General features: G+C 39.2%; 1 protein-coding gene across 1 annotated transcript; it reads left to right on the top strand.

Moving 5' to 3' along the window:
• Window positions 1–43087: 43087 nt before the first annotated feature.
• ACRALDRAFT_2023035 (uncharacterized protein) lies at window positions 43088–68113 on the top strand (the record flags this gene model as incomplete). The annotated part of the gene is made up of 5 exons (XM_071020122.1): window positions 43088–43101; window positions 43192–43223; window positions 51140–51388; window positions 58470–58528; window positions 68102–68113. The coding sequence occupies 5 exons, from the start codon at window positions 43088–43090 to the stop codon at window positions 68111–68113; spliced, it is 366 nt and encodes a 121-aa protein (XP_070871328.1).
• Between the last annotated feature and the right edge of the window lie 3976 nt (window positions 68114–72089).

The following is a 72089-nucleotide window of genomic DNA, read 5'->3' as shown; positions in this document are numbered from 1 at the left end:
GTCTGGTGTAGTAACGCCGACGCCTTAGCGTTACTAATACGGCTAAGATAGTATATAAATTGACCGTTATTATAGAGCGTAAGGACAAAGCCTCGTCTAAAACTAATATCTACGACTACTAACCATTAGGAATATAGCCGAATAATCGATACCCGAAAAGCTTATATCCCTAGCGGTAAGCTTTTTCTTACCGCGGTCTATAACCACGCGAAACTATTTGTAGGCCTTAAGAATACGCTTATAGGAGCGGCGCCGAGCTATCAGCGTCAAATTCTTATCTATTATATAAATAGACTTACTATTATTTTATAGTAACTAAGCAGCACCTAGTATAAAGTCCGGGATCTAGCGACTAATTAGTATAGGAAAAACGCTAAAGGGTCGGTGAATATATAGCGATATATTCTTAATGGCCGCGAGCGTAGGCGATATAACGATTATTGCTAGTAGTAACACCGCCCTTATTAAGGCAATCAATACTAATATAAGCGTCTAGCCAGGATAAATAAAATAAGCAGGGAGCTTCGTCCCCAATAGCGGATTCCTAACCCTTATCGGGGTTATATATAACTTATAAAGACTAATTACGACTTATAGCTTAACCGACTATCACGGGTTAACCCCTCGAAAGTATAGCTCCAGTATAAGGGCGGAACCGCTAATTAGTATATAGATCCGACGCTCGGACCTCGCGCTGCCCTTACCGCGGATTCGTATAAACCTAGTAAATCCTATACTTCTCTATAGACCTTTTCCCTTTCTTTCCTTAATTCTAGCTAATATAATTATTTAGTCGTACTTAGTACGACTAACCTATAACTAGCCGTTTATATAGCTAGAATTCAGCAAACCCTACGCGCTATATCAATATAGACTTAGATACGAACGCGCTATTAGGCGGCGGCGGTCCTATAAACCCCGCTAAGCTAGCTAAGTAAATAAATCAAAGGATCACCGAAGCTATTAATACGATACTCGGTCCCTTATAAGAACAGATAGCTTAATCATAAGAGCTACTCTAACGACTTACGAATAGTCTCGCGAACGCCTAGGCCCCGTAATAACCTACTCCTAACCTCGCGCCTCCTTTAAACGGAGCCCCTATCAACACACTTACGGAGTTAGTAGCAGGCCCCCCGGCAACCTCTACTCCCCTTTAAATCAAAGTCCTATAAGAACTATATTAGGAACTATATCCGCTATATACTAGGCCTTTACTATACTCTATAAGGCTTAGTAAAAGGCGAAGGGAGTATACTACCTAGTTATCGTAGATACATAATAAGCTCCTGCTAGATAAATACTTATTTAATAACTAAGCTAAAATATAGTATTATATTAACTTATACCTAGAAGGGAGTGCTTAGTCAATAGTATTAGCCTTTTACGCTATTAAGGGGCCGGGAGGTACCTGCGACCTAGGATCGTTCCCTACCTACCTAGACTATATATATAAGAACTAGAATAAATAGCCTCGCGCGGCCTTCGCGCTATATTCCCTTATATAGCGCGAGGAATAAACCTTCGCGTAGTTCTTACCGAAATTCGAGAAATAGATCGCCTAAGTAGGTAGTAGCGAGTAGGTAGACTCGGCGAAGATTATTTTCTTTAAGGGAGCCCTAAGCTAGAAGCTATATAGCGCCTTAGTTACCGCGAAGTTAGCCTACGACTATCTAAGCTAGGTTACTAAGGTCTAGAGTATCGCCTAAAGGCTCGAGTGCCTATATCTAACTAGCCGGAATATTTATATACCGAATCGAACCCGGAACTAAGAAATCGACGCTAATAAAGACGTTATAATAAACAGGATTATTTAGGTCTGGCCTAACGCGATTATAAACTAACCTTACGATAACCGGGAGTATTAGGGGTATAGGAAAAAAGAATATATCCGTATAAACTATAAGTCCCGGGATAAGGGCTTAAAGGCTAAGGGCGCCTATATAGCGAAGGTTTAGGCCGGGGATCGCGATATCGCTATAAGCTTAAATAATTCGGATAATAAAGAGTCGGAAAATGAATAGCTCTAATATAAAAAACGGGCGTCATAGCCGATAGCCGCTCTACGGCAGGAGTAGGTGGCGTTTAAATACTTAGCTAGTAGCAACTTAGCCCTAATATTAATACGAGTAAATAAAAGATATATATATACTTTTATAGATACAGGTTATAACTATTATACCGCTATAAATAACCCTTTACCTAAAGACTTTAGTTATTATTAGTTAATAAACGAAAACGATTACTAAAAGAATCCTTAGATACGTTCAAGCCGGCTATTAGCGCTAGGATCGCCGTGTTTAAGCTTAAGATTAGCGGCTATATATAATAAGTCTTCGTCTATATAGTAAAAGGACTAGATTGGGATATATTCCTAGGGAAGCCGTGGCTAGAATATAATAACGTAACGTATTACACGAAGAATTATAGGTTATACTATAAAGCCACCGATATTAACCTACGACTAGTAGGCGAAGAAGAACTAGCCGATATATAAGCTATCTGCGAGGTAAGGCGGGTCTGGGGATTAGTGTTTATTGCCACGATGCGATAAATAAGAAGGGGGTTAAAGGGAAAGAAAAAGACGAGTTTAATACCTTAATTCGTGTCGTTAGTATACGGGATATTAATAAGGCCCCCTATAAAAAAGGACTAGTAGACCCTTAGGACTATTATCAGGGGTTTTTGTTTAAAGAGTAAAGAGACGTTGTAAAATGATTAAAAGGGTAATATACACTGATAGGTCAAATTAAGAGTTAAATTATTCGCTAAACCTCTAAGTTAGGAGTTTAGCTTTATACACCCCTTTTATAAATAACCAAAGCCTCTTCCCTGGGAACCTTAGAGAATCCCCTTAAAACCATTCCTAGGACGACGACCTAGCCGTCGGTGGTCCCCCCTATTATACTATACTAGACCGGTCTGGATAATACTAGTCCCGGAGCCGACTCGACCGCCTATCTCTAAACACTATACCCTATCTAATCCCCTTTATAACTCTTAGGATATATTATTTCCTCCTGCCTAGGCTATCCCTGACTTCGATAACTTATGCCCGTAATATCACGCCCCCCCTTTTAGTGCTTATATTCCTAGGAGTAATATAGTTAACCGGGTGCCCTTATAAGGACCCTCTCCTGCCTGACCTATATCCTCCGGATATAGCTCCCGGAAAGGACGACTCGGCCCGGGATAGCACCCGACTACGAATAGCTTAAGTTAGCCTATACTAGGCCTCTAGCTCGTAAGCCATTATTTATATCCAGGTTATAGCTGTCCTATTATAGGACCTTTTATAAATAACTTATTAAAGCTAGACCTGAATATAAATATAAAGATCGACCTTCCTTAAACCTTTAAGCCATTATAATAAAGCCTAAATAAAGCTTCGTAGATCCTTTAACGCTCCGCCTTTAAGCTATCGTTAAAGGCCTCGTGAATAACCCGTGAATAATCGGATTGCCTAGCTAAACATAAAGCCCATAAACTTAAAGGAGTGTACGCGACGCTTTATTATTATCTAAATAATACACTATAGGTGCGTTCCTAATATAGCAGGTATACCTAGATTATAGAGTAGTTAGGAGTAACTATATAGGCTTTACTCGAGGTCCAGTGACTATTATAGAATATATCCTAGCTAGTCCTCCTAGCTTATTATTATTTTCTCTTTTCTCCTTTTTACCTATTTAAGTGATTATTATAATATCCTTATTCTAAAGGTTTATCTATAAGTTTACTCCTTTATTATCGTATCTCGGCTATTTTAGAGGTATTATCCTGGCGGTTCGTCTTAAGGTCTCTGGAGGTCTTCTTATCGCGTTACGCGAGGCCCCCGGCTATTTATTAGTTCTCTTAATCTAATATCTAGAGTAGCTGATCCTAACTATCTCTTATATAAATAATAATAATCCTTTTCAATAATATACCTTAATCCTATGAGAATAGTAATATAAGTAATCGTCGTATATAGCGCCCTAAGCTTGGCTGACCCCTGGGTTCTAGCATAGCTCCTTAGAAGCGTTAATTGCGTGCGGCTAATAAGTTAGCTTATTAGCTTAAGGCTGCTAATAATTCCCTGGTTAATAAGACCGTTACGCTTATAAAGAACGGTAAGAAGGCCGGCGGTAGCCTTAATACCGCCACTAATAAGTCCTGTTATTAAGGATAGCGCTAGCAACAACGACTACTACAAAAGGTGGTATTTATAGGGTACGGTTAGTCCGACTAGGGCACTTGGTTATTCCGACTGGGGCAGTACTGACAACACCTGACGCCAGCCGTCATGACTGCTTTTTGTACCTAGATACTTACAGACACGTATTGAGCGTATCGTCGTTACGATGAATTGAGTGTATCGTCAGTATCGTCGCTACGATTAATTGAGCGTATCGTCGGGACCGTCGCTACGATCAATTGAGTGTATCGTATCGTCTGGACCGTCGCCACGATTAATTAAGCGTATCGTCGTTGCGATTAATTGAGTGTATCGTCGGTATCGTCTCCACGATCAATTGAGCGTATCGTCGTTACGATTAATTAAGCGGATATCTTATAGTATGTGAAAGTATCTGGGTATAAGCGGAATACGCGGGCGGGTGTCACCGGCTGTTAATATAGGACCCTAGTCGGACTAACCGTACCCTATTTATAACGGGTTAACTATACCTGGTACGGTGTCTAAGACGCCTACTAAAGTAAAAGAGCCGGCCGCGCCTAGTATAAAGTTAATCGTGACTCCTACTAAAACGCCTCTAAACGATAAAGGGTCCGCTATACCCGGCGTAGTATCTAAGATACCCGTTAAAATAAAGGGGTTAGCTATACCTAGTACGGAGTCGCTTATAACTCCTACTAAAACGAGGGGTATAGCCCTCCTTAATAAGGAGACCTTTACGATTCCTAACCCCTAGGTTATAAAGGTCCTTGCCCGCTTCTTCCTAGTAATTAGGTTAGACGATAGTTTACCCGGTAGCTAGTCCGCTAGTAATTAGAGGACTTTAGGCCCGCCGCTAGTAGACTATAATAGCGATAACGACGATATCGATAATAGTATCGTCGATTATAATAGTGTTATGGGTTAACCCTATTTGATATAGTTCCGGCTTGTAGCCGGAACGGCTAATCCGCGCACGAGCTCCTATGCTCGGGCCACGCCGCGCCCTCACGGGTAACTCGTATAAACCTAGTAAATCCTGCGCCCCCTTTACACTTTCCTTCCTTTTTCCTTAATTCTAGCTAATATAATTATTTGGCCTTACTTAGTGCGATTAACCTGTAACTAGCCGTTTATATAGCTAGAATTTAGCGAACCCTACGCGCTATATTAGTATAGCCTTAGATACGAACGCGCTATTAGATGGCGGCGGTCCTACGAACCCCGCCGAACTGACTAAGTGGACGGACTGAAGGATTACCGAAGCTATTAATACGATACTCGGTCCTTTATAAGAATAAATAGCTTAATAATAAGAGCTGCTCTAATAACTAGCGAACGGCTTTATAAACGCCTAAGCCTCGTAGCGGTCTTCCTCTAACCTCGCCCCCCCTTTAGAGGGAGCCCCTATAAATACACTAGCGGAGTTAGTAGCTAGTCCTTTTACCCCGGTAAGCCCTATTCCCCCTAAGGTTAAAGTCTTATAGGAGCCTCGCGCCCCTTATACAAAGGCCTTACCGTATCCCGCGAAGTTTAGTAGGAGATAAGCAGAATACGCTATATAGTTACAACAGATACGCGATAAGCTCCTTTTAGATAAACACCTCTTTAATAACCAAGCTAAGATATAGTATTATATTAACTTATACCTAGAAGGGAGTGCTTAGTAAGTGGTATCGGCCTATTACGCCGCTAGGGGACCGAGAGGTACCCGCGACCCCGAAGAATTCCTCGCCTACCTAGATCGCACGTATAAGGACTAGAATAAGCAGCCTCGCGCCGCCTACGCGCTATGTTCCCTTAAGCAGCGCGAGGAATAGACCTTCGCCTAGTTCCTACCGAAATTCAAAAGAACAGATTATATAAGCCGGCGGTAGCGAGTAGGCCGACTCGGCGAAGATCACCTTCCTTAAGGGGGCCCTGAGTTAGAAGCTACGTAGCGCCTTAGTTACTACGAAGTTACCCTATACCTACCTAAGCTAGATCACTAAAGTCTAGGGTATCGCTTAGAGGCTAGAGGGATTATACCTGACTAGCCGGAACACTTATATACTAAATCGAAACTAGAACTAAGAGACGCGGGACGCTAATAGGGACGTTACGATAGGCGGGATTAATTAGGTATGATCCGATACGACTATAAACCGACCTTATAATAACTAAGAGTGCTAGGAATATAGGAAGAAGAGGTATATCCGTATAAACTATAAGAACTAAGTTAAAGGCTTAAAGGCTAAGGGCGCCCGCGTAGCGAAGGTATAGGCCGAGGATAGCAACGTTATTACGAGTTTAGATAATTCGGATAATAAGGAGGTGGAAAAAGAGTAGCTCTAACGCGAAAGCGGGCGTTAAAGCCGATAGCCGCCCTATAGTAGGAGTAGGAAGCGTTTAAATATAAAGAAAGGAAAGTCCGTAGACTTTAGTTAAGGAAAAGATATTATAGAAAAGGCTCGATAGCTTAGTATCGCAGAGTGATCGTAGTATATTCGTTAACCAAGCGCTAACTTTAAACTAAGACTTCAACTTAAGGGATTAAACTGATCCCTTAACGTACGCACAGAGATAGGTTCGGATCGGTGGTCCGTGCGCGGCTATCGGTCCGACTATATACCGATAGGTCTACGATTATCTCGTTATACTGCCCCCCCTGATAAGTCTGGTCCCGCAGACTTATATTATCGTAATGCCTTTAATTACGCGTTTATCGCGATTAATTATATCTATCTGGTTCTATACGAGCCCTTATTAAAAACCCGTAGAAAAAAAAGAGTGGCCGCTCCTTTATTTACCTGCTTATCGGCGTTCTATCGCCGACTATATACCTCGTGATTTATCCGACTATTACTATAGAAACTCCGCGATGCTTATAGTTATCTAACCCTCCGCGGATATTATACCTAGCCTTAGGTAACCGTTTAGCGACGAGTATATAGTTCCTTACGTGATTTTCCCCGTAGCTCTTAATTCTCCTCCTATAACTATCTTTAGCTATTATAATCGCCGACCGTTTATCGATTATTGTTGTCCGTCTCCCTTTATTGCTATTCATAACATTAACGTTATCACGCCGACTAATCGCCATCATATCGTCGGTCAATTTATAAGTCACTATAGCTCTTCGCGAGCTATAATATAATACCGATAACGGATAGGAATCGGTCGTTAGGGACAAGGCTCCCTGTTTATTTTATATTTCCCGGCTAGATTTATATATTAGTATTAACTGCCTCGATAAAGCCGGCGACGGCACGGGGGCTAGTCCTTACGTCGCCTATACCCAGGGTTATTAGTAATACGTCGCTATAAGTTCGCCGACTCTCCGGCGTTTTTTTTTTATACTAATTAGTTATTAGATCCCCGATTTTATACTAGGTGCTGCTTAGTTACTATAGAATAGTAGTAAGCGTATTTATATAATAGATAATAATTTAACGCCGATAGCCCGGCGTCGCTCTTATAAGCGTATCTCTAAGGCCTATAAATGGTTCCGTATAGTTATAGACCGTGGTAAAAAAAAAGCTTACCGCTAAGGATATAAGTTCTTTAGTCGCCGACCGCTTAGCTACCTGTTTCTAATAATTAGCAGTCTTAAATACTAGTTCTGGATAAAATTTCGTCCTTATATGCTATAATAACGGTTAACTTTATACACCGTCTTAGTCGTATTAATAACACTAAGGCGTCGGCGTTATTAGACTAAACTTATCCTCCTCGAGAGGGCGACCTCCACGATATTAAGTCACTTATTTTATTCGTTAAGGATTTAGCGATAAATAGTTACTATCCGTTTAATCGTGAGGACCGTCTATATAGCCTTAAGGCCTTCCCTTTACTAGATAGCCTTACCGACCTATTAGCGGTAATTAATAACCCTCGCCGTCCCGCCTTAGCGCGTCGTTTTACTAGTCGCTTAGCGGCTACTCGCCACGGTTATGCCTTTACCGATAATAATAATCCCTTTACCGATAGTTTTAATAAGGCTATCGCGCCCGTTCCTTATCCCACCACGACTCGTCCTCGCTATCTAGCTTACCGAGCCTCTACCGCTTTATTAGCTACCCCGGCGCCTTCCGGAGACGCCGAGTATACGCCCCCTATCTTTACGTCCTCTGATAAGGAAGACGTCCCTTATCGTCGTATCCGCGCCCCTTATCGTCGTGCCCCCGCCATGGAGTCTACCCCTAACGACGATAATACCGCCGTTAATATCGACGACGAAACCGATTTCCGGGGTTTTAGTAACTAATTAGGTTTTATATTCGCCGAGTAACCGCTAGTAATAATCGCCTAAAATAGCGTTAAACTTTATACTAATAGTTTTAGGATTTTTGCTTTAGGATTAGTCGGGGCTTAACCCCGTTTATTTAGTTACTATAAGGAAAAGGTTATTATAACCTGTAATTAAGTTCTTATTTTTTATATCCGACGACCCTTTAGCGCCTTATACTATCTCGTAGTCGTCCTACTTTTTATATATATACTTCTTATACTTCTAGTACCTCTCCCGGATCCCTAGAGCGTTTTTTAGGTGGTCCTCTGGTTCCTAGGTATTATACTTTACCGGCCAGCCTGCCTACTTTATAAGATAGAACGTTTTCCCTTATTCTTCTTTATAACTAACGATATCTTCTACCTCCTATTTATCTTACTCCTTCTCTAGGAGCGGGAGATCCTTCGCCGACGGCTCTGCGGCTACTCGGTCTTTCCACGGTTCTAATAAGGATACCGGGAATATATCGTGTATCCTTATATACTACGAAGGAAGGCGGACCCTATACGCCTATTCGCCGATCCTCTTAGTTACTTATACCCGAATATATCACGGTGCTAGCTTCGACCCTTACCGGAATCGGAAGTTCTTTATAGATAGTCTAATAACGTCGCTTACCTTATACTGCTACGGTTAGTAGCGTTTATTATAGTGTCGAGCCTAGTGCTTTATAGCATGTGCCTAGTATTCGTGGACTTTCCGCTAAACCTCCGCTAGTTTTTTAATACGTTCTTAAACGCCTTATACCCGGGTATCGTCCCTAGGTCGAATATACTCTACTATACGTGGATAGTACCCGTATAACGCTTTATACGGTAAGATACTAAGCAAGGAATGCTTACTATTATTATAGGCAAACCCTGTCTCTAATAACTAAACAGGCTACTATATCGTCGCGTTACCGGCGATTATTCGTAGGTACTTAATTAGGAACTAATATATTCGTTCCGTCTAACTATCCGTTTATAGGTGATATACGGTGGATAGTCGCTAAGCGTTCGCCCGCTTATAGCAGAACTCTATCTAAAACTAACTAGTAAATAGCTTATCCCGATCTATTACTATACCCTCTAGGCTACCGAATCGGTACTCGATCTCGTTATATAATAGCGCCGCTAGCTAGGGTGCTATTAGGTCCTTCCGTGTAGGAATAAACAGAGCGTATTTTATATACCGGTTAATAATTACTAGGATAGCGTTGTATATTTACCCGTCTACCCCTTTTATAGGCGGTAGACCCGTAATAAAATCCATACTAATCTCTTAGAACGGATATATAGGTAACGGTAGCGTCTATAGCTAACCGTACGGCTTATATCGCGGCACCTATACCCCTTAACACGCCGAATATACGGCGATATAATCGCGAACGTCCACCGCTAAGTCTACTTAGTAGAACTTCCTTAAAATCAGCTTAAGCGTCTTATTCGCTCCTATATACCCTGCTCGGGGGTTATCGTGGTGCTATTATAGGACCTCCGCCCTTAGGGCGCCTTATATTAGTAGTACTAACCGTCCCTTAAATAATAGTATATCCTTATCTCTAAGAGAGTACCCCGCTCTTTTCCTGGTCCCTCGGCGAATATTCTTAATTAAGGATATATAATCCGGGTTAGTGGTCTATAGCCCCCTAACCAGATCTTTTAGTTCCTCGCTAATAGTATACCGACTTACCGTTTTATTCCTAGCTAGCTCTCTGGCTATAGAACGTGGGATATACTAATCCGGTATTATAATAACCCTAGCCTTAGCTTTAGGCGTTAGCGATATCTTATCGGCGACCCTTTACTAGGCAGTCGCCCTATACCCTGCGTTTTATATTCGGGAGTGGGTAATAGTAGCGATATTAATACGCCGGGTGCCGTTAATAGGATATAGGGGTCGTAGCCCTTTTCTGTCCTTGTATTCTCTTAAGCTAGGCAGGGCCCCCTCCTATAAAGTCTATGCCTGCTTATATTTACTAGGCCTATATTCGGGTAGCGTTACCCGAGCGGCTTAAACGTATACGATCTTCACCGCGTTACTTATTAGGGTAAGATAGATACTCGCGATCCGTTAGCGAACGCTTATCGGGAGGTCGCTAACTAGTTATAATCTTTGCGATAAGGTAGGAAGTATATTATCGTATAGCGTCTTATCCACTATATAATCCGGCTATCTTAATAGGCCGTCTACCGGGTTCGCTTTGCCCGGGCGGTGTTAGACCTTGAAGTCGAATAACGATAATCGGTATATCTATCTAGTAAGCCTTCTATAAAGGTCCCGCGCCGGCGTGTTTAGTATACCCTTAAGCGCCTAATAGTCTATTAGCACCGTGAACGCCTATCCTATACCTTCGAGATAGTGGCGCTAATACTTAAGGCTCTCTATTATAGCTAATAGCTTTTATTACCCTATACCCTATCGTTACTCCGTTTCGGAAAGCTTCCGCGAAAAGTAGGCGACCGGTCGCTATCTAGTCTTATACTTCTAACTTAGGATCCCGGAAATAGCCTTATTCGAGGTATCCGTCTTAACCCTTATATCTAGCACTGGATTCTAGTGCCGTAGAATGGTTACCGACCCGAAGGCGATTTTTAGTAGCTTAAACGCCCGCTTAGTATTATCCGGGAACTTAAAAGGTCCCTTCTTCTTACCCGCCTAAGTACCCTTTAGTAGCGTAGTTAATAGCGTTATAACCCGGGAGTACCCCTTAATAAACCTTTTATAGAAGTTAGTAAAACCGAGGAAGACTTAGATATCCCGGAACGACTTAGGCGCCGGCTACTTAGCGACCGCTTATACACGTTCCGGGTTTATCGCGATACCTTCGCGGGTTACTATAAACCCTAAGAAGTCTACCCGGTTATAGTAAAATTCGTACTTTAATAGCTTCGCGTATAGCTAGGCCCTACGAAGCCGATCTAAGACCTTCTTTAAGTCCTTAGTATGCTATTCCCTTAATATAGAATATATAAGGATATTATCTAGGTAAGCGATATAATATATATCTAGTAGACCGGCGAGTGCTTAGTGGATATACGCCTAGAAGGTAGCCGGAGTATTTATTAGCCCGAATAGTATAACCGTATACTTATAGTGGCCGTATCGCGTTCTGAACGCCGTCTTCTAGCGGTCCTCCTTCTTAATCCGGATCCTATAATAGGTATCTCGGATATCTACCTTAGAAAAGTACTTTACCCCGGTAAGCCTGTTTAATAGCTTACTGATTAGGGGCAGAGGGTACCTATTCTTAATCGTTATAGCGTTTAACCCTTAATAATCGACGTAGAGTCGTAAGCTACCGTCCTTCTTAGGTATAAATAGCACTAGTAAGCCTATAAGGCTTATCGACTATTAGATATAACCGCTCGCTATCCCTTTAGCGATATACTTCTTTAGCTCCTCTAGCTAGGCTTAAGATAAGGGATATAACGGCCTAAATAGCGGTTCCTTCCCGTCTTATAAGTCGATCGTGTATTCGGCGTCTTTTAGTAAGGGCGGCTCCTTCGCGGCCTGCTCCGAAAACACGTCCTAGTAATTAGCGATTTCCGGCGGTAGTTCGATAACTAATCCCTATATCACCTTGTTATCTATAGACGGAATAGTTATATCTGGTGTCCCCGGTGCGATAGTAGTAGCGGTAGTGATATATATAATATACGCCTTCGCCCGCTTTTTAATAACCTCGCGAGCCTATAGCTCGGGGTCTATAATTAAGATCGGCCCGTAGATAAACGTTTAGCGAGCCGTATTAATTATAATACCTTCTTAACCTATACTATTATTCGAAAGCAGTAATTATCCGGTACCCTTAGGTCGATCCGTATATAGGAAGACCCTTTTTAATAGGCGTGGCCGCCCCTTTGCGTTTAGTAGATAGAAAGCTAAGCCGTACGCTCCGCGAACCCTTACTAGGCTGCCGTCGAAACCTTTAATCTCCGGAGTCTTGACCTCTAAGAGCGGTTTTAACCCTAGGCGTTCTACTAACGCTAGGCTAATAATATCTACCTGCGTATAGGTATCTAAATCCACGCTAAACTTAATCTCCTTCCCGTAACGGATTACTATCGTTATAGATCTCGCTACCTTACTAACTATGATTATTAGCCGGTTATTAGGCGTAGGTTCGGCCTCCCTGTTTATGCCGACTCGTTTCCTGACGAATATAGTTCCCTAACCCGAATATCGTTATTAAGGTCGTTATATATAGCGTGCATGTTGCTAACGCGGGCGCGAGCCTTCGCCGCCCTATTATCGGTCGTTCGTTATTCCTTATTACTATAATAGTCCTTAGAACAGTGACCCTTCTTACTATAGTTATAGCACTTGCCCGTGAAGGCACGCGTGCTAGGCTGCGTCTACGAAGGCTTAGGGCCCGAGCCCTTTTAACCCGTTAAGGGCGCCCCCTTCGAGTCTGCCTTACCTGGCTTAGCGGGCGTACGCCGGCTAGTCGCCGGAGTGCTTACCCGGCTTAAGCGATTATCCGAATACTAGAAGTTTAATAAGGTTCTTTTATAACCGGTATCCGATCGCTTACTATTCGCCTTCTTAATAGGGCTTATATCCTAGAATAGCTACGCCTCTTAAGCTAGCGTTACTGCCTTATCTAGTTCGGCTTTCCGCTCTTATATCTTATCCTTAATACGTAAAGGTAGCCGACTAAAATAGTCGTAGGCACGCTCTTCGCTCCTGCTTATTTCCTGGCCTAATAGCCTATATAGGTTATCCTACCGTTTAAATAGCTTTATCGGCGTTATATCGCCGGTTATTCGTAGCTTACGAAGTTCCTTATAGTAATAGTACCGTTATATATCCCGGGATAGATATTCTTACCGAATAAACGCCGTAAAGTCGTTCTAATTCGGGTTAGTGATTTTCCGGGCATAGTGCCTCTAGGACGTTTAGAAGGTATATTCGAGCTTTATTAAAGCCTATTCGATCTATTATAGCACTAGGGCACTAGGTCTAAACTGGTTCCTAGCCTTAATCGCTACTAACTAATCGTCGATTTCTATAACCGTGGATAACTCTTTAATCAGCTTATAATTATATACCGGCGGTTTTTTATAATCACGCCGGGGCGCCGGTTATTCGGCGAGTTTCTTTATAATTACTCGATTAATCTCGCTCTGTTACTAGAGATACTACGAAAATATCGTAATTAACGCCTTTTATATCGTCGAGGGGCCGGTAACGGATCGCCGATCGACCTACGAACCATTATCCTTAGGACCGAGCGTAACCGGTATATCCGTTAACCCCTTATTTTTATCCGACGGTCCCTATTCGGCCACTATTGTTATTAACTTCGGTACGGCGGGCGGCTACCCGGCGTCCGCTTCGCTAGCTCCCCCCGGGGGGACGCTTATTCCTTAAGTCCTTCTTAGTGGTATCTTTAGCCTGACTACCTTAAAGGTATGGAAGTTAAAGAATTATAACGAAAGGAAAGTCCGTAGACTTTAGTTAAGGAAAAGATATTATAGAAAAGGCTTAATAGCTTAGTATCGCAGAGTAATCGTAGTATATTCGTTAACTTAGCGCTGACTTTAAACCAAGACTTTAACTTAAGGGATTAAACTGATCCCTTAACGTACGCATAGAGATAGGTTCGGATCGGTGGTCCGTGCGCGGCTATCGGTCCGACTATATGCTGATGGGTCTGCGATTATCTTATTATATTAAATACCCAGCTAGCGGCGACTTAGCCCTAATATTAACGCGAGTAAGTAAAAGATATATATATGCTTTTATAGATATAGGTTATAACTACTATACTACTATAAATAAACGTTTTACCTAAAGACTCTAGTTACTATTAGTTAATTAGAGGAAACGACTACTAAAAGGATTCTCGGATATATCCAAGCTAGCTATTAACGCCGGAATCGCTATATTTATACTCGAGATTAGCGGCTATATATAGCGAGTATTTACTTATATAGTAGAAAGACTAGACTAGGATATATTCCTAGGGAAACTATAGATAGAATATAACGATATTACGTACTACGCGAAGAACCGTAGGTTATACTATAGAGTCGCCGATATTAACCTCCGACTAGTAGGAGAAAAGGAACCGGCTAACGTGTAACCTATCCGCGAGGTAAGATTAGTCTCGGGGTCCGTGTTTATAGCCACGGTACGATAAATAAAAAGAGGACTAAAAGGGAAAAAGAGGGATAAATTTAATACCTTTATCCGTGCTATTAGTATATAAGATATTAATAAGGCTCTCCGTAAGAAAGAACCTATAGACCCCCGCGACTATATCCCCGCGAATATCTTACGAGAATGCGGCGACCTTTTCGTGCCTAATAAGGCTAACTAATTACCGCCTTACCGTCTAGGAGTTAATTATAAGATTAACCTAAAGCGAGGTCCTAGCGGGGACGAACCGACCTTACCGTGGGGGCCCCTTTACGGTATATCCAGGGAAGAGCTACTAGTACTCTAGAAGACCTTAAACGACTTAATAGATAAGGGATTTATTCGGGCTAGTAGTTTGGCCGCCGTAGCCCTAGTCTTATTCGTGCGGAAACCCGGGGGCGGGCTACGTTTCTATTATAATTACCGAGCACTAAATATAATAATAAAGCGAGATCGCTACCCCCTCCCCCTAATTACCGAGACCCTTCGTAATTTAGCTAAGGCTAAGTGGTTTACTAAGCTAGATATAGTAGTAGCCTTTTATAAGATCTATATAGCTCCTAGTTATAAAAGTAAGACCGTAATTTAAATAAGGTTCGGTCTTTTTAAGTAGCTTATATACCCCTTCGGACTTAGCGGCGCCCCCGCGACCTTTTAGCGCTATATTAACTAGACCCTCTAAGAGTTCCTAAACGACTTTATAACCGTATATATTAATAACGTCCTGATCTACTTTAGTGGTTTTTATAAGGAATATAAAGCGAAGGTAAGGCTAGTCCTGCGTAAACTCGCGGACGCCGGCCTTAACCTAGACCTCGCTAAGTATAAATTTAGCGTGAAGTCTATAAAGTATTTAGGGTTTATTATAACGGCGGGTAAAGGAGTTTTATATAACCCGGATAAGCTAAAGGCTATCGTAGAATAGAAAGCCCCCTTATCCGTTAAGGGAGTGCGGAGTTTCTTAGGGTTCGTTAATTATTACCGGATATTTATACGCGATTTTACTAGTATCTCCGCCCCGCTTATAGCCTTAACGAAGAAGGACCGACTCTTTAGGTAGGGCTTAGAAGAGGATACGGCCTTTCGGGAACTTAAACGACTCTTTTAGATAGAACCCGTTCTATAACTCTAGGATCCTGATCGTGATACGATCCTAGAGACCGATTACTTAGGCTACGCGCTAGGTAGAGTCTTAACCTAAGTAGACCGCCTAGGGCGTAGGTGCGTGGTTATATACTACTCGCGTAAACTTATACCCGCTTAGTATAATTACCTTATCCACGATAAAGAGATACTAGTAATTATAAGCTGCGTCCTTATTTAGAAGGCAGAGCTAACTAGCTATGAACGTTTTATAATCTTATCGGATTATAAGGCCCTCGAGTACTTTATAACGAAACGAGTATTAACGGAACGATAAAGCTGCTGGGTAGGAGAACTCGCCTAGTTTAACTTCGTGCTAGAGTACCGGCAAGGTATTAAGAACTATGTAGCTAATACGCTCTCCTATTAGGAGTAGGATGCCCCCTAAGACTTAATAGATAAACGCGAATAAAGTAGGGTCGTTTAACTAATACCTAACGCCGCTATCTTAGCGAAGTCGCTAGCTATTCGATAAATACTCGAAATAGGGGGGGTTATTTAATAAGTCTTTAAAGCCGATAATAACCTTTAATAACTATAGGATAAAGCGATACCTAATAACGCCTAGTACTAAGGAGCGCTTACCGCTATTACCTCGCGTACTCGCGGGTTTAACCTATCCCTAAACCTTAAGCTATAAATAGCCGAATATTCTATAAACCCCGAAGGGCTATTAACGTTCCGCGAACGCCTCTAGGTGCCAGGCCCTATAAGTTCGCTACTAAAGGGGCGTTTTATCTAAGCGATCCACGACTTAGTTATTAGCGGATACCCGGGCTAAGAAAACACTATAGCGATAATAGCCCGGCGGTTTTTCTGGCCCGGAATAAATAAGGATATCCGTAAGTTCCTATATAATTACGACCCCTATTACTAAGGGAATTAGTGGCGTAGCGCTAAGCGAGGACTCCTAAAGCCGCTACTAATACCTAAGCGTATTTATAGCCACCTCGCGATAGACTTTATAACCGATCTCCCTCCTATAAAGAAAGAGAAGGCCCGTTATTTATAGGTTATCACGGATAGGCTAATAAAGGCTATTATATTAGAAGCGATAGAGTCGATAAAGGCAGAAGCCTACGTAGAACGGTTCTTATACTACCACTTCCGATTCCACGGTATACCTTTATTAATCGTAAGCGACCACGGCTTAAACTAGACTAGCAGGTTCTAGCGATACTTCTATAAGCTTATACGGACCGAATAACGACTTAGCACGGTATACCACCTATAAACCGATGGAGGCCCTGAAAGGCTAAACTAAGATATCTAAGCCTACCTTAGAGCTTTTATCTGCTACACGTAAGATAATTAGGGTTACCTATTACTAGCGGTATAGTTATCGCTAAATAACCGAAAAAGCTCTATAACCTAGCTAAGCCTATTTTTCTTAGACCACGGCTTCTATATGGACCTAATCTAAGTCCGTGAAGAGGTGCCCTTATATCCTAAGGAGTTCGCGGCGTGTAAACTACTAAGCCGCCTATAAAAAGCCGTGGAGTTCGCCTAGGCCTTTGTAGCCGCGAAATAATTATAAGATAAGGAGACCGTAAACCGGCGGCGATTTCCCGCTAAGCGGTTCGAAGTAGGAGACTTAGCCTGGCTATCTATAGCTAACTATACGACGCTAAGGCCCTTGCGTAAACTAGGTTAGTTATACTAAAAGTATAAGGTTACGAAGGTTATTAGCCCCTATATCGTAGAGTTAAACGTCCCCTCGGGGATTTACCTACGCTTCTATATTAATATTCTAAAATATGCTAGCCGCGACCCCCTACCCGGATAAGTCGTGGACGACCCCTAACACGAACCTATATAAGACGCACTTTACGGCGATAATAAATAGGAAGTAGAAGAAATCCTATACGCGAGGAATAAGTAATAAGGTCGCGGGACCCGATACAAGGTTTTAGTGCGATGGACTAGCTACGTGGAACCTACCTAGGAACCCTTAGACGCTATATAAGAAACACGCGCGCTAGACGACTTCGAAAAACGATATAGTCTAGTAGATATTAATAACGGACTACTATATAAGTACACCGCGAGAAGGATATAAGGTTATTAGGAAACTATAATACGTTCTTAGAAACCGGCCGATATTAATTATTTATTAGGAGGGTATTCGCCGGCCCTCCCCCTAGCCTCTAGGCCTATTAAAGTTACCTTAAGGGCGAGTCTTAGTTAGTAGCCTTATTACTATTACTGCTACTGCCTTTATCCACGGTCTTTTAAGCACGGATCGTAGCTAGGATATCACGAAGAAGCTATATCTGCTTCTTAACCTTATAACGAAGACCCGCGAGCTCGTGGCGGACCTCCTTATCGCCGTTAGGGTTAGCGGTAAGGGCGGCGGAAGCGTCGGAGTCGTCTTTACCGACAGCGGCATAGTAATCGCCGCGTGCTATAATCCAGGTATCCTTAAGCTACGCGCGAGTTAGCTTAGGATATAAAAGAGGAGGAGGAAACTACTTATATCTATATTATTAAGCGATACCTTATACGCCTATCTAGCCGTAATTATAGGGGCGATAAATTTTATAGTACCGGGGGGTAGCTATAAGGCGAAGAATTAGTATAAAGAACCAGGAGCGAGGTTGTATAATACTTACCGGGCAGTAACTATATATTCTAACTAAATACTCGTAATATTTAGCTTTATACCGAGTAGCGCCCGGGCCCGACTAGTTATAGCACTTCTAATTAAATTTTTTATTAGTAATTCGGTCTATACAAGGATGGTATATAACTGCTTTTAGATAGCCGGGAGGGTAATAGGGTCCTTATTAGCGCTTAGAGGGAGAAGGTAAGGGTTACTACCGGAGAGTTAGTAGGATTCTTGCTAATAAGATAAATAAAACATTACCTATATCTTCTTTATTCGGGTATTTACCCGTGTTCGCTATTATAGCGAGAGCCTTACCGGTATCGGACTCGATAAAGGCGGCCTAGTTATCTGCCTTACCGGGAAGCGGGGGAGCAGGAGCGGCGACCTCGCGGTTAAAGGGGGCGGAGTACTATTTACTTTTACGGGCATAGCGGTTACTATAACGAGGGGAAGTTATCTACGCTTATAAAGTTAGCCGGTACGCGCGCTAGTGGCGAGCCCCTAGGGATCACGGACTTATATCGACGAATTTAACGCGAAAAGAGAGGTGGATTAACGGTTAAGATAAAAGAAATCGACTAGGAGAGATAATAATTAAGAAAACACTAAAAATAAGCCGCCCCGCGGTAAGTTAGCACGATATTCGCCTATATATAGCTTAAAGGGAATAAGAAAACGTATAACTAAACGGCGTTATAGACTTATAAAAAGGAAAAAACGAACCTACGTTATAAGCCTAGGAAATCTACGCTTATACTATGATTATAGGTATAGAAAATAGTAAAAGCCCCCGAAATCGTTTAATATCGCGGTTTACGAATAAAGAGGAAGGTATAATAGGGCTGTTATCTAATAACCTAGGCAGGTATACTAAGAGAGCCGAGAACCGGTAAGGAATATAATAGGTCGCGGCGAACCTAACGCGACCCTGGCATATAGATTAAACGTAAGGAGAAGGTTATAGCTAATAGACCTTAGCGTACCCCTCCCTTACTTCCGTTTTAGGAACACCGGCCGGCCTAAGGTTAACCCGAGCCGAGGAGGGGGGGAGGGGGGTAATATTATAGGTTAACCCTATTTAATATAGTTCTGGCTTATAGCCGGAACCGCTAATCCGCGCACGAGCTCCCACGCTCGGGCCACGCCGCGCCCTCACGGGCAACTCGTATAAACCTAGTAAATCCTGCGCCCCCTTTACACTTTCCTTCCTTCTTCCCTAATTCTAGCTAATATAATTATTCGGCCTTACTTAGTGCGATTAACCTGTGACTAGCCGCTTATAAATAGGGCTATAACTATATCGGGTAGCGCTAACGGTATCCTCTATATTAGTAGCGATAAAAGCAAGGATAATAACTTTATCCTTAGCGGAGGTAAGAGCTCCCTAGGTAATAATATCCTTAGTGATAATAACGTCACTGATAAAGGTCCGGGGGCTAACGGGGGTAATAATAATACTACGCCTTCTAATAACAGCGATCCTTTAGGCCTTGACCCGGTCTAGGAAGTAGTTATAGGGGGCGACCTCCGTAACCCTCCCTATTAGCGATATTACTCCGGGTTTCTTAATATTATCTTAGATAATTAAGGCCCTATTATCTTTCATTTATACCGTGACTCTAGGTAATAGTTATTTAAGTGCTATTACTATTAGTATAAGTAGAATAGTAAGAAGTGCGAGGAGGTATAGTTATACTCCCCGTCTAATATAGACCGCCCCGGTATACTAACTTAGTTATAGATAAACCTCCGGGCTACTTATACCACTATGGATATATAAAAGGCCCTTATCGACACGGTAAAGTATAGCGGCTTTACCGATAAAAGACTTATAAGTTATCTCTCCGTTATTTTTATCGTATTCCTGTATTAACTCCTTTACAATACTATACTGCCTATAATCTTTAGGGGGAGCTACGAGGCGTATACGCTAATAACTAATATTATAATTCCCGCGACTTTAACGCGGCTCGGTATAAGGGTTATCGTGCTAATATAGTTACGGAGGCCTAGGTAGCCTTATATAAAATTTAAGCCCGGGAGTTTAGTAAGCAGATAGAGGTCCTCTATTAGATTCGCAACCTTTTACGGGTCGCTAGTGGTATAGAGGCTAACGGTGATAGTAACGATAAGGAATATTTCGCTAGTCTATACGTATATAGTAAGAAATGGATCTAATAATCGAATATAGGCGGGCACTATATATATATAGTATAACTACCACTATGCTGTATTTGCTTTTTAGTGCTTAGGATATAATATAACGAATTAGTAAAGGTAAAGATAATAATAAGACCCTCCGGGGTCTTAGTATAATAAATTAATAATAACAAGAAAAGACCCTATAGGGTTATAATAATTTCCGTACTTTCCGAGCCCTCTCCTCTTACTAATTGTGATAATCCTAAAGAAGTACCTCCGGGATATAATGCCTCGGTTCCTAGGTATTATCCTTATACCCATAATCCGCCCACTTAATTAAATACTACCTTCTCTTCCTATTAAACCCATAAGCTAAAATCTCCTTTACCTTATACTCCTCCGACTCTTATAGCTTTATATTAACCTCTATAGGCTCGGGAGCCTAACTATCACGGGACCGCTAAGACTGTAGTAAAAAGATCAGGAAAATATTATAAATCTTTATCGACTATAAGAGATCTAGCTTATAAGCGAGACTATAATAACTAATAACTAAGGTGATACGGTATGGCCTAAGGTACTTATCCGAGAGTTTTTTACTGGGCCGTGTTTACTTAATGTTTTTCGAGGAGACTAAGACGTAGCCCCTTGCCTTAAACCGCTATTAAGTCCGCCCGGTATTATAGAACCTCTTATAGAACTCTTAAGTCTTCCGAATAAAAGTTTCTATTACTTAACGATTAGCGATTAGGTACTTTACCCGTTATTTAGCGGATATCGCCCTAACGTTTAACGACTTATGTAACCGGACGTTATTAGAACTATAAGGGTTATAGCTTATTAACGCCAAGGAGGTCGCTTACTTAATTACTAAGTGCTACGTGGTATTATAGGTAAACTATATAAGGGATAGCTTATCTACCTAGTCGGTCTACTCCCGCGAGTAATAACTACGAAGGTAATACTTAATACTTTGATTCTAATACTTAGTCTATCCGTCGGTCTAAGGATAGAACGTAGTGGATATCCTATAGTAGACACCTAAAAGACTATATAGGGTCCTCTAAAACTTACTCGTAAATAAAGAACCCCGATCCGAAATAATACTATCTAGTAACCCGTAAGCACTTAAGACTCTTAACTATAGAATATCGGCTAAACCTTTAGCGGTTAGTATACTATTATACGAGATATAAAGGGAATACTTTATATAACGGTAAACCACTATAAGGATCGTGTCCTTTCTCTTTCCGTCCTAATTAATAAAAGGGAGACCTATAATAAAGTTAATTACGATCTTCTAGAATAGATAAAACGGAACTAAAAGACTAGCTAGTAGGCTATAAGGCTTATACTGCCTGCCCTTAGTCGTTTAATAAACCCTATAGGTAGGCACGAACTTCTTTATATCCCGGGATATACACTCCTAATAAAATAAGTCCGAAATCCTCTTAATTATTTTACCGGAACTATAATATCTAGCGGTAGGCTTATTATAGAAGGCTTATAGGATCTTCTTCCTTAACCCCTATATATCCGGGATAAAGAGGCGACCTTTAAAAAGGATTAGGCCCTCCTTATCCCTTTATAATAGGTCGGATAACTGGTCCTTCCTAAATAAAGAAATATAAAAGGGATTATCCTTTTAGGTATCGGTTATCTTTTCCTTTAAACTTAGTAATAAGTCCTTGGAAACCCTAGGTACTCCGCCCACTTTCTTTATAACCCTTAAGATAAACTGTTACACACATCTACTAGCTTAGTTATACACACACTCACTTAGTTAGCGGGACTATCACGGATATTAGTCTGTGGGCCCGCAGAGCTCTGCGAGCTTATACTTATAGAATATATCTTCACTTTTCCTGATTTCCTCTTACACACGTTTATAACACTATAGACACGGGATTCCGCGTAGTAAATAGTAGTAACTGAATTGTTATAATCGTTCGCCCTATACTATACCCCAGACCCTTTTTCCTTGTTTATAAGATATAAATCAATAATCCTCCGTTTAAAATTAATCCCTATAGCCGCCCCGTAACGATTTCTACTAGCCGTTAATTACTAGTCTGTAACAGATAGCCGTAGACGTTACCTTTATTAGCGATATAAAAGATCCCTTTTAAATGACCGATAAGACGTCTATAGCCGTTATAAAACGGTTTGCCTCGAAGCGTTCGATAATCGCCTAAAACTACGCTCCTATAGACCCAGTTTGCCTATGTTTCCCTTTATTTTCATTCTATACTCCTCGGTAACCTTATTTTTAGTCGATTACGTTATCCACTTATAATTACACTTTCCCTATCTTTTATACCTATTATTACCTGCTATATTTAATTATACGAACCATAAAACATATAGCTATAAACTCTAGACCTCTATCACTTCTTTTCCTATCCCGTTATAAACCTATATTATTAGCACCTCCGCTATAAATAGAACCACTAATAACTGCCGAGAGAGAATTGTTCTGTATCTATAAATTTCTTTAAGCATACCCTGAGTGGGCTATATAATAAAATCTGGTAGACGGAGCTATCGCTATTATTAGATAAGAGGGAATAGCATTGTATAATAGAGTGGTAAGGGAATATCGAGACGTAATCCGTATAGCTAGACGTAATAATAGAGCCCCTGGTATAGATAACGGACCGACCTTCCTAGTATAGTAGGAGATAGATAATTAGGCAGTAAAAGTAACTCTCGCTGCTATGCCAAGGCACCTGAATATTAGTAGAAGTTAGAATAATAGCAGGACTTACTCCCGTACTAATAGCTAGAATCTATTATAGAGTATATAGGTAGGTAGACGAGCTATCGAATAATATAGTCGATAGCTATTAGTCGAAAACAGACTATAAACCGTTAATAATTAATTAACGTCTTTAAATATTAACGCCCCACGCCGATCTTTATTCGAAGAATTATATATATAGTAGCCGGTAAGCTAAGTCCCCTTAGTATAAACTCTATAGACGCTAGAAGATAGTTAACTACCACTATATATATCCCGAGAACCCTTTATAGCCCCGGAGTAACCACCACGCTGACTAGTTATAGATACTAATAGATAGGCACGAGCGTCTAGCTCTGGCACCCAGAGGCAGGGAGATTAATAATAGCAGGCGGCCCCCTAGCTAAGCCTATAGCCACTTACCGTTATATTTACCCCTAATTAATTCTAATGCATAATAAGCTTCTTCGCTGATAGAGCCCCGGCTACCGGTAATAGAGGCGCCGGCGCCGGAATGAACGATACTAATAATAGCGATATATAGTATAGTAGCGGCCTATAGGTCTTCCGTTATAAACTAACTATAATTAGATGCTTTAGTCCCCCTAAGCATATATCGCTAACCTCTATTCTATAGTCGGTTTCCAGAGATATAGTCCTTTAGTATAACGTTAAACTATTTATCAAAAACGTTAAGGAGTAGGCGATTACCCCTGATATAGCAGAAGAAGCTTGTATTAACCTGCACGCCCTGTTCATGGGCGAAGCTGTCTCGTAGTGGCTAACTAGCCTTACGGCTATATAGCGTAGCGAGGTACGCCGTTCTCTGGACGGCTAGTACGTAGCTCTTCGCCGACGCTGGTAAATTAACCCGAAGACTGCCGCGGCTAAGATAATAGATTTATGGTTTATAGCCAGGGATATCGTTGACGGTAAAGTATTGACTAAATAGGTAAATCACCTTGCCCGCCTATATAGAGCCTCGGGAATTAGCTCCCGTACTAATCTTGATGTGTAGTAAGAAATCTGGAATAGAATTAACTTATCGCTCCGAGAAATCTATGCCCGACTAGCTATAAATAAATATCTGGACGAATTTATGTGATAGATTAAGGATTAGATTATTAACCGATAACTCTCGCTATAGCACTAACTTTAGTAGGGTATATTCCGTGTAGATTAACTAGGACCTTTATTAGTATAATAGACCGCGCCTTACGTTAACGTTACCGTACCCTACGCTAATGTTCCTATATAGATAATCCCGGAGAATTATCTAATTATATACACAGTTGACGTGGCCCCCGTAGATAACGTAAACGAGATAGGTAAATATACGAACTAGGGATATTAAGGCGGAAATTTCGATAAAGGTCGATTTAATAGCGGCGGAAATCGATTTAGTAATTATAGCGGCTTCGGAAAAGGCCGATTATAGGGTAATAACTTTAGTAACCGTAATAGATCTTTCTAGGGTCGTCGAGGTAATAATAACCGCGGTAGCCGCGGTTATAAAGGCCGGTAGTTTCGTAGAGGCGGACGCTGGTTCCGCGAGGAATATTACGCCTACTAGCGACGTATAGGATAATAGGTGAAAAGCAGCGGTAATCGTGACTATTAAGTAGTGTATATAGCGGAGGATAACCCCGGCAGAGATACCGATAAAAAAGATTTACGTGAAAAGGGCTATATTGTTATCGATAAAATTCTTAGCGAGGGTAAGGAGACCTACATTTATAAGATTAGCGAGGAGGACTTAGCTAATAGTGAAATTAACGTTTATTATTCTTATTTTATAGGCTAAGCCGGCCGATCCTATATAAGTAACCGATAAACGTATAAATATAAGTCAGAACGGACCTTAGTATATCTATAATAGACCTTATAGACTCCCGCTTTACCGTAATCACCGAAGCCACCGATGTATTAGTATAGAAAATACAATACCTACTTCCCTAATAATATATAACTCTTTCGACACGCGTTCTTAAATACCTATATAGAGCTAAAGCCGAAGGGATAGGGACCTTATAAAGCCCTTACTATCCTAGCGGTAACTAGGCTAATTACGCTAGAGGATTTAGAAACGCTATCCGGGCCCACGGAATCTTATATAGGCGACCTAATAATAGTATAACTAATCGAACCAGCGATCTACACGGAAGACCCTATATAAATATAATCTACCGATATATAGCACGGATCCGAAGCCACGTATATGTAGTTTATAGATAAGGAGATAGAGCCGATAATAGCCGATATAAAGCCACTAAGACCACCTAAGCCCGATAAACTTAGCTACTGCTTCGTATTTAAGCTATACGAAATTATCGACGTATAGGCGTTAGTTAAACCCGGATTTAAGTAGCATATATACTATAAGATAGTAATTAAGTTTATACCCGACGGCGAGACTATAAAAGTCTATATAGACTCCGGATATATCTTAATTCTAGTAGACAGAAACTGGCTAATAGAATATAGGAAGAATATCTAATAAGGAAAAGCTATAGACCCGAAGCCGATAAAGGGATTTACGGGGATAATCTAAGTATAGGAGGTCGCTATTTTCGACTTCTATATCGGCGGCTATATCCGAGACACCCTAGTTATAAGTCACTTTATAATTATAGCCTGGGTAATCGACGACCTAGAACTAAATATACTGCTTAGAGGAACCTTCCTAAAGACCTTTAGCGTCGATATCCTATATTCCTCCGGTATACTACGGATAGCAGGATATCACGATATACGGATACTAATTATCGGGTATCGGAGAAAGCCTATAGGTAAACACTAACGCCGAGTTATAATAGCATAGACCACGGTAATACCGCTATATATAGCTATATTCGTGCCTATACGGTATATAAACTTACCTAAGAATCACGAATTTCACTTTAATTTAGACCCGAGATACGATATAATATAATATATCTACGACGCAGACACCCCTAAGGTGGTCTATTATATAAACGATTTAGATAGACTAAAAGTATTACGTAGAAATAAAAGAATAGGTCGACTAATAGACTTATAGGATAATAAGGAAGTCGAAGAGGTTAACTAAGTAAACGCGTATATATTATTAGCTATAGAAAAGCATAAAGAGTTCGAGGACTCCGAGTTAGTATATTATTTACTAAGAGCTGCCCCCGAGGAACTCGCGAAGATTATAGTAGACGATACGATAAAGAACGGTAAATACGATAAACTAAGAGCAGATAGAGAAAAGCATAGCGATATAAAGACCGAACGGCCGGAAAATATACCCGAGATTATAATAAGGGACGGCGTATACGTGTATACGATAGACTTACCGAAGGCTCGGGAAATCGTTAAGTTATTAGAATCCTTTAATATATAGCGCGATAAAGGAATTATATCTTTACCCCCTAATAAACGGATACGAGTCGATCTAATTAACGGATAGTAGAAAATAAACTTATCCTTAAGGCCCTTTTAACTTAGCGGAGAAGATCGCGGCCTGCTTGATAATACGTTTAACGGAATATATAAAGTCGGACGTATAATATAGTAGAAATTACCGACCCCTTTCGCTCTCCTTGTATTTATAGTATAGCGTATAGCATAGAAGCTAAAAAAAGGTAGGGTGGTCGTGGATCTACGGAAGCTTAACGCGGCCGTTCTGCCGGACGTATACCCGATTCTATTATAGGATAAGATTATCCAGTATCTATAAGGGAAGAAATGGTTTAGCGCTTTCGACGCCAGCTCTTTCTTTTATTAGCTACCTATAAAGGAAGAGTATAAAGAGAGGATAATAATCGTGTTCCCTAGAGGATTAGAATGCCCGGAAATGGTACTAATAGGCTTCCGTAACTTATTACCGTTTATATAACGATTTATAGACCAGAGACTATTAAAGTATCGCCACTTTTATAGGGCGTATATTAACGATATTATTATCTTCTTCGACACTTTTAAAGAATATATAGAACACCTCCGGACCGTACTAAAGCTATTCGAAGATATCCGACTAGCACTATCTCCGGCAAAGTCCTTCTATATATATAATTCCGTTTAATTACTCGGTTTTAAGGTGGACGGCCTAGGTTTATATACTATATCCGATCGAATCAAAGCTGTACGATAGATTAAAATACCCGAAAAGCTTAGCGACTTAGAGATATACGTCGGTAAAGTAGGATTTCTACGGCGATTTATCCCGTGGTTTCGAGTTAAAGTCAAGCCTTTATAGCGACCGAAGACGACTATGCTTAACGATATAAAAAAGGCTAAGCAGATTACCGTATACGCACCTAAGCACTTAAGGTAAAAGTAAACAGGTAAGTTAATATATAAACCTATAGATATCGAAAAATAGGCTTTGGAGATTATATAGAAGTAAGTCACCGAAGAGATAAGGTTATACTACTATATTCCTGATAAGACGACTTTCTTAAACTTGGACGCTAGCGCGAACGGTCTAGGAGTATTCCTCTTTTATCTAGTGAAGCTATAGGATAGCGGTAAAATCCTAGTTAATACTATCTAGCCTATACATTTCCTCTTAAGAAAACTTATTATAGCAGAATCGCGATATAAAGCGACGGACCTAGAGATCTATATACTAGTCTGGGTATATAAAAGACTCCGGACACGCCTATAATCCTGCCGCGATCCTATAATAGTTCTTACTAATCACTAAGTAATAAAAGGAATCGTCGGATAAATATCCCTGAAGATAATAGATATTAATAAGCTAAACCCGCGCCTAATAGCGGTATCCACTTTTCTAAGCTAATTTCGCTTATATATCCGTTATATTCTAGGATAATAAAATATAGTATTAAACGTATTATCCTAACTACCGATAGTAAATAACGAGGACTCTAAAGTACTAATAGGAGCTAAAAAAGCAAAGAGAATAGATAAGAAGAAATAAGCTTATAATAGCGAGTTAGACGATATATAGACCGAATACGATAAGGCGTAAGTAGTATATATAGTTATTTCGGACCTAAGGCTACTAATAAACGTAGACGAATACTCTTTAACTTACGTGGCGGTAGACTACGCGATACTAGACGATCTAAAGAGGGAGTTCTAATAAGTATATTAGGAGGATCCGAAATATAAAGCTATAATCGACAAAGTTAATATTAAACGAACCGATAAACAAACTTTTAGCGGCAGACTAATAAGACCACTACTAACCCGACTTCAGAACGGACTATTATATACGGTCGGAGAAGCTAATAAACTAAGGTTAGTAGTGCCCCGTAAACTTATTAAAAAGGTTCTATAGATAGTATATAATAATAATTATTATTTTAGCGAAAAGCGAATAATACACGCCTTAGATAACTTTAGCTTTAAAGGTAAAGTATATACTATAGCGGAATAAATAAGATATTACCTAGTATGCCTAGAAAATATTATAGATCGATAAAAGCCGTTTAAAGAACTATAACCGATTCTACTGCTAGCGATACTATTTTCCGTAATTATAATTAACTTTATTATCGGTCTACTACCCACGTAATACCGATAGCTATTCTAGAGAATTAAGAGTAAGCTAATAGATAGACTCGATACTATACTCACTATTACCTATAAGACTAGTAAGAAGACGATCCTTATTCCCGGATACTCGATATATATAGCTAAGGATTAGGCAGAACTGCTGCTCCGGATACTATAGCTAACGGACTAGGGCCTACTAATAAGAATTATATCCGATAAAGATCCGAAATTTATATCCGAATTCTAGCACGAGCTATTTAAGATAGGCTCGAGTTATTCCGACTATACCACTTGGTTATTCCGACTGTAGTTCGGACATAGACCCTTCGTAACCATAGTCGCAAACCACTTCGACGTCTTTTTTTGTGAATTTGATCGCTCGGACTTAATTACCGGATAGCTTTGTTTGTTTATTAGAGCTAGTAGCAGCAGTAGTAGTAACTCCTTTATCTTCGTCTTCGTCTTCGTCTTCCTTTTCGTTTTACACGTCCATACCCACGCCCACGCGACCGCGGCTATCTTATTGTCACTTTATATAACGAGGTAACGGAACATGCTGCCTGTATCTTAACGATGTATCTTGACGACGTATCTTGACGACGTAGATTAATAAGTAAATTGACGACGTAGATTGATGATATAGATTAATAAGGAAGATTGACGATGTAGATTGATAAGGAAGATTGGTAGGAAGATTACGAAGGGTCTAGGTCTGAACTATAGTCGGAATAACCAAGTGGTACAGTCGGAATAACTCGAACCTTAAGGTATTAGGAGTGCTATTAGCGATCTCGACGGCATAATATATATAAACTAACAGGTTATTAGAAAGGAAGAATTAGTCTATAGAAATTATCCTATGATATTATACCTTTATTAGCGATATTCCGTGGCCGGATATTATCCTAATAGTATACCACGCTTTAAATTAAGTATACACCGAAACGCTTAACACCTCCCTAAACGAATTCCTCCTCGGATTTCGCCTATAGATAGTTATAGATTTAGCGGTTAGCACGGGTACTCTATAAACCTATAACAGGGAGTAGACCGAGTATATTAGGTAGCTATACCACTAAGAGGCGGAGCACTTAGCAACGATCCTTATAGCCGATATAAAATAACGGTACGATATAACACGATATCCGTATACCTTCGAAGTAGGCGATCCCGTATATCTTTGTCTATACCGTAGATATAAGCTTCCGGGATAAGCTTATAACTTAAGGAAGTGGTTATAGCAGAGGGTCGGACCTTTCCGGGTAGTTAGGGTAATTAATCTACTTATATATAAGTTGGATTTTCCCTGGTCGTGGCGAGTCTATAGAGTAGTGTTAATCGCGTAGCTTATACTAGTATTAACGGGGGACCCGTTTAGTAGAGAATAAACGAAGCCGGGACCTATAGTGGTAGACGGAGACGATGGCGAATAAAGATCCTATAAAATCAAGAAGCTATAGAGACGGCCGGTAGTAAAGATCAGGGGACGACTATAGACGGAATACCTGGTTAAATAGAAAGGCTAGCCGACGTAGTACGACGAATAGTACCTATAATAGCTATTAATAGAGAACGCTAGCGATATAGTTTATAATTTCGAGAGACGGAACCCGATTACTATAGCGGAACTAACCGGTTAAACGATAAACGACGATAAGGGAGCAGAAAAGAGACTAATCGGCGTTAGTAGATAAAGAAATTAAAGATAAATCGAACTAGTACTCCTACACGGCCAGCGTAAGGATAACGAAGAATATTAAGATATAAGCGCTTAAGACGATAACTAATAAAGAAAACACTCTCCCTACTTCCGCTTACCCCCTTTTTCCTGGGTATCGCTTACCCCCTTTTCCCTATTTCCGTTTACCCCTTTTCCTTTATCTTTTTATTTCTATTTATATTTTCGGCCCCACTCCCTTATATAAACAGAACTTAAAGAACCACTTATACGAGTATAAACGCAGTTATATCCCTTATAAGAAAACCTATTTAAACGAAGAAAGAACGCGAGACAACTAGCCGCTTCCGGAAAAGGAGGCGTAATTAGATATCCTTTACCTTACTTTTAATTTCCACTTACTAACACTCTAAACAGAATAGAGATATAACTATCCAGCCCGGAGACTTCGAATAGTAAACCTGCACCTTTACTTGTCCTCTTTTAACGACTATAGAAGTCAGTCTTAATCCTTTCACCCTTATAGTGGCGATAGTTAAGATTCCTCTTCTATATAAACGGACACGCAGATATACTTAACTTTTAACGATTAACTAATATCCTATTATAGCGAAGAAAAGCAAAGACGCAGTTCCTAACCTAAAGAAACGTCGCTTTATTCGTAATAAGGCGGATAAGAGTATTAAGCTGCTTAGAAAGATTTCTAAATATCTATATAAATACTACCGCTTATACGAGTAGTATCACGATATACTACTATTTCTGTCTACAGAATAGAGACGTATTAACTAGGATAGAAAAGCCACTATAACTTTCTGCGCTAGCTGGATAGTGGCGAGCGGCAGTAATAGAAAGAAGGCCGATAATTTTAACGATTTCGTCCTTAAGGATAACCTAAGCCTATACTTACCGGAAGCCTGGTATACCGTATACTGTATTTAGATAAACGGCGTAAAGCGATAAATTAACGACTAGTAAGAGGTATAGAACGCTATAAATAAACGGATATAGGACGATAACTACCTGCTAGATGACGAGAACGCCCTATAACTGTTTAAGAGGGTACTAGTCGATACGGAAATATTTAGATACTAGGAGGACCTAATATTCGTTATAAACGCCTAGGACGACGACGTAGTAGGAGACGATAAACGATAGAATATAGATTATATGAACTTTATAATATCTAATAGTGATATCTATACGTATAGCGATAATAACTTCGGCCCGGGCGATAACGACGACGCTAATAATCCGAATAAAACTACTATAATAACCGGCGTAGGTAATCTATAGATAGCAACCCTATTACCAATAACTAGTTAGTAGATAGACCCTGGCTAGCAGCAGGTCGTTACCCTATAGCTAGGCGTAGCACTATCAATAACTACTAGCATAACCCTATAGCCGATATCCGGCGTAGCTTTATAGCCCTCTATTAGCGTAGTAATAGCCGGCGACTAGCCTAACTTAGGCATAGCTGGATAATAACGATACTCGGGTAAAATAAATATTCGCGGATTAGTTATTTATTATCGGAGGAGTAAAAGTGGTAATCGACTAGTATATAGCGGCTAAAGTGAATAACCTGCTAGGATCTATATTTTTTAACTATATAGATCTTATAGTTAGACTTAAGAATAAGCTGGTAATCGGAAAGTCGTCCGTTAAACACTATATTATCGCCCTAGCGCTTAGGGACGGCGGAGTTATCGGATCGGATTAGCCGAATATAATAAACCGCGAGGTTATCGTGGATCAGATTATATAATAGCGGTAAAAGGGCGAAAATAATAGATAGCGGAAGCGGCTAGTATCCCCTAGCGATCTATAGGAGTTTATGGATATAAATCCCAGAAAGAAGAAGAAAACTGTTAACGACCCTAACGTCACGGTAAAGGCCCCTATATAAACGACCACGCTAGTAATATAGTCGGCGACGAATTTCGCGATAAAGGATAAACTAAAGGCTATAGATATAAAATCGAATAATTATATTAAGCGCCTTAAAAGAATAATCGATAATAAAGATAAGGCGTTTAATACTAAATTCACCTAATAGGTAAATAATTTCTAGAAGAAGCTTAAATAAAGAGCCGATATTATATATTACGAATAGGATAAACACTATATTCGGATTAATTAACTAGAAGGCGAAGGTTAGCGATAAAAGACGGAACTATAGCAAATCGGTAAGAAAGTCGATAATAACCAGGAGGTTATAAAGGCAAGCATCAGAGTAATAGAAGCTTAAATTACGGTAATATAAAAGGAAATCGCTTAGTAAAAGAAAGTTACGAAGACCTAAAAACAGCTAAAATCGACTTATCCAAAGTCGGCCTAGCCGACTATACCCTAGCCACTATTATAAGCGCCGCAACTACTACCGCTATAAAAGAAGACTAAATCTTCGTCGCCGTAATCTGTATAATCTTCGTAACCATAGCCCTAATCTTCGTAGGCGTAAGCGTAATCTCTATCACGATAAAACTCGTAGTTTACTAACTAGTTAGAAGATTCTGACTAATTAGTGGGATATATAAGATAAGGTAAACGATAAACGAAAAGGAACCTAGGAGGAGGAACGGATAAGATAAGACGAATTTTGCTTCGGAACGATAGGTATTAATTTGCTTTAAGATAATAATATAAACAGAAGTATATAGAGGAGTATAGTATAGTAATCGGGACGATTACTTCTACGGGGGAGGGCATTTATTATATATATCTACTAGCTTAGTTACACACACACTCACTTAGTTAGCGGGACCATCACGGATATTAGTCTATGGGCCCGCAGAGCTCTGCGAGCTCACACTTACAGAATATATCTTCACTTTTCCTGATTTCCTCTTATACACGTTTCTAACACCATAGACGCGGGATTCCGCGTAGCATAAACTTACGGGTAAACCTCTTAATAGGCTTCTAACGCTCCGTGTCTAGGTCCGCTAAACTAAAAGTATACTACCGCTTTCGTAATAAACTATTAGCCGGATTCTAAGCTCCTAGCCGGTGCTTAATCTTAAAGTCGAATACCGATAATTTCTTTAGCTATCGCGTAGACTATGGCTTAATCCGTAGCTTATCTATTAGTTACTAATAATTAAGGTGGTCTATTAAAACTTTTACTAGAGTCTAGGTATAGGCTAGGTAATGCCTTTAATACCGGAATACCTTAATAATAGCTATTAACTCCGTATCTAGAGTCGAGTAGTTTAACTCCGCGCCCCTAAGCTTCCTTAAAAATAACGCGGTAGGGTATTATACCCGATCTATATACTAACTAATCACCGCCTCTAAGGTAATCCCCGACGAGTCTGGCTTTAGTTAAATAAGTAACTTAGGATCGAAATACTATAAAACCAGGGCCTTCTAAAACCTTTAGCGTAACTAGTTAAAAGCCTCCTTCTCCCTTATAGATAATATAAACACCCTCTTTACTCTACTCTTCTTTATTAAGTCTAAGAGTAGCGCCGTAATCTTTAACTAGTTCTTAATAAAACGCTAATAAAACGCAGTAAAACTTAGGAAGATTTAGATAGTCTTTACCGAGTTCGGCTCTTGCTAATCGCGGATAGCCTCGACCCTAGACTAATCTATACGAACCTTATCCACTCTAATAATAAACCCTAGGAACTCTACCTTTTAAGTCTCGAATAGACACTTCTCTGGATTCGTGTATAGTAACTACTCCTTAACGTCCCTTGAACCTCCTGAATGTATAGTCGATAAACCTTAAGGTCCTTACTATAAATTAAGTTATTGTCTAGGTAAACTATATAAATTATATCGACTAACCTACTTAAGGCCTAGTTAATATACCGTTAAAAGCTAGCTAGGGTATTAGTAAGCCTAAAGGGTATAACTATATACTTTAAATAACTATAGCATATCCTAAAAGCTATCTTCTACTTATTACCGGGTTATATATAAAGTCGATAATAGGCGTCCTTAAGGCCTAGGTTAGTAAAGACCTTTAATAATAAAACCCGATCTATAATCTTATATATTAATAGGAGGGGCGTGCGGTCTTTATAAGTAACCTTATTTAACCCCCGAGAATCTATATATAGTCTTAACTTCCTACCCTTCTTTAATATAAAAAGAATAGGAGCACCTATAGGGCTAGTGGAATAACGAATCTAACCTTTAGCGAGGGCGCCCTAGAGGTACTCCTTTAAAGCTACTAACTCCTCGTCTGCTAACGGATAAATCGGCCTAAATAGGGGTACCTTCCCTTCCTCTAACTTAATCTCGTGGTCCTATTAATAATAACCGGGCAGCTTACCGGCCTCCTCTATATTAAATATATCTAAGAACTTATAATATTACTACGGCATAGCTACTAATAACTCTTCTTAACCTACGGATAAAGGGTCCTCCGGGGGTTCGGGTAATAGTTTAGGTAGGGGAGTAGGCGTGGTCGTGTCCTCTAAGACGTGAGCTTAAATACGGCTAACCCGCGCCACCTAGGCCCTAACGAGTCTAATAGTCACCTTCGCCCTAGTCGTAGCCCTCTTTAACTCCTTCCGTGAACCTATAAACTTTAACTTCTCCTTCTAAATCCGAAACGTCTTACTCTTCTCTGTCTAGTTAACTATTAGGTTATGCTTAGTTAACTAAGGGATCCGGAGGATAACCTCTAACCTGTCTTTACCTATATCTATAATATATAACTCTATATACTATATTCATGTATAATTCTAACTATTTATAATCTAAACTATAAATAAAATCGATCCGAGTATCTAGGTTATATATTCCTTATTTAACTAACTAACTTCCTTAGGCGGTCCGTTGATTACCTTACCGGGGGGCACTACGCGTTTATTAATAATATTAAAGTCGGTAGCGCTATCTAGAATTATAACTTAACGGTCCTATCTACTATTTAGTTATATATTAAGCTTTACCCTTAATAGACTAGGGGGAGGGGATAACTCTATTAGCGTGTTATCCTAGGCTTAACCCTATAGGGCTTAGGGTAGGGCCTATACCTAACCTAAAGTGGGTCGACTAGGGGCTATAGCCTCCTAATTAGGGTTAGTAGCCGAGGTAGAACTTTAGCCGGCCCGCTTATTGCGTAGAGAAGGGTAAAAAGGTCGAATATAGCCCTCCTCTCTATATTCATAATATTTCCGGGGGCCTAAGAACTCCAAGGTTCTACTAGGGTTATCCCGCTATTAGATAGGAATAGTAGTAATACCCGCAGTTATAGTAGCAGGGGGCGTAGGCAAGTCTTTATAAGAACCACTGGCTTAGGATAATAAGGGTTTACTACCAGTTCCGCGCTTCCTCTTATAACCCTAATCACGGGGTGTATATAAGTAATAACCGTGGTCCTAATTAGACGGCTTACCCTTATATAATAATATAGCCTTAGCTTAGAAAGCCGCGATATTTAGCTCCTAGAAGGTCTTAAGTAAAACTCTAGTAATAATTTAATTACGGAGAGGTTTATTTAGTTTAGATATAATAAACTATATACGCTACGTATCGGGAAGGGCGATAGATACCTTATTAAATAAGGAATCTAGCTTATTAAGAAATTAATCGTAGGTCTAACAGGGTTATTAAGAGGTCCGTTCCGAAAAGATCTATTCCGTAATTAATAACTCGCGGGTCTTACTATTAACTAAGTACTTAGTTAGGAAAGCCTTTAGCTTGGCCTCTATTATGTTTATTAAAGAACTATACGTCCTTTTTTAGTAAGCTTATTAATAGGACTTCGTGTTCCTTTTAAGGCAGTTAGCGGTAAAGTAGACCTTCTTCGCCTTTATTATAAAATTAGCTAGATTAAGGTAAAAGCGTTCCTTAATCTTTTCTATAAAGGTTCTAAACTAGTTATACGACTTACTATCCTATTTTAGGGTAAGAAGGTTTACCTTAAATAGATCGCCGCGACCACCTTAGAGATAGTAGGGGTTCGTCGAGTAAAAGGATAGGGTAGCGTCCGGGTCTTTACTATAATAAATACCTTTTAGACGCTTTAACTTATACTCTTGCTCCTTACGTTCCTTATAGTAGCTTAAAAGGAAGTGGAGCTTTTTAGAAAGTAGTTAGTCCGTAGGATAATTCTTTACTTCCTTAATATTATAACGTATACTCGACTAAGGGTCGGGTTAGGGCTTTATGGTATTGGATAAGGGAGCCGCGGGTGTTTTACGCTAAGTGACTATAGAAGGCTTATACTAGGGTGCTAGAGACGGTTCTGGCTATAGCTCTAGAGGACTTTACGGGATAATAAGCTCCTATTCCTTGGGTGTAGGCGCGGTGGTGTCGCTTCCAGGGCTAGGAGATAGCGTGCGCTCACGAACCGATTCGTGATCTCTATCCTTAGGGGGAGTAATACTAAAGCGTATATAAGGAGGTATAGTTATTTATTAGCTAACTAGTAGAGGTAAATTATACTTATAACTCTTAATAGTCGTTATACTTATTAAAGCGGTTTAGCGAATAATATATTAGGGGTTTTTATATAAAGAGTAAAGACACCTTATAAGATAATTAAAAGGGTAATATATACTAATAGGTCGAATTAAGAGTTAAATCATTCGCTGAACCTCTGAGTTAGGAGTTTAGCTTTATACACTCCTTTTATAGATAACTAAAGCCTTTTCCCCGAGAATCTTAGAGAATCCCCTTAAAACTATTCCTAGGACTATAACCTATCCGTTAGTGGTCCCCCCTATTACACTATACCAGACCGGTCCGGATAGTACTAGTCCCGGAGCCGACTCGACCGCCTATCTCTAAACACCATACCCTATCTAATCCCCTCTGTGACTATCAGGATATATTATTTCCTCCTGCCTAGGCTATCCCTGACTTCGATAAATTATGCCCGTGATAACCATATCCCTACGAATATACTATAAGAGTTTAGCGATCTCTTTATACCTAATTAGGGTAATAACCTACCCCCTTATAAACTAGGCGTTGACCAGGAAATTACCCTAAAGCGAGGTCCTAATAGACTTAAGCCGACCCTGCTATAGGGGCCTCTTTATAGTATATTAAGGGAAGAGTTACTAGTGCTCCGGAAGACTCTTAACCATTTAATAGATAAGGGATTTATATAAGCTAGTAGCTTAGCAGAGGCTATACCGGTCCTATTCGTAAAGAAGCTAGGGGGCAGGTTACGCTTTTATTATAACTATAAAGTCTTAAACGCGATTACTTAGCGAGATCGCTACCCTCTCCCTTTAATTACTAAGACCCTATATAACCTGGCTAGCGCTGAGTGGTTTATAAAGCTTAATATAGTCGCCGCCTTCTATAAGATCCATATAGCTCCCAGATATAAGAGTAAAATAGCCTTTAGCACGCGCTTTAGTCTCTTCCAGTAGCTGGTATATCCCTTCAAACTAAGCGGTATACCCGCTACCTTTTAACGTTATATTAACTCAAGGCTATAGGAGTTCCTTAATAACTTTATTATTATATATATCGATAATATTCTAATATATTCTAGTAGATCTTATAAGGACTATAAAGCGAAGGTCTGGCTAGTATTATATAGACTTATAGACGCCGGCCGAAAGCTAAACCCGGCTAAATATAAGTTTAGTATAATAACGGTAAAATATCTAGGATTTATTATTATAGTAGATAAAGGAGTATCTTATAACCCCGAGAAGCTAAAGGCTATTCGCGACTAAGAGGCGCCTACCTCTATATAAGGAGTACGAAGCTTCTTAGGGTTCGCGAACTATTACCGGATATTTATCTACGACTTTATAGGTATTATAGCTCCCCTCTTAGCACTAATAAAAAATAACCGGCTTTTTAGGTAGGTAGCCGAAGAAAACGCCGCCTTTAAGGAGCTAAAATGACTTTTCTAGATAGAACCTGTCCTATAATTATAGAACCCCGATTATAGGATAATATTAGAGACTAACGTCTCGGGTTACGTATTAGGTAGGATCCTATCCTAGGTAAACGAATAAGGATATCGCTATATTATCGCGTACTACTCGTATAAGCTGACCCCGGTAAAGTATAACTCCCCTATTTATAATAAGGAGATATTAGCTATTATAAGCCGTATACTTACCTAAAAGGCAGAACTAATTAGCTACTAATAATTTATAATATTATCGGACTATAAGGCGCTCGAGTACTTTATAACTAAACAGTCCCTTATTAAAAAGCAGAGCCGCTAGGCTAGCGAACTAGCGTAGTTTAACTTTATATTAGGGTACCGGCGAGGTATTAAGAACTTCGTGGCGGATACGGTCTCTTATCGCGAATAGGACGCCCTAAAGGACTACTCGTATAATTAATAATAAGAATGAGTAATTCAACTAATACCTAATACCACGATCCTTATAATAGTCCCCGAACCGGTTATACGGAGGACTTCCGTTAAGCGTGTATTTGAAGCAAATAAAGACCTTTAGCGACTTTAGGATAAGACTATAATGACCGACCCTTAGTACTAAGGTATCCTCGCCGCGATTACCGTAAAAACTTATAGCTTTAACCCGTCTCTTAGGCTATAACTATAGATCGCGGAATACTCCTTTAACTCTATAAGTTACGTGACCTTTCGGGATCGTCTCTAGGTCCTAAGCTCTAGGGAAGACTCGCTACTAAGAGGGCGCTTAGTATAGGCGATCTACGACTCTCCTATTAGCGGCTACCTATATAAGGAGAATATAATCGTTATAGTAGCCCGATAATTCTTCTATTCGGGTATAAATAAGAATATACAGAAGTTTATCTATGACTATAACCCGTATAATAAGAGTAATTAGTAGCGGAACGCGAAGCGCGGACTATTAAAGCTATAGCCTATATTAAAGCGAATTCGTAGCCACCTCGTAATAGACTTTATAACGGACCTATTACCTGTTAGCGAGGGCAGGGCCCGCTTCTTCTAGATAATTATAGACTCGCTAATAAGGTTAGTAACGTTAAAGATAATAGAAACAATAAAAGCAGAAGCCTATATAGAATGCTTCCTAAACTACTATTTTAGGTCTTACAGTATACCTCTTCTAATTATTAGCGACTGAAGCTTAAATTAGACTAGGACGTTCTAGCAATACTTTTATAAACTTATAAGGATTAAGTAATAACTTAGTATAGCTTACTACTCTGAAACCTATAAAGGACCCGAGAGCCTAAACTAAGATATCTAGACCTACCTCTATACCTTTATATACTATTCTTAGGATAACTAGGGTCGCCTATTACCCGCCGCGTAGTTATCGCTTAATAGCAGGAAGAGATTAACGACCCAGCTAAGGTCTTTTTTCCTAGAACACGGGTTTTATATCGATCCCATCTAAGGCTATAACCTCTCGCCTATATACCCGAAAAAAGCCGCCGTTTATAATCTACTAAGTCGCTTATAAAGGGCTATAAAGTTCGTATAGGCTGCTATAGCCTCGAAGTAACTATAGGATAAGGAAACCGCAAATAAGTGGCGACTGCTAGCAGAACGCTTTAAAGTAAGAGACCTTACCTAGCTATCTATAGCTAACTATTCCACGCCTAGGCCTTCGAAAAAGCTAAGTTCGCTCCACTAGAAGTACCGGATAATAAAAGTAATTAACTCTTATATTATCGAAGTAGATATACCCTTAGGTATATATCCCCGTTTCTACGTTAATATCCTAGAGCGAGCTAGCTATAGCCCCCTCCCTGGGTAAGTTATAACTAAGCCTTAGCCTAAACCGATTAGGGATATACTTTATAATAATAAATAGTAGAAGGTAGAAAGTATCTTATACGTATAGAATAAATAGTAAGGTCGCGGCGTATAAAGCGAGGTATTAGTATACTAGGTAGGATACGCAGAACCTACTTAGGAGTCGCTAGACGCCGTAAGGGATACTATAACGTTAAACGCTTTTAAAGCGGAAGACAGCCCCGCCGATAAGAATAACGAGCCTTTATAAGATTATACTATAAGGAGTATATAAAGATAAGGAGACCCTAATACAAGGGGAGTATAACCTCTAGTCGTAAGTTAATTAAAGAGGGGGAATTTACTAGCCCCCTTACCGGTTCCTAAAAAGGCAGATAGTGCCTCCGTAAAGGACTTTAATTAGCAGTATTATTACCTAAGCCGCCCTTATTATTATTACTACTATTACTAGTGGCAAGATTACTACCCCCCTAGAGGGCGGCGAGGATACTCTTTAAGAGGCGTGTTATCGCGCCGCCCTAGTCGTAAACCTTCTAGCGGAGGGCCTCCACCTTATAGCGGAGACCCTCGCTATTATTAACAGGGGCGGAGGCGGTATTCGTAGTGGTAGCGGCCGGGGGGGGGGGGGCTCCTTAGATAACAAGGCATAATAGTCGCTATAAGCTAACTTAAAGGCCTCGCGGAGCTAGACTAGAGTTGGCGGCGACCTAAAAGAAAGGCTCGGAAATACTTATATTAGTATTATCTAGATTATTTTATATAGCGTGACCCGTGATAGCTATAGGATAAACGAACTTAGCGGCGCCGGGGGGGAGCTAAGGAGGTTAGTCGCGACTACTTAGCCCTCGGATTATAAAGAACTTACTAGGCGGTATATATAAGATCCTATAGCGCATTTATAGTACTTAGGCTTTTTACGGGCTACGCCGGGCCTAGACTAGTTATAACACGTTTAGTTAAATGTTATTTTAATATCTATAATATAATCAGCGTAGGGGTGGTAGAAATCATTACGGTAATAACCGGGGGGGAGCTAAGGAGGTTAGTCGCGACTACTTAGCCCTCGGATTCTAAAGAACTTACTAGGCGGTATATATAAGATCCTATAGGGTATTTAAAGTACTTGGGCTTTTTACAGGCTACGCCGGGCCTAGACTAGTTATAACACGTTTAGTTAAATTTTATTTTAATATCTATACTATAATTAGCGTAGGGGTGGTAGAAGTCAGTACGGTAATAACCGGGGGGTGGCTTAGGCCACGCTATTACTTATTAGTGGTGATAGGCGACTGGAGCGTTAATAGGGCCGTCGCGGCGAAGTAGAGACTCTAGTCGTATACCTCTCTTTTACTAGGACGCTTACCGGTATTCGCTATCTTAGCAAAGGCCCTATCGGCTACTCCCTTAATAAAGGGGGAGGGGGGGCGGAGGCGGTAACGTTATTAGCGGCGAGGGGTGCCTTAGCGGTGCCCTCGCGGGCATAGTGGGCGTTATAGCGGGGTACAGATATCTAGATATACTCTATTATATATAATCTAACTAGATTAGCGCGACGACTTATTAGGAGACTTATAATAGTTAATTAAATAGTTAAAAGGATAAGATTCATTAAACTAATAGAAAGCTATAAGGATAGAGTAACTATATCGCGAGTTAGTAAGGAACTATATAGCTCCTAGCACGGAATTAACGATAAAGCTTATTACTAAAACAACGTTATAGGCTTATAGGAAGAAGAATTAACTATAAATAAAAAACCGTGTAAAGCTATTCTTATATTATAATATCGAATTATGGAGTATAATAAAAGCCTATAAAGCTATTTAGTATAATAGTTTATAAATAAAGAAAAGGAAGTAACCGGGCGTTTGTAATATAAAGAGTAGGCGCTTTATAACGGTCACGAAGAGATGGAATGGAAGAGGGAGATCTAGAGGAAAAGAGGCAGTTTGAATTGTGGAAGACCATAAAGACTGTAGGAGTAAGATACGGAGAGAGAGCAAGGAAAGGAAGAGGGAGGCGGGCAGCCTAGTATATATAACCCTTTCCTTAGGATATTCTACGGTTTATTCAAGCTGCTGATTTGGTATCCGGACTCTAGAAGTATAGGTGAGGGTCCGTTCGGACCCTAGAAGTATAGGCGAGCGTCCGTAGGCTCCTTACAGAGCTCGGGAGGTCCGTGGGTTCCCCCGAAGGTCCTAAAGGCCCGTGGGTCTACCTAAAGGTCCGTGGGCCTACCTAAAGGTCCGTGGGTCCACCTAGGGTCCCGGGGGACTTGGGAGGACCCATAAAGACTCAGGAAGTTCCTGGGGGACTCGGGAGGACCCTAGAGGACTCAGGAAGTTCCTGGCTTACAGGGGGTTTCGTATATCGTATTATACTATATATAGATATGTTTATTTTCTGGATATAGTACTAACACCCCCCGTAAGCTGACTCCTATATAATAGGTGTAGCTTAGCTAGTTATTTTATAGTCTATATTTTTAAAGCAAGGAAAAAAAAAGAGAAAACCTCTATCCTTATTATAGTGTAAGGGAAAAATCAAAACCCCTTTTTAATTTTATTCCAGGAAAACCTGTCTATAAGTAAAAAACCTAGTATTTAAGTTCTTTTATTTCTTTATAAGGTGGTAGATTCTATTCGGGTAGTGTCTCGTCTTTATAACCTAGGTCAATATAGCCGCAGAGTATATTATAAGTCTCTTTTAGTAGCCCTTTAGTTATTATATCAGATATATTATATTTAGTGTTTATATACACTGCCTTTATATTATTTTCCTGTAGATGTTATCTATAGAAGTGAAACTGTCTATCGATATGCTTTACTCTTTTTTGAAATTCCGCGTTTTTAGCGACCTTTTTAGCACTCTCGCTCTCTATAAGAATAGTAAGAATCCTCAGTTTATTATTACTGAATTTTATATTAAGGTTATCTATGAGTTTAGTATATAAATTATACACATAGATTCCTTCTTTTTATAGCGTCGGTCAGAGCCATATATTCGGCTTCTGTTATTAATAAAGCAACGACTTTCTGTTTCGATAAGGTCTAGCTAATAGGATTGTTTGATGAGTTGGGCTACGTGTAGTAGGCTGTACGCGCGGAAGAGAGGAAAATCAAGCAAATAGCTATTGAATTCGTAGAACCGTAGGATTACTGCATGTTGCGCGAGTTTGAAGCTGCGTATAATAATATTGATATATTGTGTGTAAAGAGCTGACTTCTGGGATTTCTTCCTGGATCCGGGGCTGACAAAAGACCCTGAAGGATTGGGTAGCGACTGTTACGTTAATAGCCTACACGACGGTTATCACGCCACGTTATTAACTTAAGTAATAACCAAGATATCGTATTTACGATACCTAGTGTACTTGTATAATATATATCATAAGCCAAGTATATATAAACATATAATACGTATCGTATTATAGTATAGGTTAAGCTGGTTATAAAGTAGACGTCTAGCTATATAGCCATAACTATATACTGTTTATTTTGACTGAGATATTGCACTTATGACTCTTATGATTATTACTTGTTATAAGTATAATATTAACACTCCCCCGTAAGCTGACTCTTATATAATATGTGCAGCTTAGTTAAGTTATAGTCATGGTTATATTATAGTGCAGTAATCCTGGTCTATCTAAGACTAGAATATATGGAGGAAAAATTTAAAAACCCTCTTTTTTTTAATTCAAGAGAAAATTTAAAAACCCGTATTATTATTATAGTATGTTATTACTTAAAGGAAAATTCAGAAAAAGCTTTGATATCTAGGAAAACCCGCAGGTAAAAAACCGAGTTATACCCTCTTGTAAAGAACTAAGAATACTAAGTATTAAAACCTAGTATATTAATTCTTTAATATTATTATAAGGCGGTAAATTATACTGAGGAAACGTATCGTCCTCGTGGCCTAGGCTTATATAACCGTAAAGAGTATTATAAGTCTCTTTTGTTAACCCTTTAGTAATTATATCACCCATATTAAATTTCGTATTTATATACACGATTTTTATGTTATTATTATTTAGCTATTGCCTATAGTAGTGATACCGCCTGTCGATATGCTTTACCCATTTACGAAATTCGGGGTTTTCGGCGAACTTCTTTGCACTCTCACTATCTATCAAGATAGTAGGAATCTCGAGAGTTTCATTATTATTATTATTATTATTATTATTGTTATTAGTATTATTATTATTATTATTATTATTATTATTATTATTATTATTATTATTATTATTATTATTATTATTATTATTATTATTATTATTATTATTTTCTGCCTAAGCTTTCTACTCTTTTATAGCTATTATAACCGTCGTTTTAGACTTATCTAAGAGCAGTTTTGCCTACTAAAACCGGGTGGAACGGTCTAATATAAACAAAATCCAACGGTTTTTGTTATAAGAAAGAGGTTTAATTAGTCTATAAAGATCTATATAAACCATTTCTAAATAGGAAAAGTCTTTGTATTTATTAACTGAATACTCATTCGTAAGTGTAATAGACTTACTTCTCTTATAGGCATTATAGCTCTGTATTTCAGTTTACTCTTTATTAGTTATATTATAATCTTTTTAAAGAGTATTAGTATAGCGACCTTTTAAGAAAATGGGGTTAATATAACCTATCCTGTTATACTATAGCATTACGTTTTTAGTTATAGAGGCAGTCCTTCGACGGTTATTACAGTCTTTTATTTATAAAGCTCTTCTTAAGGTCAAAGAGGTTATGGTTTCTTTATTATATTATTTCTTTATTAGGGTTTAAATAAACACTTTATTATATTTCTTTATTTATTTAGTTTCCTTAAAACATATTCCTTAAACCTTTAACACCTTTTTATTCTAGTTAAGTCTGAAGACTATTCTTTAGGTAAAATACCTCTTTAAAACAGTTTCTTTGTGTTTTTTCTAGTACTTATTGTATTGATTTTCTAAGACTTAACCCCCTAGCATAATGGTGCCCGTGGTATAGCCTCGTATGGCGCGTTGTAAAGCAGAGCCGTTGTATAGAGAAAGAGCGGCTCTTTATTATTAGATAATAAGAGCTTTTTGTTTCTAGTAAGACCGCGAGCTTTACTATTAAAATAAGAGAGACTAATAATATTCGTGCTTATTTCTGGTATATAAAGGCACTATTTTAAAAGCAGAAGCCTTCTAATATCCCTGAATTTTATAACGCAGTCTCCTTTACCTTATATCTTTATTTCCTTTACCTAACCCTAATAAATAGTTCTCCTTTTGGTATTATAAGTAGAAAAGAGTCTTTTATTTAAAATAATATATACCGTAGCCCTGCTATCTACACAGAAATTCAGATCTAATTTAATACTATTTTCTGCTTATATTTCATAAAACTTTTCTACTAACTAATCTATATTAAGATTAGTATTATTAGTATTTTTCTTATTATTTTTATCTTCAGAAAAGATAATAAATACCTGATCCATATCCATTAGATCCTGTGTGAAGGGATTCGGACGGTCTAGAAGAGGAAATAGAGAAGGGAGGACGTCTTTAAAAATAACGGCGGCCTCTTCGTCTTAATTATCGTCTTCCTGTTCTTCTTCCTTTTCCTGCGGTTAATCCGACGGTTAATTCTGCTGATTTATAATCATCTTAACCGTAGCAGACTCGTCGTTTTCCTCTTCTTCTAAAGACGTATCTAAGGCGTGCTGCTCCTTTGTCTTTAGTATAAGGTTTATTATACACTTCTCTTTTCGGGAAAGACTCGTCTTTCCTCCTTTGTTTTCCTTCAACTAAGACTTATTTACCCTCTTCTGGGTATTTTTCCTTAATCCTGAATTATCCTTTATTACCTAGTTTTTAGGTGCTTTCTTAAGATAGAGAAAGTAGTAGTTAGTCGGCGTATAGCCAGGCTTCTTATAGTTCTTATAGAATAAACCCTGGGTTCTTTGCTAGGTTTCTTTATATTCTTCTATGATTTTGAACCTTATATAAAGCAGGGTATTCGACGGGTGATTGACCTTTATTAAAGCGTCTATTAATTCCGCTATTAATTCATCCAGTGTATAACTAATAATATCGTGACGGAAAGCTTAAGTTATTTACCATACTATGGATTCGTATATCTCGTCGAGACTATTAAGAATCCAGGCAAAGACCTTACCAGAAAAGGATATACCTCTTTGATTTAGGTGAGCAGTCTTTTTTATATTTTATATAAATAGGCTTCGAGATTAAGGAATTCTAAACGCGAGAAGTTAAAAAAAAGAAGTTAGGACGATATAGTCGGCCTAGAATCTCTTTACTTTATATAAATCCTTCAGTTTATCCTATACTTTAGAAGCTTTGTTTATTCCTTGAACCTGTGTTAAGGGACCGTCTAAAAGAGCAGAGAGTATATCTCTAGCTACCTTCAGAGACTCCCCCTTCTGCTTTATAAAAGGAGTCACTAGAAGGGGCTTTATAACGTCTTTAATATATTTTCCCTTACGAGCAAAATAAGCATATATTCGTATAATCCAGTTTTAATAGTCTATGTTGCCCTATAGCTTCCGAACTAAACTCTCCTTGCTAGTCTCTTATTAAGCCATTTTAAGTAGTAGAATAATATTTTCTTTTATTTATTTAGCTTAGAATTAATTAAGTTATTTAACGATTTATTTTTATTATCTTTATTCGTTTTCCTTTATTCCTTTTTCTTTATTACGTTATTAATAAAAGATAGAAACAAAGAATACTAAGCTAAAGGTCTGATTCTAATTAGCTTAGCTTCGAAAAGTGGGTCTAAAAATAGGTCTAAATAATAAAGCTATTCATAGATCTCGCGGCGCGAAAAAAAGCGATGCTTATATAAGGCGAATAATAGGATTTCTATAGGGGGACTTTTTACTAAAAGCTTATATACCACGTTACGATATCCTATTATTATAGGCAGCGCGGTAGGTTAAGGGGCCTAATTCTTATAGCGATTATTCGTGGAGCTATAATAACCATAAAAGCAGCTATGTTTAATCCATATATTCGTTATTTCTTTTCGTTTTCAAAAAGTGCCTTTATAAATAAAGGAATAATATATCCGATTATAACAAAGGGTCTTATTCCGATCGTGTAGCTCTTCCCGGTCAGGAAGAGCTTAGCACAGCTCTTAGTAACCGTATTAGGAAGAATAAAGAGCTTTGAACCGTGGTATTAGTACGAATAGTTCGATTCGATTACCTGTCTTCGGGAGATAAAGGGATTTTATATAGTCGGAGATAAGGATCTGCGACCGGGGGAGGATAAAGGGACGGCCTAAACAGGTAAAAATGGCCTAAAAAGGCAGGAGTCTTTTTAGTATTTCGAATAAAGTAAAAGGGTAGAAAAGAGTGGATTTCCTTATTTACTAACCCGGCTTATAACCTTTTAATAAATTAGTCTATAAGTAGTAGGCTATATTAATATTATACTTATAATAAGTATTAATTATAATAATAATATAAATATACTAGGTATCGTAAATACGATATCTTGGTTATTACTTAAGTAAATAACGTGGCGTGATAACCGTCGCGTAGGCTGTTAACGTAACAGTCGCCACCCAATCTTTCAGGGTCTTTTGCCAGCCCCGGATCCAGGAAGAAATCCCAGAAGTCAGTTCTTTACACAAAAAAGTGAAACAAGCAGTAATCCTACGGATCTACGAATTTAATAGCTTTTACTTAATATTCCTGTCTTCCGCGCGTACAGCCTACTACTCGTAGCCCGATTAATTAAAAGGTTATAAGCCCGGATTAGCAAAGAAGGAAATCTACTCTTTTCTACCCTATTATTCTACTTAAAATACCAAAAAGACTCCCGCCTTTTCAGGCTATCCCTTTATCCTCTCTCGGTCGTAGATCCTTGTCTCCGACCGTACGAAATCCCTTTGTCTCCCGAAGATAGCTAATCGATTCGAACCGTTCGTTCCGATACCACGGTTTAAAGCTCTTTATTCTTCCTAATACGGTCGCTAAGAGTCGTGCTAAGAGGCCAGCTCTTTATTCCTATTCCGGAAGAACGACACGATCGGAATAACACTCTTTATTATAATCGGATATACTATTCTTTTATGTTATAAAGGGCTTTTTAAAAAAGAAGAAAAAGGATAACGAATACGTGGATTAAACGTAGCTGCTTTTATGGTTATTATAGCTCCACGAATAATCGCTATAATAATTAAGCCACTTAACCTACCGCGTTGCCTATAATAACAGGATATCGTAACGTGGTATATAAGCTTTTAGTAAAAAGTCCGCCCTTAGAAATCCTATTATTCGCTTTATATAAGCATCGCTTTTCTTCGCGCTATAAGATCTATAAACAGCTTTACCGTTTAAACCCACCTTAAGACCCACTTTACGAAGCTAGGCTAATCAGAATCAGACCTTTGGCTTAGTATTCTTTGTTTCTGTCCTTTATCGATAACGTAATAAAGAAAAAGAAATAAAGGAAAACCAATAAAAATAATAAAAATAAATCGTTAAATAACTCGGTTAATTTTGACCTAAATCAATAATCAAAAATATGCTTCTATTGCTAGGAAATAGCCTAATAACAGACTGGCAAAGAAATTTCAGTCCGGAAGCTCCAGGGCAGCATAGACTATTAAAACTGGACTATAGGAATGCACGCTTATTTCGCCTATAAAGGAAAATATATTAAAGACGTTATAAAGCCCCTTCTAGTAAATCCTTCTCTAAAACAGAAGGAGGAGTCTCTGAAGGTAGCTGGAGATATACTCTCTGCTCTTTTAGACGGTCCCTTGCCCCAGGTTCAAGGAATAAACGAAGCTTTAAAAGTATAGGATAAACTAAAGGATTTATATAAAGCAAAGGGATTCTAGGCGGACTATATCGTCCTGACTTCTTTTTTTAACCTCTCGCCTTCGGAATTCCCTAATCGCGAAGCGTATAATAAACCTCGTACTGAAGGCAAAGGAGCAGCACGCCTTAGATACGTCTTCAGAAGAGGAAAACGACGAGTCTGCTGCGGTTAATATGATTATAGATTAATAGAATTAGCAGCAGGATTAGCCGCAGGAAAAAGAGGAGGAAAAAGAATAGGAAGACGATGATGAAAACGAAGAGGCCGGCGTTATCTTTGAAGACGTCCTCCCTCCTCCGTTTCCTCTTCCAGACCGTCCTAATCCTTTCATACAAGATTTAATGGATATAGATCAGGTATTCATTATCTCTTCCAAGAATAAAGATACAAATAATACTGACCTTAATATAGATTAGTTAGTGGAAAAGATTCATGAAATATAAGCAGAAAATAGTATTAAATTAGATCTGAATTTCTGTGTAGATAGCGGGGCTACGGCGTATGTTATTATAAATAAAAGACTCTTTTCTACTTATAATTCTAAAGAGAGAACTGTTCGTTGGGGTTAGGTAAAGGAAATAAAGATATAAGGTGAAGGAGACTGCGTTATAAAATTCAGGGATACTAGAAAGCTTTTGCTTTTAAAAGAGTGCCTTTATATGCCGGAAATAGGCACGAATATTACCAGTTTCTCTCGTCTTGATAGTGAAGCGCGCGGTCTTACTGGAAACAAAAAGCTCTTATTATTTAATAATAAAGAGCCCCTCTTTCTTTCTATAACGGCTCTGCTTTATAACGGGCTATACTGGGCTGTAGCACGGGCACTGTCATACGGGGGGGTTGAGTCTCTGAAAATAAATACAATGAATATAAAGAAACAGCTGTAAAAGGGTTCTATACCAAAGAAGCAGCCAGGAGACGTAACTAGAATAAAGAGGTTTTAAAGGTTTAAAGAACAGATTTTAATGAAACTAAATAAATAAAGAAATATAATGAAGGGGTTAGTTGAACCTTAATAAAGAAATAATATAACAAAGAAACCTTAACCTCTTTAACCTTGAGAAGAGCTTTATAAACAAAGAGACCGTAATAACCGTCGAAGGACTACCTCTATAACTAAAAGCATAACGCTATGGCATAACAAGATAGGTTATATTAACCCTATTACCTTAAAAGGTCTTTATACTAATACTCTTTAAAAAGATTATAATATAACTAATAAAGAGTTAACTGAAATATAGAGCTATGATGCCTATAAGAAGAGTAAGTCTATTACACTTACGAATAAAGATTTAGTTAATAAATATAAAGACTTTTCCTATTTATAAAAGGTTTATATAGATCTTTATGGACCGATCGAACCTCTTTCTTATAATAAAAAGCGTTGGATTCTGTTTATACTAGACCGTTCCACCCGGTTTCTGTGGGCATAACTGCTCTTAGATAAGTCTAAAACGATAGTAGTTATAGCTATAAAAGAGTAGAAAGCTTAGGTGGAAAATAATAATACTAATTATGACAAATATCACTTCTTTATTAAAGAAGTAGATACTGATAGTGGAAAAGAATTTAATAACGCCTCTTTTTAACGCCTCTTTATAGGTATAAAGCATAATATAAAGCCACCGTATACTTATAAAGCTTAAGGCTCTGTTAAACGAGTTATAAGAACTATAATAGAAAAGGTTCGAGCTCTTCTTTTCCACTTAGGGCTGTCTCGATACCTTTAGGGTAAAGCTGTTCTCTTAGCTACTTATATATATAATAGATCACCTAATTTAGCTCTTGAATATAAGAGTCCCTTTAAGCGTTTATAAGGTCAGAAACCTAATCTTAATAATATACGGGTTTAGGGTTCTATTATTTATTATAAAAATAACGACCCCAATATAAAGAAACTAGATATAAGGGCACTTCGAGGTGCTTTGATAGGTTTTAATGACTACAACTATAAGGTTTATAACCCAGTAACTAGAAAGACTGGTTGGTTTCGAGACGTTTATGTCTTAGAAAATCAGTTTCTTTACTCTTCTTCAGATAATTATAATAATAACTATACGCCTGAAAATAAATATAATAATAACCTCCCTCCTTATGTTAATACTCAGGCATATAATCAGGTTTCTAACCGCGGGCCTTATCTACCCGTTGAGTATAATAAAGGAATCACTTTTAGTGAAAATACCGGTTAATTTTCGTAAAATATTCCTTCGCGCGTTTCGAAACGTCCTGTTAAGTCTATTTAACCTGAAGAAGAGAATAATAATAATAACAGACGTAAGAGTCTTCGTCTGCGGGCAGCGGGCTATGAAGCTCCAGCTGTTAATAATAATAATAATAATAATAATAATAATAATAATAATAATAATAATAATAATAATAATAATAATAATAATAATAATAATAATAATAATAATAATAATAATAATAATAATAATAATAATAATAATAATAATAATAATAATAATAATAATAATAATAATAATAATAATAATAATAATAATAATAATAATAATAATACTCTCGAGATTCCTACTATCTTAATAGATAGTAAGAGTATAAAGAAGCTCGCCGAAAAGCCTGAATTTCATAAACGAGTAAAGCATATCGACAGGCAGTATCGCTACTATAGGCAATAGTGATATAATAACAAAGTCAAAATTATATATATAAATACGAAATTTAATATAGCTGATATAATGACTAAAGGCTTAGTAAAAGAGGCTCATGATACTCTTTGCGTTTACATAAACCTAGGTTATAAGGACGATACGTTGCCGGAGTATGATTTACCGCCTTATAATAATATTAAAGAATTAAAATACTAGGTTTTTTACCTTCGGGTTTTCCTAGATATCAAAGGTTTTTCTGAACTTTTCTTTAAATAATATACTATAACAATAACAAGCGTGTTTGAATTTTCCCTTGAATTAAAAAGAGGAGGTTTTCTTTTATTTTTCCTTTATGTATTCTAGTTTTAGATAGACTAGGATTACTATTGCAAACAGCGTACAACTTAATTGCGTTAAATAAGCGATCGATCTATTGATTTAATTGACTCTGTGGAAATCTCTGATTGTAGTGCTAAAATCCTACCCTTATTCCTGCGGAAGATCTACTCCCACTTTCCGGCCCAGAATAACCCGTTCCGAACCTGCCTTAGGCTAGCCTATACGATACATGCCCCTAACTAAATAACTATTCGGCAGTTACTTAGCTAAAGTTATTTATAGGCTTCTTCTATCGATATATCCCCTTCTATAACGTCCACGTAGCTTCTATTAAACTTCTCTTCCAGTTCTTCTAAATACTCCGGTAAGATCTCCTATAGCTTATTTATAAAAAGACATCCCTCTATATCTATCACTCCTACTTATTTCCTAAAGCTTATAAACTTTTCCCTAGACGGCACCTTTATTAGCCTATTAGCAATTATATTAGCGCTTATAACGTAGCTGACTTTAATTCTTTTATACTATTACGCCTTTTATAACTAACTATTATATATATCCGCGTACCGTAATCGTGTATTTAATTAAGCGATCTCCGCCGTTAATAGACATATCGTTTAGCAACTATCGTATCGTATCTTTAGTCGTGGATCGTCGAATATTATACCTATCGCCTCTAATAACCTCTTTATAAATATTCCTTCCTTCGCACCTTATATAAGCAAAAGCTGCTCCGCCTCTATTATTAACGTTATAACTATTACTTATTTCTTAGCTCGCTAGGCTACTATGCCTCTAAATAGGCGTATTATAAATACCTAACTACTCTTTCGATTAATTAAGTTATCCATAAAAGACGCGTCGGTAAACACCTCGATAGAGTCGCCTCTACTCAATTCCAAGGCGTACGTCTACGTGGCCAGCAGATATCGGATTAAATAGTCGGCTACTTCGTGATACTAACGGCTCGGATTTATATTAAATCTATAGAGGCGATATACTATAAAGGCGATATCGGGGCGTGAAATTACTATAGCGTATATAACGGATCCTATTTTTCGTCAATAGCTCTTAACGGTGGTGGACTTCCCTGCGTACGGCAGCAGCTCTATCGGCTTTATACGACTCGTGGGTTTATAGTTAGATACCGTTAATAATAGATATTCTACCTTCACGATATAATCACGTTATAATAGCTATATCCTCCTCGAGGGACGGTCCCGAATAATCTTAATCCTAAGGAACTATTATAGTGGCTGCCCGCCTTATAGTGCGTAATACTCTCGGAGCCTTGTTATAGCCTATTCTCTCTCTTCCTTAAGGTTTTCCTTAAGGCCGATCACGATATCGTCTATATAGAAAAATAAGATTAGCCCACGGCGTATAAAGCAGCAGGGCTCTTACGGCACTATCTTAAACCCATCTCTTTTTAGTACTTCTATAATATATTTTTACTATAGTAATAGAGACTCCCGTAGCCCGTATAACGCTTTCTTTAGTAATAATAAGTAACCCGGCACCGCGGTCCTGGGCGGGAACCGTATATATATATCGTAAGGTAGAGGGGCGTGTATAAACACGTTAATAATATTATAGTACATTAAGGATAAATCGAAGCGGGCAGCGATCGCTATTAACGATCTAAAGAAATAACTGGTAAGCGTGGCTATATATATATCTTCTAACGATCTTAATGCTATTAATCTCCGCGGACCACTAATCTAGCCTTATACTTCTATAGAAAGCTGTGCTTATTAAACTTATAGGTTATTACCTATATATAGCTAAGCACCTAATACGCCTCCGCCCTATCCTTTAGCACTATAATCCACGAGCCTATCTCTTTATAACTCTTTGGGTAATCCCTTTACGCTTATCGGAATAGGATTTTATATAGGTGGTTTTTAAGGTCTTATTAATTTCTTACAGGGGCCGGTACTTATTTACGGTATATATTACAGGGTCTCTTAAATGCCTTTTTAATTTTTAACTTTATTAGCGGCTTACTATTCAAATTACGGACCAATAGAGCATATTGTCCTGCGTTAAACACAAAGATCCAGACGCGGTTACTGCTATAGCTTCGAAATTTAGCTCTCCCTTACTCTATAAGTATATAGCCTATAAAAGCAGCCGCGATAAGCCCTGCCTAATAAGGGGTTTCTAGTAGAGTTAGAAGGTAACTATTATCTAGGCGTTAGTAATTAATTATAGCCGTGGAAGAGTCTTTTTCTAGCTCCGGCCTTATAGGCTCTATAAGCTCCTCCCACCGTTCCAGCCTCTTAGGCGCTATAAACGGTTCTACCCCCCGAGCCTCAAGGCCGAGTACCACTATTTGCAAGCGGCCTATCTACTATTTGCAAGCGTCCCAAACCCAATTAGGAAGGTTACGCGAGCCCGCGTAGTAGTGTGTATACGCCACGATTTTGGCTATAGATGTCCCGTACAGATACATTATATCACGAATACGTAAGATAGCCATTAATCACTATGACTTATACTTAATGCCCTACGCTATAAAATCGCAGCTGTTCTGACCTGTTTTCTATTATGTTAAAGTACCCTAAAATGTATTATATCCTTGAGGTGGAAAAAGGAGGTAGAAAAGAAGTGGAAAAAGAGGTGGAAAAGTAGTGGAAAAAGAGGTAGAAAAAGGAGGTGAAATTTTTTTAAGGTAATATATAGTAGTGGTTATATAACCTTATCTCTTTAATCTTATCTTATCTATTATATAGATAAGGTCTTATCTATTACACAGATAAGGTTACGTAACCACTACTATATATCACCTTAAAAGTTTTTCACCTCCTTTTTCTACCTCTTTTTCCACTTTGTTTCTACCTCCTTTTTCCATCTCTTTTTCTATCACGATATCGTATATTCTTATTAATTAGAGCTTTATGCAAGGAGGTTAGAATAAGCAGTGAATTTATAGTAACGGATATTCGTAATTAGTAAGGGAGAGAAAACCTTATCGTGATGTATCTATACGGGATATCTATAGCTAAGATCGTGGCGTATGCAGACTACTGCGTGGGCTCGCGTAACCTTCCTAATTGGGTTTGGGACGCTTGTAAATAGTAGATAGGCCGCTTGTAAATAGTGGTACTCCTCGAGGCCGGTAGGCGTAGCCCTTAGGAGAGATTCGTTAACCTCGCTGCCCGACTAGAGAATAGACTCGAAGTATGCTATTATATATATCTTAGGCGATAAAGACTCGCCTTACTTAATTATACATATATCTAGTAGGTGGATCTAATTAATAATATCCACTAACTCTTTATTCGTTAATTAACGTAAGTCGTCCTTTAGGGCTTTAAGACTACTGTTACAATGCTCTTATTTATTAAAAAGAACGTTATATATACGGATAATCCTATTCCTTCTAAGGCTAGGAACCTAGATATAGTAAATATTAATTAAATCGTATCCTATAAGGTAGCCAATATAGGCCCGCGGCGCTAGCCGATTTTAGAGCTTTCTAGACCTTGTTAATACCGCTCTGGTTATAAAAAAAGCCTTATAACTAAAGGCTTAAAGGTGGCCTAGCTACGGCTTACATTATTAAAGGACTTCGAATAGGGTCTTCTAGCTAAGGCGCTGTTTTAGTGTTCTGCTTTATACGTAAGCGGTAAATAGAACGACCTTAACCCATAAGAAGTTAGGTAATCAGGAGTGGATTCGTATAGCTTATGGCTTTAGTATAATAACTGCCCCTAATCTTTTAGCACTACCGTTCTAAGCGGGGGTCTCTGCTAAAGGGGACTCTAATTAAATGCTAGAACCCTTGGCTAAGCCATGTATTTTAAGCGATTGTATTAGTTCGTTATTATACTTAAAGACTTATACCTGCCGGTTAAATTGACTTTGAACCTATCGGATATATTAGTTTATAACTATATAGATATCGGAGGCCCTCTTTAACGTTATAACGTAGCAGTAACGAATCCGTTAGATCGATCCGTGAAGAATATAATCCGTACGTAGCCTTTAGTGGTTAGTTAGAACTCCATAAAATCGATCGCCTACCTCTCGCCGGCATAGCTTAGAGCTATGCGGGTTCTCTGGCTAATCTAACGACTTATCTTTCATTAGGCGTAGGCGTTATACTCTACTATTCCTAACCCCTTTAGTTTAACGCCCTATGACTACTCTTTTAGTTACTTTATTATATTATGGCCAGCGTGCACTAAACGGAGATACTATAGGTTACCGTCGGCTTAACTAGCTATTCTCTTAATCGGTTTTCGAAGAGGCTTTTTACTAGTCCACGAATAGACTAGTAAGATAGAATACTATTAACCTAGAAGAGTAGCAGCTAGGGCGTTAGTGGCTGGAAAGAGCTTTATAACGCTTTAATCATAGTGGATATTTAGCTTATAAAGGATTGATTAATTGCGGCGGCGTATATAATCGTTCGGCGGCTTGTGATTCTTCTAGTAACCGTTCCAACGTATCTTCTTATTAGAGACTAAGTTATAAATAAAATCTTCGTAGTAGGCGATATCTTTTAACCGGAATTTGATCGGGCTGGCCGTTCCTTTTATCGTGATAATAACGTCTTTATATCGTTAAATCGGCACCGTTATGGTGCCGGCGATTATAACGTTACTAGGGCGGGCCGGTCTATAATCCGTAAATCTGCTTCTATTATAGAAAACGTAGGAGGTAGTACCTAAGTCTAATATAGCGGACTACTATAAAGGATATACAGCGGCTAAGAGGGCGGCCTCCGGAGCTTCTAGCCGGCATAGCTTTATTCCGTTACCGCCGCCGCCGCCGACTTTATTATTATTATCGGTGGCTTTACTATTACTACCGACTTCGTTATTATTATCGGTAATAGCGGCTCTTCTAACCGTATATAGTTACGTCTCCTCGAAGACTTCGTTATTATTACCGCCACGGACTTTGTTATTATTATCCGTGGCTTTACCACCGCCACGGAATTCGTTATTATTATCCGTAGCGGCAATTCTCTTCTTCTTATTTCGGGAACTAATCTTCTCCACGGCGCCTTATAGATCCTGGTCTATCCTAAAGGACTTCTCCACGAGCTCCCTAATCGAGTCGTTAGCTTAAAGGCCCTCTAGCGCTAACTCTGGGAATAGTATCTAGTAGCCCTATAGATTATAGCCGCGCCGGAAGCACACGGGATACTCGTCCGTATTTAAAAGGGATAATCTACGCTTAGAGCTTATACGATTAGTTAACTTACCTTTAGGGTAGGCGGTACGGCCCTACTAGGCTCCGCTCCGATTAGCCCTCCCGGCCCGTTATAGCCTGTTATTATCCTTACCTTTACCTAGGTTTAGGTCCGGGAAGGCTATAGTTCTATGGTTTCGAGTAGGCAGCGTAGTAAGTTATTCCGCCCCCTTCTTCCTTTCCGGGAGAAGGGTTATCGCCGTTACTATTTTAAGGTCTAGCACTACTTCCTTAATATGCACCTAGTTACCTAAGGTATATCGTATAGCGTTAAAGAAGTCGTTAATCTAAATCTCGCGGGGGTTAATATATATCCTAACGTTATAATAGTTCTAAAGTAGGTTCTACTAATCGTCTAGCTAGGCGGCTATCTTTCTTAGGTTTATAGGCGGCTTATTCTTATAAAGGTTACAGTTCTTTTAGGAGTCTTTTATACGGGTCGCGATATAGGGTGCGGCGTCGGCTTATACTACTATAAGAATCTATTCTAGGGTCATGCCCTTTATTAGGGCCTTCCGTCTTTTTGCTACGATAAACTCTTCTACCTACTTAAGTATACCGTTAATGCCCTTCTAGTAGGTCTCGTAGTCCTTACGATCTTCTTTATATTGGCGGTAGTCTTCGGTATAAGCAGCCTTACCTACAGCCGTTAGCTTAGAGATATTAGTAGGGTGCCTGTTTATATTAGCGATAGAGGCGAAGGAGGTAAACTCCGGGCGGGTGACATATTATAGGCGAGGGATTAGGTCGTTAGGGCGTAGGAAGTCCTAGACCCCGTTACTATAGGCCCTGACTTTATAGAGGCGTTTCTATATTTCCTAGTCTTAGTGGTTTATAGAGATAGTCGTATTTAAGGTCATAGTTATAGCTATAGGCAGCTCGGCGTAAATAGCTTTAATAGGTTATTAAGCGTAATTAAGACTCTTAATTATAATAAACAGTGTATAACTTAATTGTGTTAAATAAGCGATCGATCTATTAATTTAATTAACTCTATATAAATCTCTGATCGTAGTGCTAAAATCCTGCCCTTATGCCTGCGGCAGATCCACTCCCACTTTCGGGCCTGGAATAACCCGTTCCGAACCTGCCCTGGGCTAGCCTGTGCGATTTTATTTACTGCGTTATAACATAATATAACTATAACGATACCCTGACTAAGCTGCACTTATTATATAAGAGTTAGCTTACGGGGGGTGTTTATATTATCCTTATAATAAGTAATAATTATAATCATAATAGGTATAATATCTAAGTTTAAATAAACAGTATATAGTTATAGCTATATAACTAGAAATCTACTTTAAAACCAGCTTAACCTATACTATAATACTATATGTGTTATATATGTATATATACTTAGCTTATAATATATATTATATAAATATACTAGGTATCGTAAATACGATATCTAGGTTATTACTTAAGGTAGTTTCGGGGCGTGATAACCGTCCCGTAGGCTGTTAATGTAACAGTCGCCATCCAATCTTTCACGGTCTTTTGCCAGCCCCGGATCCAGGAAGAAATCCCAGAAGTCAGCTCTATACACACACATAACTACGCGTTTGCGTAACAAGCAGTAATCCTACGGATCCACGAATTCAACAGCTATTTGCTTGATTTTCCTCTCTTCCGTGCGTACAGCTTACTGCTCGTAGCTTAATTCATCAAAAGGTCCTATTACCCTATACCCTAATATCACTCCGTTTCGGAAAGCTTCCGCGAGAAGTACGCGACCGGTCGTTATCCTGTCTTATACTTTTAACTTGGGATCTTAGATATGACCTTAGTAGAGGCGTCTGTCTCGACCCTTATATTTAGTACCGGATTCTAGTACCGTAAAATAGTTGCTAACCCGAAAACAACCTTTAATTACCTAAACGCCGGGTTAGCACTCTTAGGGAACTTAGATAGTCCCTTCTACTTACCCGCCTAACTATCTTTTAAGAGCGTAGTTAATAATATTTTTTTATAATTTTCGAGTACCCCTTAATAAAGTAATAATAGAAATTAGTAAAACCGAGGAAGACTAAGATATCATAGAATAACTCGGGTGCTAGCTACTCGGCGACTATATATATACGCTCCGGGTTTATAATAATATCCTCGCGGGTTACTCTAAACCCTAAGAAATCCATTTAGGTATATTAAAACTTAAACTTTAATAGTTTTATATATACCTAGGCCCTATAAAGCCGATCAAAAACATTCATACGTCCTTCTTTTACAATTCCTTTAATATAGAATATATAAGGATATCGTTAAGGTAAGGGATATGATATATATGTAGTAAACCGATATACGCTTAATAAACATATATCTAGAAGGTAGCCGGAGTATTTATTAGCTTGAATAGTATAACCGTATACTCGTAATAGCCGTGCCGCGTTCTAAACGCCGTCTTTTAGCGGTCCTTTTTCTTAATCCGGATTTTATAATAGGTATCTTAGATATCCACCTTCGAAAAGTATTTTACCCCGGTAAGCCTATTTAATAACTCGCCGATTAAGAGTAGAGGGTACCAATTCTTAATCGTTAGAGCGTTTAACCCTAAATAATCGACGTAGAGTTATAAGCTGCTATCCTTCTTAGGCACAAATAGCATTAATAAGCCTACGGGGCATATTAACCATTAAATACGACTACTCGCTATCTCTTTAGTGATATACTTTTTTAGCTCCTTTAGCTAAGTTCGAGATAAGGGATATAACGGCCCGAATAGCGGGCCCTTCCTGTTACATAAGTTACTTATATATTCGGCGTCCTTTTATAAGGGCGGCTCCTTAGCGGCCTATTCCGAAAACACGTCCTAGTAATTAGCGATTTCCGGAGGTAGGTCGATAACTAATCCGTATATGACCCTATCGTTATCTATAAACAGAATAGTTATCTCCGGCATATTTAGTATCATAATAATAGCGGTAGCGATATATATTATATACGCTTTTACTTACTTCTAAACGACGTTATAAGTGTATAGTTTAGGATCTATAATTAAGATAGGCCCGTAAATAAACGTTCGGCGGGCTATATCGATTATAATCTCTTCTTGGCCTATATTATTATTTAAGCATAGTAATTACTCGGTATCTTTAGGTCGATCCCTGTATAGGAAGACCCTCTTCAATAAGCGTAGCTATCCTTTTACGTCTCGTAGATAGAAGGCTAGGCTATACGCTCCGCGGACCCTTACCGGTCTATTATCGAAGCCTTTAATCTCTAGAGTCTTAACCTCTAAGAGTGGTTTTAACCCTGGGCCTTGTATTAATACTAGGCTAATAATATATACCTGCGTATAGATATTTAAATCTATACTAAACTTAATCTCCTTCCTATAGCGGATTATTATCGTTATAGATCTCGTTACCTGGCTTATAGTAATCGCCGGCTAATTATCGTATATAGGTTTAGCCCTCTTATTACCTATACTAACTCGTCTCCCGAGAAATAGAGTTCCCTAACCAGAATATTATTATCGAGGTCGTTGTATATAGTATATATATTACTAACACGGGCGCGACTCTTCGCCGCCTTATTATCGGCCGTTATGCGCCGTTCCTTATTACTATTATAGTCCTTAGAACGGTGACCCTTTTTATCCTTCCTATATCTACCACCCACTACCCCCACTTTTATTAGTACGGGAGGTAATCCCCTAGCTAAATCCTTAATAGCTACCCTACTTCTAGGCACCACCCTGGACTTTAGGTTTAGGGAAGTCGCTAGAAATAGGGGGAAAAGGGTATCTGCTAAGAGCCCTTAATTCACGCTTCTTAGTAGTACCACGCTCACTACTCTACGGCACCTACGCCGTACTATAAACGGCTTAGAAGGACGGTACGGTGCTACCCTTTTATAGGAAACGACCGAAAAATCTTCTTACGGACCTATAATAGCTAGATAGAAGAAGGCCTAAGCGACTAAGCCGCTAGCTAATAGCGGGACGTAACCCACTACTATAACTATCGGACCCCCTTATAGGGTACGATAGCATAAGATAAGACTTTCGTAAATAAAGCCCGAAAATAGTACTAATAGACTATAAACAAAGCCCTAAAGATATTATCGCGTCGAGGATATACTATTAATATCCTTATCTAGGCAGTTAAAGGAGGAATCGAAAAAGCGAAGGTATTCGAGGAAGCCGATATAATGCTAGTAGCCCGACTTCGTAATGAATTTATCGATCTAATTAGGACTAAAGGCCCGACCCTGCTTATAGGAACCCTAGCCGATATAAGGATAAAGGAGGGTGCCCCGGCCCCCCTACTAAACCACCGACTAGTATAGCGCCGGCCGGCTAGACTAACCCTAGCTTAATATCCGCTAGTATACCCCCTAGTACCCTAATGGAACTAAGCTAGTAAGATAACCCCTAGATATAGACTATAGTCGTTAAGAAAGGTAAAAAGAATATAACCCTAAAGGGTACCACGAAGCCCCTAGAGAAGTAGCTATAAGGGGGAAAGCAGAAAGCAGACCTCAGGGTCTTCCTCTAATTCCTATCCTAGATTATCCCGGAACTAGAATACCGTAAAGCACTTATAATTATTAGGCGGACTATTATAAAGACCCGGAAGGTAGATAACCAGGATATTATCCGGATCGACTATACCTATACCGGAGTCGCCTTATACCTAAGGATCTTATAAGCTAAATAGAAGATTCTAAAGGCAGGGGACGATATTATCGCCGCGACTAGCGCCCTAGGTATATAAGGAGCGGAAGTCTAGTATACCTATATAATCTATAAGGTAATCGACTAAATCGGTAACCTTAAGGTCACGGAGGCTATAGTGGAAGATAAAGCCCTATAAAGGACCGGCCTTAAGCCGGTACGGGTTTAGAGATAAAACTAACTAAACTATAGCGGACTTATAAACTAGCTTATCTTACTCTAGATATAGCCAAAGTATCGGTTCCGCTTATTCGAGACGTTTATAACCGCGAAGCCCCGGGAAAATAAGCGCCTTACTATATAATATAATAAGTGCTAGGGTTTTTACCCTCGGCACGCCTATAATAGGAAGACCCGATATAAGGGGTACGGCTTTATTACTAAAGACTATACTTATAAGGTCCGATATATTAACTACTTTAGACCCTACCCGGCGAATAATCTAAATTATCCGGCCCGACTAAGGAGAGTAAACGGGGAAGTTACCTCCCCCTTTAAGGCGGAGCTTAGTAAGATTTGCGCGAAGGGTAACGCCCTCTAAGCGAAGCTTAGCGTACCGCCCTAGACCTCCACGGATAAGGCTGATACCCCTAAAGATAGCGATACTGCCTAGGGAGAAGCTATCTCCGATACTAGCGAAGCTAATATTAGTAATAGCGAAGGGGATAACGACGTTAATACTAGCGATAACGGGGAGACCTAGAATAGTATCGAGATAGACCTTAACGACCTTAAGAACCCTAAAGGGGACATAGTCTAATACCCCCTATAGACTCCTAAAAGGAAGTCAGTAAAAAGTGATAATAAGATACTAACTCTAGCGTAGAATAAGAAACTAATACTAATATAGGCGTGGCTATAGAAGGCCCCAGCTAAAAAGGCCGGAGACCCTATTACCGGAGCTAAGATAACTAAAGCCCAGGAGGATAAATTATCGGCCTAGACGCTAGTATAGTTACCGTGGGGCCGGAATAACCTAGTTAGCTCTAATATACGTTTAATATAATATAGATAAAAACCGAGCGTTACTTAGGGTAGTATTAGCGATAGTATAAGAGGCCCGCCTTGATATACTAATATACTAAGAACCTCTAAAAGAGGATACTAAGAATAGGACGCTACTTAACCTTCTTAGCTATAAAAAATACTTATTAATATATATATAGCCTAACCCCGGGGAGGAACCTAGGGTTATTATATATATAAAGGCGAGCCTATACTTATAGTAACTAAAGTCGCCCTTACCCGGATCTAGGGACCTACTCCTGGCTAAGGTGAATGGTATAAGCTTTTTAAGGTTTTACCGCGGTATAATAGGTAATACCGATATATAGGAAGACTTTAAAGCCTCTGGATAAACGTCCCTTATTAATATAACGATTTACGGGGACTTTAATATAAGATACTATAACTAGGAACTAGGAGTCTCCTAGGTTACCGGTAAAGATAATAAGATTACTAAGTGGATAGAATAGCACGGGCCAAGCCTATATAACACCCCCGGAGAGGTGACCTATAGCCGGGGGGGCGTATATACTATTATAAACCTAGTCTTCTTAACAGCACTACTTATAGATATTAGAGTAAAGGTAGAGGCCGGCCCCCTAGCGTGCCACTACCTATTAATAGGATAGATAGGTACCGTATATATTACCCTAGAGAATACTGCTATTAGACCGGACTATTATAAACTGCTTAAAAAAGTAAATAAGCGGGCCGTGATCCGGAGGGAGGTTATAGATAGCCTATAGCTAGTTAACCGCCCTTAGGTTAGGACCCTAGATTCGATTAATAGGTCGGCTATATACCTAGTCGATATTATCGTGAGCCTACTTTAACGGCTTAGTAAGAAATACCGCGGGCTAGCTAGTAATAGGAAACCTTAGTAGAATAACGAATATAGAGTAGCCTATAGGATAGCGATTAACCGTAGATATTATAACCCCGACGATACTAAAGTATAGGATACCTTCCGGAAAGCTGTGAAACGGGTTAGCAGGGAATACTAGAATAAAAGGATTAGGGGCGTTAAGAATGCCGATAAACTATATAAGATCGTTGGCTACTATAAAATAGGGGATAGTATAGCCGCCCCCCAATTCTTTTATAACGGTCTAGGCTACTTCGAAGACGCTAAGAAGGGGAGACTCCTCTATAATATAAAACTGGCTAGGCGGCTAGATATCCCGGACCTAGAAGACCTATAGAACCACCTATTAGAGGGACCGGTTAGGGCTATTTCGGAGGACGACTATATCCTTAGGGATAAGGTAAGATAATATACGGTGGAGGTTAATACTATAGCCCTAGGCGGTAATAACGCTAGCGTCCCCCTACCCTAACTAATCTAGCCCGTAATTAAGGAGGAGGTCACGGAACTCTTCGAGGCGTATAGGCTAATAGACTACTACCCCCGACCCTTACGAATAGGAGATATAGTGATAATCGATAAACTAAGGAAGGATACTAGCTTTATTACCGGCTATAGACCGATCTAGCTACTTAGTATACTAAGTAAAGGCCTAGAATGTATTATAGTAAAAAAGGCGGTATATAAGGCGATAAACGCTAGAATCCTAAATCCTTAGTATATCGGGGCACTACTAGGGCGGCCTATAATTAACCTAGCGGCGATCCTTATATATAAGGTTAAGTTATAGCTGGTATAGGGGAAGCAGGTTATTATAGTAACTAATAATATAAAAGGGGTGTTCGATACTATACTATACGGGTAATTTATCTATAGGCTATATAAATAAGGCTAGGATAAACCGACTATACGATACTAAAAAACCTTCGCCTTAGTATAAACCGCTGGAGTGACTTTTAGAGCCTCCTACCCTAAAGAATATACCCTACTAGACCTAGTAGGCCTTCTATAAGGCTCCCCGGCTTTACTAATTGGATACGCACTTAGTATCGTAAGAATATACCGTCTACCTAATAAGAAGAACCGATTCGGATACGCTAACGATATATACGTTATTATAGCGTATACCGATACCGAGATAGCAGTAAAGATAATTAAGGAGATACTATAATAATAACTATAATAGTATAAAGATAATAGAGTCGAGCTAGACTATAATAAAGCCGAGGTCTAACTCTTCTCCTACCGCAGCATCCCCTAGTTCCTTATAATAGAACTACACCTATTCGATAATAAGGTTATAGTCGCTTATACCGTTAACCTATAAGGATAAAACCTACTAGCCCTAATTAGGTAGCTTAGTATATATATAGATAAACGCCTTAATTTCTAAGACCACGTAGAGACGTGGGCGAAAAAAGGACTTAAGATCGCTAACTATATACGGGGCCTTACCGGAGCTACCCACGGCCCGAACCCAGCTTTACTACGATAAGCTATACTAGTATATATCCTAATTATTACCTATTACGCGGAGATATCTAGTAGGAGGGACCCCGGGCCCTAGCCTAAGGCCGCCACGATATTATATATAGGAAGTAGTGCTGGTCGTTATCTGGATACCTACCTAAAACTAAGGTAATAACCCGAGTATAGATAACTATAATTAAAACTATACTCCTAGCCTAAAACACTATCCTGGTGCTAGCCCTATACCGGGAGTTAGGAATTCTTATAGTAAAAGACTACGCGGAGCACCTATAATAAAGGTATATAAGCCGGATCGCGGGACTTAAGAAGGATTACCCTATAGTATAAGCTATCTCCCTGATTACTCGAGGAGACACGAGAAAGACTATAGCCTTAACGCGGCGCTTAAGAGTATTACGGATAAAGAAGCTAGTATATATAAGACCGCTATAATACTAACTAATAAGGCCCTGTTTTATAGGATAAAGCTACTAGGATAAGATCTTATTTAACGATAAGACTAAGGAGGAAACTATAAAGACCTTTAATAGGTAGGTTAATAAGCTAAACCCGGAGTATACCCTGGTATTCTTAGATAGGTTATAAAAAGGCTAAAATATAACCTAGGCCTTCTTAATATAGCGTGGCGGAAAAGAAACCACCTTTAGTCGTGGATATATTCGTAATATAATAGTTTTTAATAGGGAGGTAACCGGGGCAGCTAAAGGACTAGCCATAGCTATCCGCCTCCCCGGAATAAGAGAGATTACTTATTATATCGATAACTAAGCGGTAATCTAGGGGCTTACCGGTATAGTACCTAGGTTATCGCGGTAAGAATTCTTATAGTGGTAATGCCTAGTAATAACTTATTTAACCTACCTATAATAGTTACCGGGATATATAAGGATCTCGGGTAACAAATAAGCGGATAAACTCTACTTAAGCGAAGACGCTTAGGGGATCCTACTAGAGAATAAAAGGCCGACCTAGGCTAGGGTAAAAGCTATTATAATAGCCCGTTATAGGACTAGGCTCTAGAAATAACACACTAAGTCCCGGCTATGCCGGTATAAAGCGGCCGTATAGAAAAAGCTAGGGTTTAGTTAAAGAGAACTAAAAGAACTAACCCTCCCCCGAAAGACCCTAATACGCCTAATCTAAGTAAGGACAGGATATAGGGACTTTAAAGAATACTATTAAAGGTTTTGTTATAATAGCTACGTGGCTTACTACGGCTACGGCTACACGAAGACTCCGGAGCACTTGGCCTACTACCGTAAGGTCAGAAACTCCCGTAGATAGCTAGACGAACTCTGGTATTATAAAGACGGGAGGAAAACTCGCCGCTTTAACCCCTAGGAGACCCTTATAGAGATCCTAATAAATAGCGCGGCCTTCGCCGCGCTAACGGATATAACGGGCTTTCTTAATAGGATCCGTCTAATCTCTTCGAATAAAAGGAATACCAGCTAGAAGGTGGACGGACGAGTGGATAGTAGAATAACTATAGGCACGTAGACCCCCGAGGGTATATAGCAAGACACAGGAACTTTCTTTTACCTTATATACTTTCTTTAATAATATAGTATAGATATTATTAGTTATTATAGTATAGAAGGCATAGCGTTAAGCGATTAGCGCTATACGGCCTAGGCATAGATATATAGATATCTTACCGCCCGATATCCCGATAGCGGGACGCGGCGCCAGTCTTTACTGGCCGCCGCTAAGACGTTAAATAGATACACATACACACATATACACGGTAACCCTTTTTACAGTAGTTATAGCATTCGATTATAAAGGCGCGTATACTAGGCTATGCTTACGAAGGCTCTAGGCCCGAGGCCTTTTAACCCGCTAAGGGCACCCCCTTCGACGAGTCTATCGTCTTACTTAGGTTAGCGGCTATATACCGACCCGTTATCGGAGTACTCCCCCGATTAAAGCAATTATCCGAATATTAGAAGTTCGATAGTTCTCTTATAACCAGTATCGAATCCCTTACTACTCGCCTTCTTAATAAGACTTATATCTTAAAATAGTTATATCTCTTAAGCCAGTATCACGGCCTTATTCAGTTCGAGTTTTCGCTCCTGTATCTTATCCTTAATACGTAGAGGCAGCGGACTAAAATAGTTATAGGCACGTTCTTTATATCCGCTTGTCTCTTAGCCTAATAACCTATATAGCTTATCCCACTATTCGAATAGCTTTATCGGCGTGATATTACTAGTTATTTATAGCTTACGAAGTTCCTTATAGAAATACTACCGCTATATATCCCAGGATAGATACTCTCGTCGTTCTAATTCGGGTTAATAGTCTTCCTGGTATATTGCCTTTAGGACGCTTAGAAGGCGTATTCGCTTCGTTAAAGGCTATTCGATCTGCTATAGCACCGGGGTACTAGGTCTAAATTAGTTCCTAGCCTTAATCGCTATTCGCTAATCGTTAATGTCTATAACTATAGATAACTCTTTAATCAGGTTCTGATTATATACTAGCGGTTTTTTTAATCGCGCCCGGGCTTTAGTCGTTTATTAAGCTTCTTTATACTTACGCGATTAATTTCGCTTTATTATTAGAGGTGCTATGAAAATATTATAATTAAGGCCTTTTAGGTTAACATCGAGAGGCCGGCGATAAATCGCCGATCGACATATAAACCACTATCTGTAGAACTAACCGTAACCGGGGTATCTATTAACCCCTTATTTTTATCCGATAATTCCTACTCGGCTACTATTACTATTAGTTTAGGCACGGCAGGTGCCTCCTGCCTGGTACCCGCTTTACTAGGTCCCCCCGGGGGAACGCTTATTCTGCGAGTCCTTCTTAATAGTATCTTTAGCCTAACCACCTTAAAGGTATAGAAGTTAAAGAATTATAATAAAAGGGAAGTCCGTAGACTTTAGCTAAGGAAAAGATATTATAGAAAGGCATAATAGCTCAGTATCGCAGAGTGATTATAGTATATTCGTTAACTAAGCCCTGACTTTAAACTAAGACTTTAACTTAAGGAATTAAACTATATTCCTTAACGCGCGTTATAACGAGATCATCGCAGACCCATCGGCATATAGTCGGACCGATAGCCGCGCACGGACCACCGATCCGAACCTGTATTATACGCGCGTTAAGGGATATGGTTTAATCCCTTAGGTTAAAGTCTTAGTTTAAAGTCAGCGCTTAGTTAACGAATATACTATAATCACTCTATAATACTAAGCTATTAAGTCTTTCTATAATATCTTTTGCCTTACTAACTCTACGGACTTCCTTATCGTTATATAAATAAGATAAGTTCCGATCGGTAGTCTATACGCAGCTATCGGTCCGAGTATATACTAATAGGTATGCGATTATCTTATTATAATATAGTTAGTATAATAGTTAGATATAAAGTTAGCGAGTATATATATAAAAAGGGTACCGTAGTACTTTAAGGCTTCTGGGTAGTTATTAGGGTCTTTCGTGTAAAGAGTGAAGAGACGTTATAAGACAATTAAAAAGACAATATAAACCAATGGGTCGAATTAAGAGTCAAATTATTCGCTAAACCTCTAAGTCAGGAGTTTAGCTTTACCCACCCCTTTTATAGATAACCAGAAACTCTCCCCTAGAACCTTATAGAATCCCCTCGAAGCTATTCCCCGAACCACGATCTATCCGCCGGTAGTCCTCCCTATCACACTATACTAGACCGGCCCGGATAATACTAGTCCCGGAGCCGACTCGACCGCCTATCCCGAACACTATACCCTATCTAATCCCTATTAAGATATATTATTTCCTCCTATTCGGTTTATCCCTAGCTTTAATAAATTATATCCGTGATATCACGCCCCCTCCTCCGGTGCTTATATCCCTAGGAGTAATATAGTTAACCGGGTGCCCTCGTAAGGACCCTCTCCTGTTTAACATATATTCCCCGGATATAGCTCCGAAAAAGACGACTCGGCCCGGGATAGTACCCGACCACGAATAACTTAAGTCAGCCTATACCAGGCTTCTGACTCGTAAGCCTCTATCCGTATCTAGGTTATAGCTATCCTATTATAGGGCCTTTTATAAATAACTTATTAAAGCCAGAGCTAAATATAAATATAAAGACTAATTCCCCTAAACTCCTAAATATCGTGATAAAGCCTAAATAAAGCTTCGTAGATCCTTTAACACTCCGCCTTCGAACTATTATTAAAGGCCTCGTAAATAATCTATAAATAATCGTATCGTCTAGCTAAATATAAAGCCTATAGACTTAAAGGAGTATACGCGACGCTTTATTATGATCTAAATAATAAACTATAGGTACGCTCCTAAAATAGCAGGCATACCCAGATCGTAGAGTAGGCAGGAGTAACCACGTAGGCTTTACTCGAGGTCCGGTAACTATTATAGAATATATTCTAGCTAGTTATCCTAGCTTATTATTATTTTTCCCTCTTCTCTTCTTCACCTATTTAAGTAACTATTATTATAGCCTTATCCTAAAGCTCTATCTATAAGTCTATTCTTATTATCGCACCTCGGCTATTTTAGAGGCATTAGCCTAGCGGTTCGTCTTAAGTTCTCTAGAGGTCTTCTCGTCGCGTTACGCGAGGTCCCCGGCGGTTCTTTAGTTCTAGTGGTTCTAATATCTAGGAGTAGCTTATTATAAGCATTCCTTAAACGAATAATAATAATTCCTAATAATAATATACCTTAATTTTATATAGAATAATAATATAAGTGATTATCGTGCGTGTTCCCCGAGCTTAACTAACCCCCGTATTCTAGCATAGCTCCTTAGAAGCGTTAACTTTATACGGCTAATAAGTTAGCTCGCCTACTTAAGTCTGCTAACGATTCTCCTGCTAAAAAGCCCGCCCCCGTTAAGAAACCCGTTACTCCTATAAAGAACGGTAAGAAGGCCGGCGGTAGCCTTAATACCGCTACTAATAAGACCTCCGCTATTAAGGATAGCGCTATTAAAAAGACTACTAAGAAGGGTAGTACTAATAACGGGTTAACTATACCCAGCGCGGCGTCTAAGACGCCCGCTAAAGTAAAGGGGCTAGCCGCGCTTAGTACGGAGTCACTTATAACTCCTACTAAAGCGCGCCTAAATAATAATAGGTTAACTATACCCGGTACGGTTATTAAAACGCCTACTAAAGTAAAGGGGCCGGCCGCTAAACCGTGCCTAAATAATAAGGGGTCCGCCGTGCCCGGCGTGGTATCTAAGATACCCGTTAAAATAAAGGGGTTAGCCGCACCTAGTATGGAGTCGTTTACGACTCCTACTAAAGCGAGGGGCCTAGCCCTCCCTAATAAAAAGACCTTCGAGGTCCCCGACTACTAGGTTAGCCGGGTTCTTACCCGGTTTTTCCTAGTAGTTAGGTCGGATAATAGTTTAACCGGTAGCTAGTCTGCCGGCGACTAGAGGACTCCGTCTCCTATACTAGTAGACCACGAGGACGATGATAATAATATCGACGATAGTGTTATTAACTATAAAGGGGATATAACTATATCGGGTAGCGCCGACGGTATCCTTTATATTAGTAGCGATAAGAGCGGAGATAATAACTTCGACCCTAGCAGAGGTAAGAGCTTCCTAGGTAATAATATCTTTAGTAACGATAACGTTACTAATAAAGGTCCGGGGGCTAATAGGGGCGATAGCGACGCTATATCTTCTAATAACGGTACTCCCTCGGGCCTTTACCCGATTCAGGAGGTGGTTATAGGGGGCGACCTCTATAACCCCCCCTATTAGCGGTGCTACTCAGGATTCCTTAATATTATCTTAGATAGCTAAGGTCCTATTATCTTTTATTCGTGTCGGGACTCTAACCGGTAGTCCTCTAAGTGTTACTATTACTAGTATAATCAGAATAATAAAAAATATAAAAAGGTATAGTTATACTCCCCGCCCGCTATGGACCGCCCCGGTATACTAACTTATCCCTAGATAAATCTTCGTGCCACGCGCGCTGCTATCGCTATATAAGATACGCTTATAGATACCGTTAGATACGGTGGCTTTACCGATAAGAAGCTTATAAGTTATCTCTCCTCTCTTACGTTTATATACTCGTGTTAACTTCTTTCTATTGGCGTGCCGCCCATAAGCTCTAGGGGGAGCTACGCCGGGCGTATACTAATAACCAGCACTATAACTATAGTAGTTTCGATACGGCCAGGTATAAGCGTTATCGGGCAGACGCTGTTACGGAGGCTTAAATTACCTTATATAATATCTAGGCGCGTAAGGCGCGTAAACTAATAAAAGCTATGCGTTAAATTCGCGACCTCCTACGGGTTACTAGTGGTATCGAAACCGGCGGCGATAATGATAATAAAGAGAATTTCGTTAGTCTATAGGTATATAGAAAGAAATAGATCCGTTAATCTAACCTAGAGTAGCACCTTTTATATATAGCGCGAACACCACCCTTTTATTTTCTTCTAGCGTTTAGGATATAATATAATAAGTTAATGGAGACAGAGATAGTAATAAGACCCTCCGGGGTTATAATATAATAAATTAATAATAACGATAAAAGACCCTATAGGGTTATAATAGTCTTTGCTTTTTCCGCGCCCTCTCCTCTTACTAATCGTGATATTCTTAAAGAAGTTCCTCCGGGATATAACGCCTTAGTTCCTAGGTATTATCCTTATACCTATAATCCGCCTACTTAACTAAATACTGCCTCCTTTTCCTATTAAACCGATAAGCTAAAATCTCCTCCACCTTATACTCCTCCGACTCCTACGGCTCTATATCCACCTTTATAGGCTCGGGAGCCTAACCGTCGCGAGACCGCCAGGGCTCTAATAAAGAGATCGGGAAAACATTATAAATCTTTATCGACTACGGAAGATTTAGCTTATAGGCGAGACCATAGTAACTAATAACTAAGGTGATACGGTACGGTCTAAGGTACTTATCCGAGAGTTTCTTACTAGGCCGCCTCTACTTAATGTTTTTTAAGGAGACTAAGATATAGTCCCCTACCTTAAACCGCTATTAAGTCCGCCCGGTATTATAGAACCTCTTATAAGACTCTTAAGCCTTCCGAA

This window comes from Sodiomyces alcalophilus (genome assembly GCF_042370955.1).
Source record: "Sodiomyces alcalophilus JCM 7366 unplaced genomic scaffold ACRALscaffold_9, whole genome shotgun sequence".
In the NCBI taxonomy this organism is placed as follows: Eukaryota; Fungi; Ascomycota; class Sordariomycetes; order Glomerellales; family Plectosphaerellaceae; genus Sodiomyces; species Sodiomyces alcalophilus.
This window is presented reverse-complemented; position numbering and strand designations above follow the sequence as displayed.